General features: G+C 44.9%; 1 protein-coding gene across 4 annotated transcripts; it reads right to left on the bottom strand.

The window, feature by feature from the left end:
* Positions 1–43113: 43113 nt before the first annotated feature.
* Positions 43114–71705, bottom strand: LOC148480557 (beta-1,4-galactosyltransferase galt-1-like). Of its 4 annotated transcripts, none has more exons than XM_088454212.1 (2): positions 71678–71705; positions 43114–44882 (listed from the first exon to the last, which is right to left on the bottom strand). In XM_088454212.1, exon 2 carries the CDS (start codon positions 44863–44865, stop codon positions 43558–43560), a length of 1308 nt encoding a protein of 435 aa, XP_088310338.1. In that variant the 5' UTR covers positions 44866–44882; positions 71678–71705; the 3' UTR covers positions 43114–43557. The 4 variants fall into 4 exon arrangements, with proteins under 4 accessions (XP_088310338.1, XP_088310336.1, XP_088310337.1 ...); XM_088454210.1 differs by lacking the exon at positions 71678–71705 and adding an exon at positions 71423–71632; XM_088454211.1 differs by lacking the exon at positions 71678–71705 and adding an exon at positions 56829–56900.
* Between the last annotated feature and the right edge of the window lie 384 nt (positions 71706–72089).

Below are 72089 nucleotides of genomic sequence, written 5' to 3'. Positions count from 1 at the left end.
AACTTTTACTCACTTTGTTTAAATGTACATGATATACAGAGGTATACTATTGATCTACATTGAATGAAAATGGGACTTAAGATATATAGCAGGTGTGGACTTTAACCATTGATTATCTTCTAAACTGGTATATAACAGGATCATTCAGGATCCACCTCCTCTAGATACATCAAGAGTACAATTTAGTTACTTCTTACAACATATGAATTCAGGGGCGGATTGGGCCGTTTCCCGCTGGGCCGGCCCCTTTTTATGCATTTTAGGGGCCGGCGGCCGCCTTTCCCTCACCCACCCCACTGCCGGCCCAGATGCCGCGATCGGAGCTCAGCTCCGATCGGGCAGCGTTGCAGCTACTGGGCATTGCCGGCAGCTACCCTTCTCTTAACCACCCCTCTGCCGGCACAGCTCTCTGCCGCGATCGGAGCTCCGATCGGGTAGAGTTTCTGAACCTAAACAAATGTGGCCGACGGGGGAGCTCCCCCATAAGCCTTTGCGGAGCATGCGTCAGTCACTACTGACGGCTCCGCCTTCAGGCTGTCAGCGGCCCACCTCGGCGCCTCCACCTCCAGGACCATCTACTCACCTCACTGTATGTGCACGGAGAGCAGTGGACGCTGACTATATGAAGCAGCAGAGGAGCAGTACACAGAGTCACAGCGGCCAGTATAGAAGAGCAGGCAGCCTACAGCCTACTGTGACAGTCAGTAAGTACTGTACACTATTTATAGCCAACATATATCAGCCTGCTTGAAAATATATATATATATATATATATATATATATATACACATATACACACACAGTGTGTGTGTGTGTATATATATATATATATATATATATATATACACAGTGTGTGTGTATGTATGTATATATTAGGGGTGAGCGGGTTCGGATTTCTGAAATCCAAACCCCCCCGATCTGAGTCCGATCCGAGTCAGGCTCGACTTTTCCCGCCTGACTCGGATCTGAAATCGAGGCAAAACGTCATCATCCCGCCTTCCGAGTCTCGCGGGTTTTGGATCCTATATAAGGTACCCGCGTCGGCGCCATTTTCTCACTCGGCTGTGGACAGTGAAGAGGGAGGGTGGGAGTTAGGGCTGTGTAGTGTAGTGTAGTGTAGTGCTGCTGTTGTCCACTACTTCAAAGTCCATAGGGGCTGGCTGTGTTGTGCTGTGCTGCTGTTGTTAATAGGGGCTGTGTCCACTACTTCAGTCCATAGGGGCTGGCTGGACTGTGTTGTGCAGTCAGATCTCCATAGGGGCTGTGTCCACTCCAAAGTCCTGTGCAGTGTCCCAGTCCTAAAGGGGTGCTGTAGTGTTGTCCAGGGGGTGCTCTGTCCATCAGGGGTGCTCCCCCCAAGTGCTAAAAAAAATATATTTTCTGTGTTTGTGAATTGTGTGCGCAGTAGCCGCACGTGCATCAACAAAGTAGTGCCAAGCGTGCGCCTGTGTCATAAGTAAAGGGCCGGCTGGCTTGACCGTTAAAGGGGTGCTGTAACCCCCAAAGTACACTCCAGTCCAAACCAAAAAAAAAATTATTTTCTGTGTTTGTGAATTGTGTGCGCAGTAGCCGCACGTGCATCAACAAAGTAGTGCCAAGCGTGCGCCTGTGTCATAAGTAAAGGGCCGGCTGGCTTGACCGTTAAAGGGTGCTGTAACCCCCAAAGTACACTCCAGTCCAAACCAAAAAAAAAATTATTTTCTGTGTTTGTGAATTGTGTGCGCAGTAGCCGCACGTGCATCAACAAAGTAGTGCCAAGCGTGCGCCTGTGTCATAAGTAAAGGGCCGGCTGGCTTGACCGTTAAAGGGTGCTGTAACCCCCAAAGTACACTCCAGTCCAAACCAAAAAAAAAATTATTTTCTGTGTTTGTGAATTGTGTGCGCAGTAGCCGCACGTGCATCAACAAAGTAGTGCCAAGCGTGCGCCTGTGTCATAAGTAAAGGGCCGGCTGGCTTGACCGTTAAAGGGTGCTGTAACCCCCAAAGTACACTCCAGTCCAAACCAAAAAAAAAATTATTTTCTGTGTTTGTGAATTGTGTGCGCAGTAGCCACACGTGCATAAACAAAGTAGTGCCAAGCGTGCGCCTGTGTCATAAGTAAAGGGCCGGTTGGCTTGACCGTTAAAGGGTGCTGTAACCCCCAAAGTACACTCCAGTCCAAACCAAAAAAAAATTATTTTCTGTGTTTGTGAATTGTGTGCGCAGTAGCCGCACGTGCATCAACAAAGGAGCAGCGCCAAGCGTGCGCCTGTGTCCCATAAGTAAAGAGCCGGCTGGCTTATTTCTTAAAGGCTGCTGTAACCCACAAAGTGCACTACTCTCCAGTAAAAATAAAAAAATATTTTCTGTGTTTAGCCGCACGTATATATCAAATCGATATAACATAAATGGAGGACCAAACTTTCTCCGATAAAAATAAAATAGAGAAAGATCAAGAACCACTTCCTCCTAGTGCTGAAGCTGCTGCCACTAGTCATGACATAGACGATAACATGCCATCAACGTCGTCTGCCAAGGCCGATGCCCAATGTCATAGTAGAGGGCACATACAATCCCAAATGACAAAGTTCAGGAAAATGACCTTGAAAAAAACATTTAAATCATCTGAAGAGAAACGTAAACTTGTCAATATGCCATTTACGACACGGAGTGGCAAGGAACGGCTAAGGTCGATCCCTAGTATGTTCATGACTAGTGGTTCAGCTTCACATGACGATGGAAGCCCTCCTCCCACTAAAAAAATCAAAAGAGTTAAGCTGGCAAAAGCACAGCGAAGAACTGTGCTTTCTAAGAAGATATCACAAATCCCCAAGGAGAGTCCAAGTGTGGTGGTGGTTGCGATGCCTGACCTTCCCAGCACTGGACGGGAAGAGGTGGCTCTTTCCACCATTTGCACGCCCCCTGCAAGTGCTGAAAGGAGCACCCACAGTCCACTTGCTGATATGCAAATTGAAGATGTCACTGTTGAAGTACAACAGGATGAGGATACTGGTGTAGCTGGCGCTGAGGAGGAAGTTGGCGAGGAGGATTCTGATGGTGATGTGGTTTGTTTAAATCAGGCTCCGGGGGAGACAGTTGTTGTCCGTGGGATGAAAAAGCCCATCACGGTCATGCCTGGGCAGAAGACCAAACATTCCACAACTGTCTTGCCATATGTACCATATGTAAAGGTGAAATAAGTAGGGGTAGGGACGTCAACCACCTAGGAACATCCTCCCTTATACGGCACCTGCAGCGCGTTCATAAAAAGTTACTGTCAAGTTCAGAAACTTTGGCTAAGACCGTAAGCAGTCCAGGGACACCTAGATCCCATTGTCCTGTTGTATCCAAGCGCCTGCAAACCACACCGTCAACTCCCTCCTCGTCAATTTCCTCCTTAGTCAGGATCGGAAGTAGTCCTGCAGGCCATGTCACTGGCATGACTGACTCTCCTATCCGGGATTCCTCCGGAGGATCCTGCATTGCTACGCCTACTGCTGCCGCTGCTGCTGTTGCTGCTGCTGGGAGTCGTTCATCATCCCAGAGAGGAAGTAGGAACACCACTACTTTTACTAAACAATTGATGCTCCAACAGTCCTTAGCGAGGAGGATGAAGTACGACAGCAGTCATCCTGAAGCAAAACGTATAACTGAGGCCTTGACTGCTATGTTGGTGTTAGACGTGCGTCCGGTATCCGCCATTAGTGCAGTGGGATTTAGACAATTGATGGAGGTAGTGTGTCCCCGGTTCCAAATCCCGTCTAAATTCCACTTCACTAGGCAGGCGATACCGAGACTGTACAGAAACGTCAGAAAAAGTGTCCACAGTGTCCTGAAAAATGCCGTTGTACACAATGTCCACTTAACCACGGACATGTGGACAAGTGGAACAGGGCAGACTAAGGACTATATGACTGTGACAGCCCACTGGGTAGATGTATCACCTTACGCAGCAACAGCAGCAGCGTCACCAGTAGCAGCATCTCAGAAACGCCAGCTCGTTACAAGGCAGGCTACGCTGTGTATCACCGGTTTCAGTAAGAGGCACACCGCCGACAACCTCTTAGAGAAACTGAGGGAAATCATCGCCCAGTGGCTTACCCCACTTAGACTCTCCTGGGGATTTGTGATATCTGACAACGCCACCAATATTGTGCGGGCATTACATCTGGGCAAATTCCAGCACGTCCCATGTTTTGCTCACACAATAAACTTGGTGGTGCAGAATTTTCTGAAAAGCGACAGGGGCGTGCAGGAGACGCTTAGGGTGGCCCGAAAAATTTCTGGCCACTTTCGCCATTCAGCGACTGCGTGCCGAAGACTGGAGCGCCAGCAAACACTCTTGAACCTGCCCCGCCATCACCTGAAGCAAGAGGTTGTGACGCGGTGGAACTCAACCCTCTATATGCTTCAGAGGATGGAGGAGCAGCAAAAGGCCATACAAGCCTATACATCCACCTATGACATAGGCAAAGGAGGGGGTATGCACCTGACTCAAGCGCAGTGGAGAATGATTTCCGTGTTGTGCAAGGTTCTCCAGCCCTTCGAACTTGCCACACGTGAAGTCAGTTCAGACACTGCCAGCTTGAGTCAGGTCATTCCCCTCATCAGGCTTTTGCAGAAGCAGCTGGAGAAAGTGAAGGAGGAGCTAAGACGGAGCGATTCCGCTCGGCATGTGGGACTTGTGGATGAAGCCCTTCATTCGCTTTGCCAGGATTCCAGGGTGGTCAATCTGTTGAAATCAGACCACTACATTTTGGCCACCGTGCTCGATCCTAGGTTTAAAGCCTATGTGGTGTCTCTCTTTCCGGCCGACACAAGCCTGCAGAGGTGCAAAGACCTGCTGGTGAACACACTGTCAGCTGAAGCGGAACGTGACACGTCAACGGCTCCTTCTTCATTTTCTCCCGCAACTGGGGCTGCCAGGAAAAAACTTAGGTATCCTAAGCATCCCGCTGGCGGTGATGCAGGGCAGGCAGGACCAAGTTTGGACATCTGGTCCGGACTGAAGGACCTGGCAACAATTTCTGACATGTCTACTGTCACTGCATATGATACTGTCACCATTGACAGAATGGTGGAGGATTACATCGGTGACAGCATCCAAGTAGGCATGTCAGACAGTCCATACCTGTACTGGCAGGAAAAAGAGGCAATTTGGAGGCCCCTGTACAAACTGGCTCTATTTTACCTGAGTTGCCCCCCCTCCAGTGTGTACTCCGAAAGAGAGTTTAGTGCAGCCGGGAACCTTGTCAGTGAAAGGCGTAGGAGGTTGCTTCCACAGAATGTGGAGAAGATGATGTTCATCAAAATGAATTATCAGCTCTTCCAGGGAGACCAGCCTCCAGAAGGTACAGAGGGACCTGTGGTGGTGGATTCAAGTGGGGATGAGTTAATACTTTGTGAGGATGAGGATGTACACACTGAAGAGGGTGAGGAATCGGTGGATGAGGAGGATGAGGATGACATCTTGCCTCCGTAGAGCCAGTTTGTGCAGGGACACATTAATTGCCAGCTTGTTTTGTGGGGGCCCAAACGAACCAATCATTTCAGCCACAGTTGTGTGGCAGACCCTGGCGCTGAAATGATTGGTTTGTTAAAGTGTGCATGTCCTGTTTATACAACATAAGGGTGGGTGGGAGGGCCCAAGGACAATTCCATCTTGCACCTCTTTTTTTTCTTTGCATTATGTACAGTTTGGGGCCTAGTTTTTCAAACTGCCATCCTGTCTGCCACTGCAGTTTCACGCCTAGATGGGTCACGTGTTTGTGCCACCCACTCGTGTCGCTTAGGATAGTCATCCAGCTACCTCGGTGCAACCTTTTGGACATAAAAACACTATTGTGAGGTGTGAGGTGTTCAGAATAGACTGGAAATGAGTGGAAATTAAGGTTATTGAGGTTAATAATAGCATAGGAGCAGAAAAACCTACAAATTCTGTGATTTTAGCTGTTTTTATGCTTTTTTTCAAAAAAATACAGATCCAAAACACAAAACCCAGAACCCAAAACACGGAAGGGTGGTTTTGGTAAAACCAATCCAGATCCAAAACACGAAGAAAGATCCAGATCCAAAACCAAAACACAAAACACGAAAAGTGGCCGGTTCACACCCCTAGTATATATATATTATATATATATATATATATATATACTGTGTGTATGTGTCCGGCACTCCTCTAACTTCCAAACAAATTTACTTCAGTGCTCTCAGTGAAAGGTAGTTCCGAAATATAATAAAGTCTGCGGCACTCGAAGATTGTTGTAGAATTCACACCTTAACAAAGGAGCTTAGAGCTTCGAAACGTTGGTTTGTATATGTGACACGTGTTAATATATTCATTCTACAACAGTCTTCGAGTTCCGCAGTCTTTACTATATTTTATATATATATATATATATATATATATATATATATATATTATATATATATTTATATACACGCACACACATACAGTGCTTCTATAGTGCCGCCCATCCACTTGTTATATATATATAACAAGTGGATGGGCCTTAGATAGGTTTAGACCTAATGATGGCTGTGTCATCTTTTTTCAAAAATCCCTGAGTGCTGCAGTTAGAGGGGATGATATGTGTACTGTATGCTTACACTAATTGCGGAGGGCAACGGGGTATTATCAGTGCTTTTTTGAGTGCCGGATATTTTTTCTTGTGTTTGTGTGTGTGTGTATATATATATATATATATATATATATATATGTATACTGTGTGTGTTTATATATATGTATACTGTGTGTGTATATATATATATATATGTATACTGTGTGTGTATTTATGTATGTATGTATGTATATATATATATATATATATATAATTGCGATGATGGGTGTGTTATTAGAGTGACACACAGGAGTATTGCTGAAAGTAGGTGTGTGCAGAGACGCTGAATCACTCACATTGGAGGCCATAGGCCATACTTAGACGCACCATCTGCTAGATTATCCATCTAATGGTAATGTCTAAATGCAAAAGTGGGTGTCTCAGTCCTTGCACATTCAGACGCACGGCTGTGCACCATGCAAGGGGTTAGTAGCAGCCGAGACTGCGTCCAACTTAGAATCAGAATGAGGGAGTATCCCATCCCTCAGCAGACCCCGCCCCCATCAGGGCTGCTTTAAAAAATTTCCCGGGCTGGTTTTCAATCCCAATCCGCCCCTGTATGAATTTGTATACAATATTGCTATCTATATGATGTATTGATGTTTTTTATTTAGAATTTTTTATATTCTGTCGAAGCTGAATAATTGAGTGAGACAAGTTCAGTTTAAAATTTAATCGCAGCGACGCCATCTTGCGAATGGCCGCAAGACTCCATTTTAGAAATGCGATCGCAAGACGCCATTTTGCAAATGGCCGCCTAAGCGCCATTTTTAGGTGAACTCACAATATAGTACATGTGGCGATATTTTTATTAGCACTATGCGATCGCTTCTTTCACCATTTTTCATACGCACAATCATACCCACAAGGGTGCTATTAAATAATCGCATATTAGCGAATGCATGAGACTTAGTATGAAACCGCTGAAAAAGTAGCTTTATGCGCACGCATCTGCCCCAAATTATCTAGCGTCCTTATATCAAACCCTGAATACTCACACACTACATATTCGCACACAAGTTTCCATTAGCATCAAATTGTATGATTCAAGTTGGTTAAGTTAGTTTAAATGCTAAGAAATAGAGGTTTTTGATAACTAAGGTATTATACATGATAAGCAAGGTGTGTTTGGTTTCGTTCTGATGCGTATGCTTTTTACAGCATCCCGGTGTTATCGGTGGAGAGATCGCATCATGCAAACTCAAGTTACGGATCGCAGAACTTACAAGCAACAAAATGTTTAGCTGATGGAATGTTACAGGAGGCGTTACCAGAAAGACTTCGGCTGTTAGAGGCAGGGAAAGTCTATTTGAAACAACCTGTTAAATGTGTCGTAACATATGCTTCTCCTCTGGGAACCAATGAGATCAGCAGGAAGTTTTCCCTTTGCCCTGTTTCAGTCTGGGGGGGAATAAATACATGTGTCCGAACACTGGTTTGCCAGTTCATGCTGAATTTTGGGTGTACTGAGGATATCTAGTCTGAGGTCTATCTCTGGGTCCAGAGGCGCAGCGTATGTATAACTGTACTTGGGTCTGTATTATTTCCTTTTACGCCTAACTTGTGTATGTATAGATTGCGTGTAACTGACTGTACTTTTACCTGAATAATACTTGTGCGTTGGAAACACAGATTCCACTCCTGTCTTTATTTGCGGTTATACTGCGTACGCAATTAGCGTTCTGTTTAGAGGTTTTAGGCAGGGTTTTGTCTTAGAGGTTCTAGGCAGGTGAATCTTAGAGGTTTATAGGAAGGAATATACTAAAGGTTAATACTGACGATTAAACAGTTGGGGGCTCGTAGGTTTATCACACTATCTGATACACGATAACACTCGGTCAGTCCTCTTTCAGCAAAAGGGTGGAGGCGCCTTTTGAGAGACACATTAGTCTTTCATTACCACAGTGTTGCTGAGAGCGTACTGCCGGTTATTGTGTAGAGGAAGCGCTGATTAGAATCAAGTTTGTTTTTCCTCTGTTGATAGAACCTTGTGTTTAGAGGGGTGCTGCAGTATTGTGTATGCAGCTAAAACGCATTTTTGCGTACGCAGTTAAAAAAAAGTAATTATACACTTGTGTGGTAGTCGCATAATTGTGTATGCAGCCGAACGCACAATAGCGTATTCGCACTTCCGGTTCTGCTGCCACGTGTTTGAACAAAGCCATTGAGGTTTACATTTTTTTTTCTATCTACCAATATCTGGATTAAACGTTTATTTTCTGCGCAGGAAAAAGTGTGTAATAGTGAGTGTATTGTTGGTAGGGGTAATTTATTCCCTAACGTTAAGGGTACCGTATGATCCTTAAGGGCTAGGTGCAAGGGTTAGCCTAGTCGCTCGGTAAGCAGCTTTACCGTTCTAAACACAGTAGCAGGTGTACATGTTGTCTTTGTTGTATAGAGGTGCGTGAGAGTGGCCGACATATAAACTCTCATAGGTCTGGAAGTTACCTTACTAAAGCTTATCCGGGTCTGGAAGTTGCCTGTTTCAAAACTTATCTAGGTGTGAAAGTGGCCTTACGAAATCTTATCCAGGTGTGTGGGCGCCGCCGACTTAAATCGTTCACAGGTAAGTGAAAGTATCTTGATTGTCTTTCACCAGTTTAAATTTTTATTGAAAAGCGTAGGAGTTGTCTCAGAATGGGAGCCACGCAAACAGTAGAAATGTTAAGCAATGATGTGCTGCTAATGGAGGCTCCAATTGGATCAGCCCGTCGTATTATGCATACTAAGTACGGTACTTATGCAATAAGGTATTGTGATATATGGTTTAATATGATGAGAAAGAGTGTTAGACCGTTTCCCAGAATTGGTAGTTTTGACAAAAATGTGTTAGATAATGTCCAGGATCACATCAGTATGGTGCGATCCCGAGAGAAAAAGATTAAGTATTTTGAATGTTTAAAAATATGGCAGCATGAAGGGGATGCTTGGCTTAAAAATGTGCAAACGACGCAAACTAGCGTTGCGAACGCATTGCCAGAAAATACATCCACGACGCTGAATTGCAATACGGGCGAGCCGCAAATTGGCGCGCACGTGCGGCAAAGTAGCGTCGTGGAGAGTATTGCCAGCAGTTCACACTCACCTCCACCACCATATGTGGATGGAGGTGCAAGTACAGTTACCAAAAATACCAATAAAAATGTAACAAGTAATTTGTACCCCCTCTTAAGTAACCATAAAGAAAATGTTTATGATGTAGAAGATGAGCCTATTGTAATGTCTGCCATTTCCCATGCTGTACAAATGATAGATGCTGCATCACCACAATCACGGGTGGTGCCGCCATCTCCATCGGTAACAGCAAGGGAAGTGTTAATACACTCTGCACCCATTGAGGAAGTTGTTAATACCATATGTAGCAGCAGCAGATTAAACCTCCAACCAGATCAGAGGTGGCAACGCTGCCGGTCTGCATCCCATTCGGACAATAACTGTTCCAAATGGAAATGCGGATGCAAACGGTATAGTACCCATGAGGGAAGTAGTGATGCATTGTCCATGGACAAGGGCAGAACTAAATTCCATCATAAATGATTTCCCTGATCCAAAAAAAGAATTAGCCAAATTTCAAAGATTTTTGAGAAATTTGGGTAGTTCTCATGAGCCCACAAATAAAGATTGGCATGTAGTGTTAAGGGCCTGCCTGCCACGCAATACCGACGTGACAAAATTTATCACGGACTGTGTATTGGATGGCGACGTTCTCTTAACAGACCAAGTAAACCAAGGTAACATTTCCCGCATTGTGACTCAATTGGGTGTATATTTTCCAGTAGTAGTTAACTGGAGCAAAATCTTCACAATCAAACAAAAAGAGAGTGAAACTGCAGAAGAATATTGCGACCGGGCTCTGCAGGCTATCACCCAGTACACTGGGATAGAAGAGATTTAAGATAGCATTCACCACAGGGGAATGATAGTCACGATATTAATGGATGGGTTAAAAGAGAATTTAAAAACTCGGGTTCAGACCTCACAGCCTGGCTGGCGGGGACTTACAATAGATAACCTCATAGAGTCTGCCATAGAACATGACAAAAACATCTCAAAAAAGAGGGAGACCCAGAGCAAAAAATTAATGGCTGTCAGTATACAAGCTCTGGAGAGAATGACGTTAACATCACAGCCAACAGACACGCTTGCACTTGCACACACACTTACACCTGAACAGTTATATGCCCTCACTAACCCCACGCAACAACAAACACAGCTCTATTCCACTAACCCAATGCGACCACAGGTCCCAGGATATCCACCCACTTCTTTTCCCCCACAATACCCTTACCCTCCCTATCCTTACCCATATCCACCACCTTTGCCCTCTGCTCAAACTTCACAACAACACATGCTTTCACCTGAATCACGGACATGTTTTAATTGCAAACAAACAGGACATTTAAGTAGAAACTGCACAGTAAAAAGAGTATGGAACCCACACCAAGGGAAACCTGGATATCCCCATAAGGGATATGCACAGAGATCAGCAAATATTCAGCAAGCACCAGCTCCAATTGTAGCCGTAAATGCTTTATTGGAGAATGGTAGCCAACGCTAGGGGTCAGGTCATACCTGTAGTCTACAGATAGTCAGGTTAACGGGAAGTACTAGGGAAGAACCGGTCTTGATGGTTGATGTAGCTGGTACTGAATATCCTTTTCTTGTAGACACAGGGGCGACCAAGTCAGTGATGAAATCTCCCGTTAATTTACAGGTGACCAACGAGACAATACCAACAATGGGTGTGACAGGTAGAGTGGAACGTTATCCTTTAACCAGGCCCGCGGAGGTTAGTATTGGGCCGTTGCATACCAGACATTCTTTTCTTCTGGCTGCCGCGGCTCCTACTAGCCTGCTGGGCAGAGACTTGTTATGTAAAATGGGATGTGTCATATATTGCACCCCTGATGGTGTATATTTAGATATCCCAGAGAGAATGGTATACGAGGTGCGGGATATGTTAGACACCCCTCAAAGGATAATGTACCACTCTACAGTTTTAAAAGAAAATCCATCACAAGTAGAAGAAATGTTGTCCCAAATTCCAGATTCCCTTTGGACAAAAGATGGACAGGACACTGGATTAATGGCAAACGTGAGCCCGGTAATGATACACTTAAAAAGCAGTAGGCAAGCTCCAAAAATTCCCCAGTACCCACTAAAACAGGAAGTAGAACTAGGGGTGTTTCCAATAATCGAGCGATTATTGCAACAGGGAATTTTAGTTCGTACAGCTAGTGTAGCCAACAGTCCCATCTTTCCAGTAAAGAAGAGTGGTGGGAGGGGTTATAGGCTGGTGCAAGACCTTAGAGGTGTTAATAAGGTAGTAGAGAGCCAATTCCCTGTAGTGCCGAATCCAGCTGTCATCCTGATGCAGATCCCACCAAATGCAACCCATTTCACTGTCATTGACCTCTGTTCTGCTTTCTTCTCTGTGCCTCTCCACCCTGACTGTCAGTACCTATTCGCATTTACATACAGAGGTGTGCAATATACATGGACACGATTGCCCCAAGGTTTCATAGACAGCCCCAGTATTTTCTCCCAGGCATTGCATGACTGTTGACAAGCTTTTCAACCTGCCAATGGATCAGTTCTAATTCAATATGTGGATGATTTATTGCTATGTTCTGACTCTTTTATGTCATGTGTGAATGATACTAAACTTTTGTTACTTCATCTCTCGCAAACAGGACACAAAGTGGCTAAGGACAAGTTACAGCCATGCCAGCCCAGAGTAAAATATTTGGGACACTGCCTAACCCGGGGGTTACGACATCTCACAAATGATAGAATCCAGGCCATACAAAACATGACACTGCCGCAGAATCAACAGCAAATTCGTACCTTCTTGGGAATATGTGGATATTGCCGAATGTGGATACCAGGTTTTTCTATTTTGGCCTTGCCTTTACAGGAACTAGTCTCTTCCTCAAAGCCCGATCGCGTCACACACACTGAGGAATCAGAACAGGCTTTTCTTAATCTTAAGGATAGCCTGACAAAAGCTCCTGCATTTGGAATACTCGATTATGAAAAACCTTTTGATTTATATTGTACGGAAGCCGATGGTTGTGCTGCAGGTGTCCTTACACAAAAACATGGTGATGCCAGTAGGCCTGTAGTATACTACAGTGCCCAATTGGACACAGTAGCAAGATCACTCCCCACCTGTTTGAGAAGTGTAGCAGCTACCGCTTTATTGGTGAGTAAAAGTGAGGACGTAGTATTGGGCCATGATATGATTGTCTACACTCCCCATGCTGTATCTGCTCTGTTGAACTCAGCTCAAACCAGACACGTCTCCTCGGCTAGGTTCACCAAATGGGAACTAGCCCTAATCGCTCCTGCAAATATTACTGTTAAACATTGCAGTACGCTGAATCCAGCAACATACCTACCATATGTACAACATGATGTACAAAGGGTGGAAGGAGAGGAGTTGCTGGCGGGAGGTGAGTTCAGCAGACATGATGACACTCACGATTGTATGACATATCTGAATCAGACATTTACTGCTAGACCTGACATACATGACACACCTTTAGAGAATGTGGATGTGACTTTCTATACGGATGGGAGTTGTCATAGACAAACAGACACAGGTGAATTATGTACAGGTTATGCTGTTGTAAATGACACAGACATCATGGAAGCTAAACCTCTCGGTCCTCCTCACTCAGCCCAGGTGGCAGAGTTAGTAGCACTGACTAGAGCATGTGAACTGGCAGCAGGCAAATCTGCTAACATTTACACTGACTCGAGGTACGCGTTCGGGGTGGTGCATGATTTTGGGGCTCTATGGCGTCTGAGAAATTTTATGACAGCAGCAGGCACACCAGTTGCACACTCCCGACACATAAAACATCTCTTAGAAGCAATCCAACTGCCCAAAGCAGTGGCAGTAATTAAATGCAAAGCCCACACATGTGAGGATGACCCGGTGTCACTGGGCAACAACAGAGCTGACGAAGCTGCAAAATGGGCAGCGGGGTTAAAAATGCCTTCTCCAATTGAAACAATGATGTCATTCCAAACCATTGATATGCTGAAATTAATTGAGATGCAAAATTTGTGTTCAATTCAGGAAAAATCCATATGGAAGTCCAAGGGGTGTGGGCAAGAGTCCTCCGGGCTCTGGAGGGACGGACATGATAAGCCAGTAGCCCCCAAGGCATATTACCCCAGCCTGGCTGAAGCAGCACACGGTCTGACTCATCTGGGTAAACAGGACATGTGCAAGTTGGTGAGGGCATACTGGTGCGCACCAGGGTTTTCTTCACAAGCAGAGAAGATAGCAATGTCCTGTCTGACCTGCTTGAGAAAGAACATAGGGAAAGCGATCCCTACCGAACCGTCCCACATTCCACCGACTGATGGACTTTTCCAGGTGATACAAATTGATTTCATCCAATTACCACCCTGCACGAACCTTAAGTATGTATTAGTGTGCACAGACGTATTCTCTAACTGGGTTGAGGCCTACCCAGCAGCCACTAATACTGCTGCGTTTACTGCCAAGAAAATAGTTCAGGAATTTGTATGCAGGTACGGTATCCCTATAATCATCGAAAGTGATAGGGGTACCCATTTCACAGGTGATGTTTTCCAAAACATGTGTAAGCTGATGGGTATTAATAGCCGACTTCACACCCCCTACCGACCGCAAGCCAGTGCCAAGGTAGAGAGGATGAACGGGACTATTAAAAATAAGCTAAGTAAAATCATGGCGGAGACTGGACTAGGATGGCCAGAAGCTTTACCTTTGGTCCTACATAGTATAAGGATCACTGCTAGATTTCCTCTGAATCTGTCCCCATTTGAAATATTGTTTGGTAGACAACCTCATTTGATTATAAGTCCACAGGAAGATCTAAAGGGTAACAACGAGGTAACTGTGAAGTATCTTATATCAATGAGTAAGCAGTTAAAGCAACAGCAGCAGAAACTGAAATTGTTGTCCCATGATATGCCTGAAATGAACTGCCATGATGTTGAACCAGGAGAATATGTAATGATCCGAAATTTCTTACGTTCAGGTTGTTTGACTGATCGGTGGGAAGGTCTGTACCAGGTGCTGCTGACAAGTACTACATCTTTGAAGGTGGCCAAGAGAGATACCTGGGTCCATTCCACTCACTGTAAAAATGTCAATCAACTGGTGGAGAAACAGGTCGGAGACAAAGCTGATAGTGTGGATCTGTCACTCGCGAGCTTGTTCCGGGAGGATTGAAAGGTTGTAGTGCGATACCTGTACTGCTGTGTTCATTTTCATATTCTCTTTTAGAGTGATCACCATCCTGGTCAGTTCGGGAATATCCAGTGTCTGTGATGGGGGACCTATTGAGGAAACAGGAGCTGATGGCAGTGCTGATGGAGTGGAGAAAGGAGGAGTGCAATGCCAATCAGGGGAGTGTCTGACCAATCTTAGTACTGTTATTGTTAAGAGAGCTGTCATTCCGGATACTCGGGGAAGGTGTGAAGGGTTATCGTCTGAAGATTCCTGTATTTGTGAGTTTTGTGGGTCCCTAGTTGATGAGAACTGTATTCAACGGTGCCAACCTAAATATAACCCGTACTGGGGAGGGTACCCTTTAGAGGATTATCACAGCATGGTAGGCAAAGTGTTAAATCAAACCGATTGCTGGGTGTGTTCACATGTGCTACAGGGACAGCATAATGTAGGGTTGGTGCCATTTCCGCTGAATATCACGGAAATTTTAGAATTACAAAAGGGGAAAACATTGGATGGAAAATTCCTCTCATCCAAACCGCCTCATTTCAAACTCTATCAATTTCAAGTAGATAAATCACTTTTGTGTTTAAACATAACCAACCCCAATAAACCCGGAGGTTGGGAAGTGACGGGGAATAATCAGACGATGACCTTCTCACAAAGAGCTGATAATGAGTCCATAAACTATGATCTGCTACGCTCAATTAAATCAAGTGGGAAATATTTTAGGTACCGGTATACATTGAGTTCCACCAAAGAAATGATTGGTAAAGTACCAGATGGTTATTGTGCTAAAATAATACAACCAGAAACTTGCATATACCAGATGGAAGAGCCTGAGATAGGATTGTTTGCAAGAGAAACGTGTTTAATGATAATGATGCATACCATTCCTTATATTCTCCCTGATAATGTATATTTTATATGTGGAAGAAAAGCGTATAAATGGCTCTCCCCGAGTTCCGAAGGTTTGTGTTATCTGGGAAGAGTAGTCCCAGAAGTTATGACCCTCACACATGTTGAAATGTTGGGAATACATAAAAACACACCGTCACCATATCTTCACACACAATATGAACACAGAGGCAAGAGAAATATGATACCTGGTGATATGCATAAAGCCGCTCAGTTAATCAGTGAGACAACTGGTTTCCAAGTTTTAGTCGCCCTGGATCCCACCAGAATTGCTAGGGGTACATTAAATTTTAGATATATCCAGGAACTTGCTAAATTAATAGATAATATCACCGAGATGTACGATGACACATTCAGGTACACAGGGAGAGAATTGCAAGCGTACAAGAAAGAACTAGTGCAACACAGGCTAGTGTTGAATTATTTAACTGCTGTTACTGGAGGGTATTGCGAAATGTTAGCCACCCAATTTGGAGTAAAGTGTTGCACTTATGTCACCAATGATACCAGCGACCCTAAGGAGGTGATAGACCAGAAGATGGATGAGATTCTGCAGCTAAAGTGGGAATTTCATAAGAACCATAACGCATCAGTGGCTGAAGCAGGGGAAAAGATAGAAGGATGGGTGTCATGGCTGAACCCAGTGAAATGGTTCTCGGGTCTAGGAGAGTGGGTCCAGGAAGTGGTCGCCAGCGTAGGCAAATTCTTGATCCTTATACTGATTGTCATCATAGTAATTGGCATATGCGTCTGGTGTGTTCCTATTGTGTTGAAGTGTGGAAAATGTGAAAACAGAGTGAAACGAAGGAATGAAACTATGATGGTGCTCAGAAATGATAATATGTATACCGAGGTAGATACAGAGCTGCACTACAACCCTGAGCTAAAAAGTACCATCATTTAAATGTATAATATTTAGACATGCATAGAAGATATTATTGAAATGTTATCTATAGAACACCCAGACAGTGTAAAGTCTCAAATTCCCCTTCAAAACTACTGTTATAAGACTGGTGCATTCCCACATCTGTCACATGATCTCCCAAGATCCGTGGTGTGCGTATAATAGTAGTTTTATGCCCCCGCCTAGAGACACATTGTTGATGGATTAAGAACCACCTTGTGCCATCCCATGATAACATTAAATAATATGTGAATGTAAGCCCAAAATAAATTTTTATAGCAGATTGTGATAGCATGTTGTTTGCTATCAAAGGGTGGACTGTCGAAGCTGAATAATTGAGTGAGACAAGTTCAGTTTAAAATTTAATCGCAGCGACGACATCTTGCGAATGGCCGCAAGACTCCATTTTAGAAATGCGATCGCAAGACGCCATTTTGCAAATGGCCGCCTAAGCACCATTTTTAGGTGAACTCACAATATAGTACATGTGGCGATATTTTTATTAGCACTATGCGATCGCTTCTTTCACCATTTTTCATACGCACAATCATACCCACAAGGGCGCTATTAAATAATCGCATATTAGTGAATGCATGAGACTTAGTATGAAACTGCTGAAAAAGTAGCTTTATGCGCACGCATCTGCCCCAAATTATCTAGCGTCCTTATATCAAACCCTGAATACTCACACACTATATATTCGCACACAAGGTTCCATTAGCATCAAATTGTATGATTCAAGTTGGTTAAGTTAGTTTAAATGCTAAGAAATAGAGGTTTTTGATAACTAAGGTATTATACATGATAAGCAAGGTGTGTTTGGTTTCGTTCTGATGCGTACGCTTTTTACAGCATCCCGGTGTTATCGGTGGAGAGATCGCATCATGCAAACTCAAGTTACGGATCGCAGAACTTACAAGCAACAAAATGTTTAGCTGATGGAATGTTACAGGAGGCGTTACCAGAAAGACTCCGGCTGTTAGAGGCAGGGAAAGTCTATTTGAAACAACCTGTTAAATGTGTCGTAACATATGCTTCTCCTCTGGGAACCAATGAGATCAGCAGGAAGTTTTCCCTTTGTCCTGTTTCAGTCTGGGGGAAAATAAATACATGTGTCCGAACACTGGTTTGCCAGTTCATGCTGAATTTTGGGTGTACTGAGGATATCTAGTCTGAGGTCTTTCTCTGGGTCCAGAGGCGCAGCGTATGTATAACTGTACTTGGGTCTGTATTATTTCCTTTTACGCCTAACTTGTGTATGTATAGATTGCGTGTAATTGACTGTACTTTTACCTGAATAATACTTGTGCGTTGGAAACACAGATTCCACTCCTGTCTTTATTTGCGGTTATACTGTGTACGCAATTAGCGTTCTGTTTAGAGGTTTTAGGCAGGGTTTTGTCTTAGAGGTTCTAGGCAGGTGAATCTTAGAGGTTTATAGGAAGGAATATACTAAAGGTTAATACTGACGATTAAACAATTCCTTGACCGGTCAAATTGATGTTTTAGGATATTAAATTTATTTTTGATAACTATAAAATTATTTTGTAAAAAAAATGTTCAGTCATGTTTGCTTCCTTTAATTAGTGCAGAGGTTGACAATTTTGATCTGAAATTTCACAAAACCTACTGAATTTCTGCCACTCAAACTAAAAAAAGCAATGAAATTCCAATCATTAAGGCTTACGCCTTAATGGACATGTTCCTTGTGCAATACAGATATGGTATGCTATCACACCCTGTGGTTATCTGCAGCTTCAGCACTCTCCCAGAGTGAGATTGCTGTCACTCACAAAATGGTGGAGCTGCTAATTCACAGAATTGTGTGTTCATTGGAAAACACACACACAGTCTATGCAAACAATATATTTTTGTTTTTATGAATTTCTAATAAACTCTGCCCTGAAAGATTAGGTAGATTTGCATAGCACTATATGCGCATGTCACACTTGATTAGATATTAAATCATTATTATTTAATATATTAGTTAAATATTTATGTATTTATTTTTACTTGTTTCTATAATATGCTGATCATTGTAACTATTCTAAGAACATTGGCCCTGATTCAGAGCCGGACACTCTGACCAGAGTGCTCGCTCTGAATCAGGGCCCACCTCCATTAATATGGAGCGTCCTCCTGGACGCTCGTATAGCTGTGGGTCACCACCCACAGCATATACGAGCATGCAAAATGATGGTCGCGATGGTCTTGACCATCGCGACCATCGGAACTGCGAGTAAAAGCCTGCGGTTGAGTTTCTCAACTGCAAGGCCAGGAGTGATTTTGGCTCTATCAGAGCCAAAATCACTCCCACTGACATCACTAGTGATGTCAGTGGGGCCGGCTTCAGACGGTAGGCGTTCCCTTGGGAACGCCTCCATCTGGCAGACACGCCCCCGGCACGCCCACCAAAGGGGGCGTGCTGTCAGTCACCATCGACAGCACGCCCCCTTTGATGAGACACTCCGAGCGAAGGAAAGTCCTTCGCTCGTCGGGTCTTGCGCATGCGCACGACGGAGCTCCCTCCATCGTGCGCATGCGCAGTGGGGAACATCGACCCACTTGCGAGCGTACTGCCGCTCGCGAGTGGGTCTGAATGACCCCCATTGTTATATTTTATGTCTAAGGCGCCCCATACACGGTAAGATTTTTTAGACGTGATTGTTCTAAATCGTACACATCAACGATCAATCGTGCACATCGTGTGTGGTTTGGCATGCTGTACGATGGTGATGCAAGTCCCCACCGTCGTACATTGGCATCGTAGATCTTATGGAAAAACCATAAGATCTGCGATCTTTCATGCTGTTAAATAGGTAAACGAAGCATCTTGTAAGATGCATCGTTTACCATTCCCAGCAGCAAGCCATGCATCGGGCTGAATTTTAAAATGTACAGAGGTGTTGTACGTTTTCAAATTGCCCCGTGTATGGCCTGCATTAATTTTGTATGTTTATAGGGTGTTTCCCAAGCTCTAATCATTTGTTACAGGGACTAATTGAATAATTATCAACCACCTGGGGGCTATCCAATGGAGGAGCCACTCATGACATTTAAGGAAGCTATGAGAAACATAGGGACATAGAGCTTAAAAAAAGCCAACAGTGCAGATGAAATGCGTCGCTGTCCCTTTCTATGATCACAGTGGACCTATTGGATTTATTCGATTATTAACTTTTTATCTGCTCCTTTAGGGGAAACAGCCATTGTCCTATGCAGGTGTCTAGATTGCTGATACCGGAGTTCTGCTGTGCTGAGCAGGGCAATACAGTCTCCTGCTGGTGGTGTATATCTGCTAATTAGTGGTCCACCCTGTCACGTTATATTGCAAAGTGGTACTTGACAGAGATTACAGCATACACCTAACCTGCTCTGGGAGTTTTATATACGCTGCACTCTGATATTATCAGATATCTGATATTATGGTCTATATATTTAAATCTGGCCAACTGAGTGACAGGAGTTCACTCCATGGAACTACTGGGGGATGCCCCGGATCTTCACGATTAAAAAGCGGCTAGGATGTATTACATGCAGACCGGTTCCAGGAACGGCTTATAGCTAAGGATGGGAACAATGTGCCATTAAAGTGTATTCAGCAAGTTTACTCCTACAGAAATTAGTATTCCCTTTGTGGCAAATACTCTACAATAGGTGCTATATAGCATCTGGACATTATCAGGGACTTTATGATCATGCTACAAATGAAATAGATGTAATGATACATAATAATCCATAGCATCCTGTCACATTACTAAAAATGTATAGGATTGTCCACTATTAGAAACCACATTGTGATTAACTTATTCTTTTAGGCAGAGAGATATATATATTTGATTGATTTTAGGTATACATGACTATTTGTGCTCTGTTTTTATGATATATTATATATGCATAATTTCTTAAATGGTACATACATTTTGTGCAACCAGCGCGGCAATGTGCTACTAGTGTTTTCATGTAATTGGATACACTTTTTGACAGTTTCGATTCGCTTTTGTGGGGGGGCAAATTCCTTATTCGTTGCATGCTGCAGGTGCACTTTATGAATTATTAGCTCATATATGATCCAGCGCAGAACCACCTTCCCTTTCTTCTACTGCTTAGTAGCCTGGCACAGGTCTGTCCTGTCTGCTAGCGTGACACAGGTCTCTCCTGCCTGCTAGTCTGACCTAAGGTCTCTCCTGTATGCAGTTCGGCTATATAATTATCCTGTCTTCTAAGGGGCCTATCCATTAGAAAAAATTTTCTGTGAAAGACCAAAGACTTTTCCTGCCAACAAAAAGTCTTTCATGCAAAAAAATCTTTCACAAACATTAAAGATATTGTTCACAAAGTCTTTCAAGACCAAGAATCAAGGATTGTAGCTGAAGAGACAAGGGATTGGACATTTTTAATGAATGGAGTGAATATTCATTAAAGAAGGTGTATCCTTGATGTTTTTATTTTTTTTAAAGCGACGGGTGGTGCTCTCCTGAGGACAATAAACCCTCTCATAGGGGTGACAAACATAAAATCTTTAATAAATGCTAACCAAAAGTTTCCCACATCAAGAACCTACCCCTCCCAAAGTGGGGTTTGTACCCCTAACCTAATCCCTCACAAAACTTAACCATAATCCCTAAACAATTCCTAAAACTAAACCCCTCCCCTCAATGGAACTTTACCTTGTAGGATGTGTTCAGAGCTGGCCCTAGGCATAGGCATCCTAAGCAAATGCCTAGGGGCGACTGGAATGCCATGGGGCATTCCATGGCTCTGCTGCTGCCCCCCTCCGCGACGCTGTCCCCAGAGCTGGTTTAAGGGAGGAGCACAGGGGGTAAGTATCCCCTAGCCCTCCTACCTGATTGAGCCCCCTGCCACAGATCGGATCACTATATTGATCTGATCTCCGGCGCTTCGTACGCGCACCTCGCTGCTGCTGCAGCAGTGACAGCCGCCAGCGCTGCAGAGAAGTGCTGGGCAGCTGAGCGACGGCCTAACCCTAACCTGCCCCCAGTAGTCCCTAACCATAACCTCCCCCCAGGGGTGCCTAACCCTAACCCCCCCCCCCCGTAGCCTTACCCTAGTCCTCCCCGGGGGGTGCCTATTCCTAATCTCTGCCCGGGAGTGCCTAAACCTAAATGGGGGAAACTAACATACTTACCCAGGTGTGGAGGTTCGGGAGTCTGGCGTTCGGGATGCTGATGCCATATCCTGTTCTCTTCAGGATATATCGGCATCAGCATTATGTTGGGCAGCGGAATTCCGGCGTCGGTATATCGACGGCCGACGGCATCCAGTCTGACAGCAATATAACTACATCCGCGTATAAACACTTAGGGCTCGATCCACTTAGGTGCGATGTGCCGTTACAATGGCACGGCATATCGCACCCTTCGCAGCCCGACTCGCCATTGAATTTACCTAAATTTGCTCACTGCCCTATTGGGCACCGAGCACTTTCAGACGAATACGGGCGGCCGTCAAGCACGGCCACTGTCGCGATGACTCGCACACGCGAGTACATCACATCTAAATTGGATCGAGCCCTTAGTTTGCTGGTGGGATTATCTGCTAGGGGGCACCAGTCAAAATTTTGCCTAGGGCACCAAATTGGCTAGGGCCAGCTCTGGGATTTGTTGTCCATCGTAGTTCTGACATTGTGATTAAGATAGGTGTCGTTATTTGGACGCCTATGTTAATAACAACGTGGGCCTTCTGTTGTGATAGACAGCCAAAACTTTATCAATTGGCTATAAACAACAACCTCAGTAGCCCTACGCCATACATTTTAAAATAAACATTTACAAATATTAAAAAAGATAAATAAAAACACAACACGGTTTGTTAAGATAAATATACTTTTTTTATATACATTTTTTATTAATTCTGGATGGGATTAATCAATTGTACCAGACCAATGAGTGCCACGGACTACGCAAACAAAAAGAATCAGGCACTGAAAAACGTAGTGAAATACAGTCGACACCATTGAACGTGATGCTAACGTCAAGGTGGTAAAGGGTAAAAACTAGGGGTGTGCACCGGCCACTTTTCGGGTTTTGTGTTTTGGTTTTGGATCTGGATCTTTCTTCGTGTTTTGGATCTGGATTGGTTTTGCCAAAACCACGCTTCCGTGTTTTGGGTTCTGGGTTTTGTGTTTTGGATCTGTATTTTTTTTTTTTAAAAGCATAAAAACAGCTCAAATCACAGAATTTGTGGGTTTTTCTGATCCTACGCTATTATTAACCTCAATAACCTTAATTTCCACTCATTTCCAGTCTATTCTGAACACCTCACACCTCACAATATTGTTTTTATGGCCAAAAGATTGCACCGAGGTAGCTGGATGACTATGCTAAGCGACACGAGTGGGCGGCACAAACACGTGGCCCATCTAGGAGTGACACTGCAGTGGCAGACAGGATGGCAGTTTGAAAAACTAGGCCCCAAACAGTACATAATGCAAAGAAAAAAAAGAGGTGCAAGATGGAATTGTCCTTGGTATATGGGGATTTGTGATATCTTCTTAGAACGCACAGTTCTTCGCTGTGCTTTTGCCAGCTTAACTCGTTTGATTTTTTTAGCGGGAGGAGGGCTTCCATCGTCATGTGAAGCTGAACCACTAGTCATGAACATAGGGAAAGACCTTAGCCGTTCCTTGCCACTCCGTGTCGTAAATGGCATATTGGCAAGTTTACGTTTCTCTTCAGATGATTTAAATGTTTATTTCAAGGTCATTTTCCTGAACTTTGTCATTTGGGATTGTATGTGCCTTCTACTATGACATTGAGCATCGGCCTTGGCAGACGACGTTGATGGCATGTTATCGTCTATGTCATGACTAGTGGCAGCAGCTTCAGCACTAGGAGGAAGTGGTTCTTGATCTTTCCCTATTTTATTTTTATCGGAGAAAGTTTGGTCCTCCATTTATGTTATATTGATATATACGTGCGGCTAAAGCACACACAAACACAGAAACTAGTTGGAGACTAGTGCACTTTGTGGGTTACACCACCCTTTAAGAAATGAGCCAGCCGGCCCTTTACTTATGGGACACAGGCGCACGCTTGGCGCTGCTCCTTTGTTGATGCACGTGCAGCCACAGTGCACACAATTCACAAACACAGAATTTTTTTTTTTTATTTTGTTTGAAGTGCCCTTTGGGGGTTACAGCACCCTTTAGCGGTCAATCCAGCCGGCCCTTTACTTATGGGACACAGGCGCACGCTTGGCACTGCTCCTTTGTTGATGCACGTGCAGCCACAGTGCACACAATTCACAAACACAGAAAAAATATTTTTTTTTAGCACTTGGGGGGAGCACCCCTGATGGTCAGAGCACCCCCTGGACAACACTACAGCACTCCTTTAGGACTGGGACACTGCACAGGACTTTGGAGTGGACACTATGGACAACTGACTGCACAACACAGTCCAGCCAGCCCCTATGGACTTTGAAGTAGTGGACAACCCCTATGGACAACAGCAGCACAGCACAGCACAACACTACACTGCACTACACTAAACAGCCCAGCCAGCCTAACTCCCACCCTCCCTCTTCACTGTCCACAGCCGAGTGAGAAAATGGCGCCGACGCGGGTACCTTATATAGGATCCAAAACCCGCGAGACCCGGAAGGCGGGATGATGACGTTTTGCCTCGATTTCACATCCGAGTCAGGCGGGAAAAGTCGAGCCTGACTCGGATCGGCCTCGGATCAGGGGGGCTCGGGGGGTTTCGGATTTCAGAAATCCGAACCCGCTCACCCCTAGTAAAAACAAAACTTCCAAACAGTGTTCTTTGAGCACAAGTAGTACATAGATGTAACAACGTTTGGGAAACAAGTTCAGTGAAGTCCATTCACCCTAGTCATGGCACTATGACCAAACTCATGGTCATTCTTGAACAAAACCAAAGACAAAAAAAGACTGACCAATTAAAAAAAAAAAAAAAAAAAAAAAGAAGAATAAAATATGTACTAATTGTAAAAATCTACGTCGGCCTGGAGTGCATCTTGCGCGCTCATCCATGATGAGTGCACAGCATTGTCGATGTGCCAGAATAGGGAGATGGTGGTACCGGGCTACGCGACGAGGCATACGGGTGGGGATGTGACAGAAGAAGAATTGGCTGAGGGGGATACACCGTTGTGGAAGGTGGGATGGGGAGATTGCCATAGCTGATGGGGGACTGAGACCTAATATATGACCCTACAGCCGTATGCTCATTCAATTTCGCTTGATGAGCAAGTACAATAGAGTAATATATTACTCTCTTAAAATGGATAAGCTGAGTTGGAGTCATCTCCATTTCATGGCCGACATTGATTCCAAAAGCCTGATTTGCACTCGAGGGAACCTTTAAAACCTCTTCCGCGTGTCTTATAAATTGGTCAGTCCTTGTCGATCAAGAGGCGGGAGTCCTGAAAGCCAGTCTGCGTCTCTTCCTTGCTGGAGGATCAGCAGCTGATGTTGATGCAGCCGGCCTCCCCATTTCTAACTCCACAACCTCTGTGGGCTCGCTGGATGGAGGTTCAGGATCCACGTCGAGAACTTAGACCTTGGAATGAAAAGAAAAAAAAAATGTATACAATTTTAATAAAACATTTATACTTACCATAAATTGATATGGAAAATCAGAAACCCCTGGGTAATGTAAAAAGTCAGACGCTCAATCAGTTGACATTTTTGTTAAATTAAAAAAAATTACTTCAACTACTCCAAAGTAAATTAATGACATTTTTAATAGCTTACATTACCCTGAGTCTCCACCTCCTCTTCTAGGTTGTCCTCCTCCTCCTCGACCCCTGGCTCCAGCAAGCACCACGACCATGTCTTTGGTTCTTGTTCAAGAACAAATGTGAGCAGTTCATAGTACCACAGCTTGGGCTTCTGGACCTCATCAGCACATGCTACCGAACATTGCGCTTCCTTGTACTTCTTGTACTACTTCGCCTTTACCCAATCAACGTCAGCATCATGTTCAAGTCATCCACTGTAGATCACCAGCTTATTCAGTGCCTGATTCTTTACGTCTCTGTTTGTGTAGTCCTTACTGGCAACTTTCCACAGACACATCATTGGCTTGGTACATTTCAATGAATCCCACCCAAAATGGTCTTTAGACTACATCTGGAAATTAAAAAAAAAATGTATAAACAATTAATGCAAACCAATAGTGCCTACAGGATTGCCCCTTATACAGTGCTCCCAGTAGTGCCCCTATACAGTGCAACATTAAAATCAGCATTGGTGGTCAGTGGGTCCCCCCCAGCCCACCCCTGCTGACTGGTGCCAACCCCCTACCCCCTCCCCAGTGAACAAAGATACATTGGTGGTCAGTGGGTGTCCCCCCCACATGGCTGCTGACCACCGCCAATCCCCCCTCCCCTCAGGTCATATAATGACATTGGTAGGTCAGTGGGTCCCCCCCAGCCCAGCCTTACTGACTTCTGCCCACCTCCTCCCCAGTGAACAATGATACATTGGTGGTCAGTGGGTGTCCCCCCCCCGCATGGCCACTGACCGGTCAATCCACCCCTCCCCCAGGTCATATAATGACATTGGTAGGTCAGTGGGTACCCCCCATAGCCCCCAGTACCCCACCCCAGTTCTTACCTTGCACAGGAGAGGACTGCAGCTGCTGGGAGTGTCCAGGGAGTGGCTTTGTGGCATAAAGTAGTTTGCCGTTCGACGTAGGTCGTTCACTGCATATCCTAAAGTCGTTCAGCAATATGCAGAAATTGACCAGCGTGTTTGAACGGCAAAATACTTCTATTGTCGTTCGCGGCGCACGACGTTTGCAGCCTATCCATTACACGATTTCTTGAATGATCCGACCAAAATCTCCTGGTTTTGGTCAGATCGTTCAATAAACTGTGTAATGGATAGGCCCCTTAAGTCAGCAATATCCTGGCAAGATCGCAGCTGTTTTAAGTAGGGGTGTGCACCGGCCACTTTTCGTGTTTTGTGTTTTGGTTTTGGATCTGGATCTTTCTTCGTGTTTTGGATCTGGATTGGTTTTGCCAAAACCACCCTTCCGTGTTTTGGGTTCTGGGTTTTGTGTTTTGGATCTGTATTTTTTTGAAAAAAAGCATAAAAACAGCTAAAATCACAGAATTTGTAGGTTTTTCTGCTCCTATGCTATTATTAACCTCAATAACCTTAATTTCCACTCATTTCCAGTCTATTCTGAACACCTCACACCTCACAATAGTGTTTTTATGTCCAAAAGGTTGCACCGAGGTAGCTGGATGACTATGCTAAGCGACACGAGTGGGCGGCACAAACACGTGACCCATCTAGGAGTGACACTGCAGTGGCAGACAGGATGGCAGTTAGAAAAACTAGGCCCCAAACTGTACATAATGCAAAGAAAAAAAGAGGTGCAAGATGGAATTGTCCTTGGGCCCTCCCACCCACCCTTATGTTGTATAAACAGGACATGCACACTTTAACAAATCAATCATTTCAGCGCCAGGGTCTGCCACACAACTGTGGCTGAAATGATTGGTTCGTTTGGGCCCCCACAAAACAAGCTGGCAATTAATGTGTCCCTGCACAAACTGGCTCTACGGAGGCAAGATGTCATCCTCATCCTCCTCATCCACCGATTCCTCACCCTCTTCAGTGTGTACATCCTCATCCTCACAAAGTATTAACTCGTCCCCACTTGAATCCACCACCACAGGTCCCTCTGTACGTTCTGGAGGCTGGTCTCCCTGGAAGAGCTGATAATTCATTTTGATGAACATCATCTTCTCCACATTCTGTGGAAGCAACCTCCTACGCCTTTCGCTGACAAGGTTCCCGGCTGCACTAAACACTCTTTCGGAGTACACACTGGAGGGGGGGCAACTCAGGTAAAATAGAGCCAGTTTGTACAGGGGCCTCCAAATTGCCTCTTTTTCCTGCCAGTACAGGTATGGACTGTCTGACATGCCTACTTGGATGCTGTCACCGATGTAATCCTCCACCATTCTGTCAATGGTGACAGTATCATATGCAGTGACAGTAGACATGTCAGAAATTGTTGCCAGGTCCTTCAGTCCGGACCAGATGTCCAAACTTGGTCCTGCCTGCCCTGCATCACCGCCAGCGGGTTGCTTAGGATACCTAAGTTTTTTCCTGGCAGCCCCAGTTGCGGGAGAAAATGAAGAAGGAGCCGTTGACGTGTCACGTTCCGCTTCAGCTGACAGTGTGTTCACCAGCAGGTCTTTGCACCTCTGCAGGCTTGTGTCGGCCGGAAAGAGAGACACCACATAGGCTTTAAACCTAGGATCGAGCACGGTGGCCAAAATGTAGTGGTCTGATTTCAACAGATTGACCACCCTGGAATCCTGGCAAAGCGAATGAAGGGCTTCATCCACAAGTCCCACATGCCGAGCGGAATCGCTCCGTCTTAGCTCCTCCTTCACTTTCTCCAGCTGCTTCTGCAAAAGCCTGATGAGGGGAATGACCTGACTCAAGCTGGCAGTGTCTGAACTGACTTCACGTGTGGCAAGTTCGAAGGGCTGAAGAACCTTGCACAACACGGAAATCATTCTCCACTGCGCTTGAGTCAGGTGCATACCCCCTCCTTTGCCTATGTCATAGGTGGATGTATAGGCTTGTATGGCCTTTTGCTGCTCCTCCATCCTCTGAAGCATATAGAGGGTTGAGTTCCACCGCGTCACAACCTCTTGCTTCAGGTGATGGCGGGGCAGGTTCAAGAGTGTTTGCTGGCGCTCCAGTCTTCGGCACGCAGTCGCTGAATGGCGAAAGTGGCCAGAAATTTTTCGGGCCACCCAAAGCGTCTCCTGCACGCCCCTGTCGCTTTTCAGAAAATTCTGCACCACCAAGTTTATTGTGTGAGCAAAACATGGGACGTGCTGGAATTTGCCCAGATGTAATGCCCGCACAATATTGGTGGCGTTGTCAGATATCACAAATCCCCAGGAGAGTCTAAGTGGGGTAAGCCACTGGGCGATGATTTCCCTCAGTTTCTCTAAGAGGTTGTCGGCGGTGTGCCTCTTACTGAAACCGGTGATACACAGCGTAGCCTGCCTTGTAACGAGCTGGCGTTTCTGAGATGCTGCTACTGGTGACGCTGCTGCTGTTGCTGCGTAAGGTGATACATCTACCCAGTGGGCTGTCACAGTCATATAGTCCTTAGTCTGCCCTGTTCCACTTGTCCACATGTCCGTGGTTAAGTGGACATTGTGTACAACGGCATTTTTCAGGACACTGAGGACACTTTTTCTGACGTTTCTGTACAGTCTCGGTATCGCCTGCCTAGTGAAGTGGAATCTAGACGGGATTTGGAACCGGGGACACACTACCTCCATCAATTGTCTAAATCCCACTGCACTAATGGCGGATACCGGACGCACGTCTAACACCAACATAGCAGTCAAGGCCTCAGTTATACGTTTTGCTTCAGGATGACTGCTGTCGTACTTCATCCTCCTCGCTAAGGACTGTTGGAGGGTCAATTGTTTAGTAAAAGTAGTGGTGTTCCTACTTCCTCTCTGGGATGATGAACGACTCCCAGCAGCAGCAGCAACAGCAGCAGCGGCAGCAGTAGGCGTAGCAATGCAGGATCCTCCGGAGGAATCCCGGATAGGAGAGTCAGTCATGCCAGTGATATGGCCTGCAGGACTACTTCCGATCCTGACTAAGGAGGAAATTGACGAGGAGGGAGTTGACGGTGTGGTTTGCAGGCGCTTGGATACAACAGGACAACGGGATTTAGGTGTCCCTGGACTGCTTACGGTCTGAGCCAAAGTTTCTGAACTTGACAGTAACTTTTTATGAACGCGCTGCAGGTGCCGTATAAGGGAGGATGTTCCTAGGTGGTTGACGTCCCTACCCCTACTTATTTCACCTTTACATATGGTACATATGGCAAGACAGTTGTTGTCCGGATTTGGATAGAAATATTGCCAGACCAAAGAGGTGGAATGTTTGGTCTTCTGCCCAGGCATGACCGTGATGGGCTTTTTCATCCCACGGACAACAACTGTCTCCCCCGGAGCCTGATTTAAACAAACCACATCACCATCAGAATCCTCCTCGCCAACTTCCTCCTCAGCGCCAGCTACACCAGTATCCTCATCCTGTTGTACTTCAACAGTGACATCTTCAATTTGCATATCAGCAAGTGGACTGTGGGTGCTCCTTTCAGCACTTGCAGGGGGCGTGCAAATGGTGGAAAGAGCCACCTCTTCCCGTCCAGTGCTGGGAAGGTCAGGCATCGCAACCACCACCACACTTGGACTCTCCTTGGGGATTTGTGATATCTTCTTAGAAAGCACAGTTCTTCGCTGTGCTTTTGCCAGCTTAACTCTTTTGATTTTTTTAGTGGGAGGAGTGCTTCCATCGTCATGTGAAGCTGAACCACTAGTCATGAACATACTAGGGATCGACCTTAGCCGTTCCTTGCCACTCCGTGTCGTAAATGGCATATTGGCAAGTTTACGTTTCTCTTCAGCTGATTTAAATGTCTTTTTCAAGGTCATTTTCCTGAACTTTGCCATTTGGGATTGTATGTGCCCTCTACTATGACATTGGGCATCGGCCTTGGCAGACGACGTTGATGGCATGTTATCGTCTATGTCATGACTAGTGGCAGCAGCTTCAGCACTAGGAGGAAGTGGTTCTTGATCTTTCTCTATTTTATTTTTATCGGAGAAAGTTTGGTCCTCCATTTATGTTATATCGATTTGATATATACGTGCGGCTAAACACAGAAAATAATTTTTTTTTTGGTTTGGACTGGAGTGTACTTTGTGGGTTACAGCACCCTTTAACGGTCAAGCCAGCCGGCCCTTTACTTATGACACAGGCGCACTCTTGGCACTACTTTGTTGATGCACGTGCGGCTACTGCGCACACAATTCACAAACACAGAAAATAATTTTTTTTTGGTTTGGACTGGAGTGTACTTTCGGGGGTTACAGCACCCTTTAACGGTCAAGCCAGCCGGCCCTTTACTTATGACACAGGCGCACGCTTGGCACTACTTTGTTGATGCACGTGCGGCTACTGCGCACACAATTCACAAACACAGAAAATAATTTTTTTTTGGTTTGGACTGGAGTGTACTTTCGGGGGTTACAGCACCCTTTAACGGTCAAGCCAGCCGGCCCTTTACTTATGACACAGGCGCACTCTTGGCACTACTTTGTTGATGCACGTGCGGCTACTGCGCACACAATTCACAAACACAGAAAATAATTTTTTTTTAGGTTTGGACTGGAGTGTACTTTCGGGGGTTACAGCACCCTTAACGGTCAAGCCAGCCGGCCCTTTACTTATGACACAGGCGCACGCTTGGCACTACTTTGTTGATGCACGTGCGGCTACTGCGCACACAATTCACAAACACAGAAAATAATTTTTTTTTTGGTTTGGACTGGAGTGTACTTTCGGGGGTTACAGCACCCTTAACGATCAAGCCAGCCGGCCCTTTACTTATGACACAGGCGCACGCTTGGCACTACTTTGTTGATGCACGTGCGGCTACTGCGCACACAATTCACAAACACAGAAAATAATTTTTTTTTGGTTTGGACTGGAGTGTACTTTCGGGGGTTACAGCACCCTTTAACGGTCAAGCCAGCCGGCCCTTTACTTATGACACAGGCGCACGCTTGGCACTACTTTGTTGATGCACGTGCGGCTACTGCGCACACAATTCACAAACACAGAAAATATATTATTTTTTTAGCACTTGGGGGGAGCACCCCTGATGGACAGAGCACCCCCTGGACAACACTACAGCACCCCTTTAGGACTGGGACACTGCACAGGACTTTGGAGTGGACACAGCCCCTATGGAGAACTGACTGCACAACACAGTCCAGCCAGCCCCTATGGACTTTGAAGTAGTGGACACAGCCCCTATTAACAACAGCAGCACAGCACAACACAGCCAGCCCCTATGGACTTTGAAGTAGTGGACAACAGCAGCACTACACTACACTACACTACACAGCACTAACTCCCACCCTCCCTCTTCACTGTCCACAGCCGAGTGAGAAAATGGCGCCGACGCGGGTACCTTATATAGGATCCAAAACCCGCGAGACTCGGAAGGCGGGATGATGACGTTTTGCCTCGATGTCAGATCCGAGTCAGGCGGGAAAAGTCGAGCCTGACTCGGATCGGACTCGGATCGGGGGGGCTCGGGGGGGTTCGGATTTCAGAAATCCGAACCCGCTCACCCCTAGTTTTAAGTTAATTAACAACTCTTTCCTTAGACCAAATTGAAGAAATGTATCCTTTTTGTGCACAGCAGATAACTATTCAAATTCCTTTGCAGCAAGTAACTGCCTTGGATGTGTTCCTTTTTTAATAATAAGTCCTGTGAAACAAGCTAGTGCTGGATTACTGCTTTAGATATATTCCATTTTATAGTACACTGACAGAAGATGCTTTCAAAGGACATATATGGCCCCTGGTGATGGTTTATACCAGAGGTTCTCAAACTCGGTCCTCAGCACCCCACACAGGTCACATTTTCCAGGTCACCCAGCAGGAGCACAGGTGTACTCATTACTCACAGACACATTTTAAAAAATCCACAGGTGGAGCTAATTATTTCACTTGCGATTCTCTGAGGAGACCTGGAAAACATGCACTGTTTGGGGTCCTGAGGACAGAAGGCCTGATTCAGAGCCGCTCGTAAGCGCCCGCTCGTTCGCTCCGAGCGATGTTCGCACATCTGCGCATGCATATGGGTCGTAATGCGCATGCGCCAACCAGTCAATGCGATTGGAAATCGAGCGCTCGCCAAATAGCGAGTGCCTGCTAATTTGAGTGACAGGATGAGGCGTTTGTGGGTGGTAACAGGGGAAGGTGCTTGAAAACGGGGAGTGGAGATCCGAACGCAGGCGTGCCAAACGGTCAAAACGGGCATTTTAAGTGTGTGCATAATTAACAAAGCAGCGTCATCGGCCACGTCACTTGGTTGTCTCTTAGCCTGAACTGTTCGCATGATTGTGGTAGGATAAACCTACCACAAGCACTGCGAGCAGTTCATACGCCTTTCGATGTACTCGATTAATCAAATAAATAGCAGAGATGACATATGATGCGAGCGGCCAGGGGGCGTCTTTACAAAATAGCGAGCGCATGTTTCGTACCGCTCGCTCAGACAAAGAGGCGTCAACAGACCACAAAGAGCGAGCGCTCAATTTAAATATCCGGCCCCTTTTTCTGAACGAGCGAGCGCAAATAGCGTCCGGCTCTGAATCAGGCCCAGAGTTTGAGAACCTGTGGTTTATACTGTTTGCTTATAGGGTCTATTCCTTTATCAATTAGCCAATTATCCTATGCGCAGTCTAAAGGCACACATCCACTAGACAGACAAAAGACTGCACGATTACGACATTGTATTCGTGCAGTCATTTGTCTGTGATGTGGCTTCACTGAACGAGCAGTCGTTCAGTGAAGGCACATCATAACTGGTAGCTGAAGTTAAATTAACTATCCAAAATTGCTGCTGAAAATATAGAACTTTTAACCCACTTCTCAGCTTTTCCCTCTGCTAGGGTATTTTGCTTTATATAATCTGGAATACAGCTGAAGACCCTGGCTTCCTAATCATCCCTAGTCTCTGATGGCTGCACTGACGCTTTAATGGATTTCTCCACAGTATACAACTATAGGTCACTACTCTAGCTGACCTCTATAGTAAAGTATACTGATACCCCTTTTACACCAGAGCAAAACCTGGATTTTTGCTGGGTCTCTCCGGGTTGCAACTCAATGTAAAAGGGTCCCTGAAAAATAACCAGGGTCAAGTGACCTGGCAATCCAACCCTGGTATAATATATTGAGTAGTCTGCGCTGTATGTTTAAAAGCAGCTCCAAATATAGAATTGGTAATAAATAAATAGAAGATCTATGAGCGCAATAGAAATATGTATTGAAGAGAGTGATGTTTATAGCCCTTTTTAGGGATTTATTGGGAGTGAATGGAGAGCGAGGGTAAGCCAGTTTGCCAAAAGGGAAAACATAACAAAGTTCCAGGAGGCTGGGTTGAGACTAGTCTTGCCTAGGGGTGTGCACCGGCCACTTTTCGTGTTTTGTGTTTTGGATCTGGATCTTTCTTCGTGTTTTGGATCTGGATTGGTTTTGCCAAAACCACCCTTCCGTGTTTTGGGTTCTGGGTTTTGTGTTTTGGATCTGTATTTTTTTTTAAAAAAAGCATAAAAACAGCTAAAATCACAGAATTTGTGGGTTTTCTGCTCCTATGCTATTATTAACCTCAATAACCTTAATTTCCACTCATTTCCAGTCTATTCTGAACACCTCACACCTCACAATAGTGCTTTTATATCCAAAAGGTTGCACCGAGGTAGCTGGGTGACTATGCTAAGCGATATGAGTGGGCGGCACAAACACGTGGCCCATCTAGGAGTGGCACTGTAGTGGCAGACAGGATGGCAGTTTGAAGAACTAGGCCCCAAACTGTACATAATGCAAATGCAAAGAAAAAAAAGAGGTGCAAGATGGAATTGTCCTTGGGCCCTCCCACCCACCCTTATGTTGTATAAACAGGACATGCACACTTTAACAAACCAATCATTTCAGCTCCAGGGTCTGCCACACGACTGTGGCTGAAATGATTGGTTCATTTGAGTCCCCACAAAACAAGCTGGCAATTAATCTGTCCCTGCACAAACTGGTTTCTACGGAGGCAAGATGTCGTCCTCATCCTCCTCATCCACCGATTCCTCACCCTCTTCAGTGTTGTGTACATCCTCATCCTCACAGAGTATTAATTCGTCCCCGCTGGAATCCACCACCACAGGTCTCTCTGTACGTTCTGGAGGCTGGTCTCCCTGGAAGACTTGATAATTCATTTTTATGAACATCATCTTCTCCACATTTTGTGGAAGCAACCTCCTACGCCTTTCGCTGACAAGGTTCCCGGCTGCACTAAACACTCTTTCGTAGTACACACTGGAGGGGGGGCAACTCCTTCACTTTCTCCAGCTGCTTCTGCAAAAGCCTGATGAGGGGAATGACCTGACTCAAGCTGGCAGTGTCTGAACTGACTTCACGTGTGGTAAGTTCGAAGGGCTGGAGAACCTTGCACAACACGGAAATCATTCTCCACTGCGCTTGAGTCAGGTGCATACCCCCTCCTTTGCCTATGTCATAGGTGGATGTATAGGCTTGAATGGCCTTTTGCTGCTCCTCCATCCTCTGAAGCATATAGAGGGTTGAGTTCCACCGCGTCACAACCTCTTGCTTCAGGTGATGGCGGGGCAGGTTCAAGAGTGTTTGCTGGAGCTCCAGTCTTTGGCACGCAGTCGCTGAATGGCGAAAGTGGCCAGAAATTTTTCAGGCCACCCAAAGCGTCTCCTGCACGCCCCTGTCGCTTTTCAGAAAATTCTGCACCACCAAGTTTATTGTGTGAGCAAAATATGGGACGTGCTGGAATTTGCCCAGATGTAATGCCCGCACAATATTGGTGGCATTGTCAGATATCACAAATCCCCAGGAGAGTCTAAGTGGGGTAAGCCACTGGGTGATGATTTCCCTCAGTTTCTCAAAGAGGATGTCAGCGGTGTGCCTCTTACTGAAACCGGTGATACACAGCATAGCCTGCCTTGGAACGAGCTGGCGTTTCTGAGATGCTGCTACTGGTGACGCTGCTGCTGTTGCTGCGTAAGGTGATACATCTACCCAGTGGGCTGTCACAGTCATATAGTCCTTAGTCTGCCCTGTTCCACTTGTCCACATGTCCGTAGTTAAGTGGACTTTGGGTACAACGCCATTTTTCAGGACACGGAGGACACTTTTTCTGACGTTTCTGTACAGTCTCGGTATCGCCTGCCTAGTGAAGTGGAATCTAGACGGGATTTGGAACCGGGGACACACTACCTCCATCAATTGTCTAAATCCCACTGCACTAATGGCGGATACCGGATGCACATCTAACACCAACATAGCAGTCAAGGCCTCAGTTATACGTTTTGCTTCAGGATGACTGCTGTCGTACTTCATCCTCCTCGCTAAGGACTGTTGGAGGATCAATTGTTTAGTAAAAGTAGTGGTGTTCCTATTTCCTCTCTGGGATGATGAACGACTCCCAGCAGCAGCAACAGCAGCAGCGGCAGCAGGAGGTGTAGCAATGCAGGATCCTCCAGAGGAATCCCGGATAGGAGAGTCAGTCATGCCAGTGACATGGCCTGCAGGACTACTTCCGATCCTGACTAAGGAGGAAATTGACGAGGAGGGAGTTGACGGTGTGGTTTGCAGGCACTTGGATACAACAGGACAATGGGATTTAGGTGTCCCTGGACTGCTTATGGTCTTAGCCAAAGTTTCTGAACTTGACAGTAACTTTTTATGAACGCGCTGCAGGTGCCGTATAAGGGAGGATGTTCCTAGGTGGTTAACGACCCTACCCCTACTTATTTCACCTTTACATATGGTACATATGGCAAGTCAGTTGTTGTCTGGATTTGGATAGAAATATTGCCAGACCAAAGAGGTGGAATGTTTGGTCTTCTGCCCAGGCATGACCGTGATGGGCTTTTTCATCCCACGGACAACAACTGTCTCCCCCGAAGCCTGATTTAAACAAACCACATCACCATCAGAATCCTCCTCGCCAACTTCCTCCTCAGCGCCAGCTACACCAGTGTCCTCATCCTGTTGCACTTCAACAGTGACATCTACAATTTGCATATCAGCAAGTGGACTGTGGGTGCTCCTTTCAGCACTTGCAGGGGGCGTGCAAATGGTGGAAAGAGCCACCTCTTCCCGTCCAGTGCTGGGAAGGTTAGGCATCGCAATCACCACCACACTTGGACTCTCCTTGGGGATTTGTGATATCTTCTTAGAAGGCACAGTTCTTTGCTGTGCTTTTGCCAGCTTAACTCGTTTGATTTTTTTAGTGGGAGGAGGGCTTCCATCGTCATGTGAAGCTGAACCACTAGTCATGAACATAGGGAAAGACCTTAGCCATTCCTTGCCACTCCGTGCCGTAAATGGAATGTTGGCAAGTTTACGTTTCTCTTCAGATGATTTAAATGTTTTTTTCAAGGTCATTTTCCTGAACTTTGTTATTTGGGATTGTATGTGCCCTCTACTATGACATTGGGCATCGGCCTTGGCAGACGACGTTGATGGCATGTTATCGTCTATGTCATGACTAGTGGCAGCAGCTTCAGCACTAGGAGGAAGTGGTTCTTGATCTTTCCCTATTTTATTTTTATCGGAGAAAGTTTGGTCCTCCATTTATGTTATATTGATATATATACGTGCGGCTAAGGCGCACACAAACACAGAAAATAATTTTTTATTTTTGTTGGAGACTAGTGCACTTTGTGGGTTACACCACCCTTTAAGAAATGAGCCAGCCGGCCCTTTACTTATGGGACACAGGCGCACGCTTGGTGCTGCTCCTTTGTTGATGCACGTGCAGCCACAGTGCACACAATTCACAAACACAGAAAAAAATTTTTTATTTTGTTTGGAGTGTTCTTTGGGGGTTACAGCACCCTTTAGCAGTCAATCCATCTGACCCTTTATTTATGGGACACAGGCGCACGCTTGGCACTACTTTGTTGATGCACGTGCGGCTACTGCGCACACAATTCACAAACACAGAAAATATTTTTTTATTATGTTTGGAGTGTTCTTTGGGGGTTACAGCACCATTTAACAGACAAGCCAGCCGGCCCTTTATTTATGGGGACACAGGCGCCCGCTTGGCACAGCTCCTTTGTTGATGCACGTGCAGCCACAGTGCACACAATTCACAAACACAGAAAAAATATTTATTTTTTTTGCACTTGGGGGGAGCACCCCTGATGGACAGAGCACCCCCTGGACAACACTACAGCACCCCTTTAGGACTGGGACACTGCACAGGACTTTGGAGTGGACACAGCTCCTATGGACAACTGACTGCACAACACAGTCCAGCCAGCCCCTATGGACTTTGAAGAAGTGGACACAGCCCCTATGAACAACAGCAGCACAGCACAGCACAACACAGCACAACACTACACAGCCCAGCCAGCCCTAACTCCCACCCTCCCTCTTCACTGTCCACAGCCGAGTGAGAAAATGGCGCCGACGCGGGTACCTTATATAGGATCCAAAACCCACGAGACCCGGAAGGCGGGATGATGACGTTTTGCCTCGATTTCAGGTCCAAGTCAGGCGGGAAAAGTCGAGCCTGACTCGAATCGGCCTCGGATCGGGGGAGCTCGGGGGGGTTCGGATTTCAGAAATCCGAACCCGCTCACCCCTAGTCTTGCCCTATTCATCCCTACTTCTAGGAGCTCTGGTCCTCTTGCGGCTTGGAGGTTTCACCTTCAGTCGGGCTGCGTGCCGGAATGATCGCAGCACCCGGAAGTGAAGTCGAACGCCCAGCCCAGGGCTCACAACAGCAGACGGCTTTGGTGCAGTGCTTCTCCTTGTCTCACCTTTGTATCCCAACGTGTTTCACGCCACTGCCGGCGCTTTTTCAAGGATGGATGGATGGCTGTCTCTCATTAAAGGCCTCACATAGGGTTAACTTTATTGGGATAATTCTAAAAACCAGAACTTCCGGCCGGTGGTGGCATGCAAAAAAGCGGCATGCACATGTCATTCAATGAATGATTTCAATTTCTTTAAAAAGTTAAAAATTTTAAATTCTCTCTCTTCAGTCAAAAAGTAGATGAATACATATATAGGTAAGTGAGTAATTGAAACAATGTAAAAGAAAAATAAATAAATATGAATAAAAAAATAAAATAAATGGAAATAAAATAAATATAAACTTAAAAATTAAATGACATATAAATAGAAATATGTAGTCTAATAATATGGAAATTAGGTATAGAAAGAGGTGGGATATAAGGCATGAATTAATTTATAAAAAGGCTTTTAACTCTATATCGATATTCAGTCCATGGGGTTCTAGGGTTTGTAATTGGTATATCCACTTGGTTTCATGTTGTTTTAGTTTTCTAACCAGACCCTCTCCTCTCCAATGTGGTTTTATTCGTTGGATGCCAATGAATTTTAAACCTTTTGGAACAATGTTATGGTGTTTCAAAAAATGTGCAGATAAGCTGTGGGTGGTTAAACCTTTTTTGATGTTGTAAAGGTGTTCTGAGATCCTAATTCGTAACCTGCTTTTGGTTTGGCCCACTTACTGAATGCCACAAGGGCATTCAATCAAATAAATGGCCCCTTCTGTCTCACATGAAAGATTTTTTCTTTATTTTGAATTCTTTCTTTGTTTTGTTGAGGTAAAGTTTAATGTTGGTTTCATTGATGTTTTCTGATTTTTACAACCCATACATTTGAGACAATGGAAAAAACCTTTGTTTACAATGTCTTCTTTTGTTTCTACTGGAATGTAGCTTTTGGTAAAATTCGGTTTTAAAATTTTTGCTTTTTTAAATATAACTTTTGTTTTTTCTGGCAAAATCGTCTTAGCGTCTTCATCTAACATTAGTTCTTTTGAAGGATCTTCTCGATTTCTTGGTAGTTTCTGTTGTATTGGGTAATAAATGTCGGTTGACCCTCTATTTCGTTGTTCTGCTTATTTTTATATGTGATTAATTCCTTCCTTTCTAATTGGGAGGTTCTTTCAAGTTGTTGTAAGTGTTGTTCACTGTATCCCTTTTCAAGCTCCTTGAGGTAGGGACAAATAGGGCAAGACTAGCCTCATTGGTAACCCAGCCTCCTGGAACTTTGGGCCTGATTCAGAGCTGCTCGTAAGCGGCCGCTCGTTCGCTCCGAGCGATGTTCGCACAACTGCGCATGGGTTGTAATACGCATGCGCGAACCAGTCATTGCAGTCGGAAATTGTGTGCTTGCAAAATAGCGAATGCCTGCTAATTGAGTGACAGAATGAGGCGTTTGTGGGTGGTAACAGGGGAAGGTGCTTGAAAACGGGGAGTGAAGATCCGAAAGCAGGCGTGCCAAACGGTCAAAATGGGCGTTTTAAGGGTTTGCATAATTAACAAAGCAGCGTCATCGACCATGTCACTTGGTTGTCTCTTAGCCTGAACTGCTCGCATGATTGTGGTAGGAAAATGCTACCACAAGCACTGCGAGCAGTTCATACGCCTTTTGATGTACTCGATTAATCTAATAAATAGCGGAGATGATGTAGGATGCGAGCGGCCAGGGGGCGTTTTTAAAAAAGTAGCGAGCGCATATTTCGTTCGCTCGTTCAGACATAGAGGCGTCAACAGACCGCAAAGAGCGAGCGCTCAATTTAAATAGCCGGCCCCTTTTTCTGAACAAGCGAGTGCAAATAGCGTCCGGCTCTGAATCAGGCCCTTTATTTGTTTCCTCTTTTGGCAAACGGACTGACTATCGCTCTCCATTCACTCCCAATAAATCCCTAAAAAGGGCTATAAACATCACTCTCTCTTCAATACATATGTCTATAGAGCTCATAGATCTTCAATCCAACCCAGGTGGCTGCCAGGGTCGGACCCAGGATGGACCTGGGTAATGGTGCAGTGTAAATGGCGCAGCCTGGGTTATCCGACCTGGGTCATGCCTAAAATGAGCTGATTTGTGGTTGTGGAGCAGTCACCTCTCACTTTTTATGTCCTCACAAGTTTAGCAGGGCAGACCCAGGTTTAGTGTGTACCTGAAAATAATCCAGATCGATGGTGCCAACCCAGGTCAGACACCGTTTACACTACACAATGTCTAAAAACCCTGGTCGGACCCGTGTTTTTGGTGGAAAAGAGGTATAAGAGTGAGTCAGTCTCGCTCTCTCTCTTTGGGAGTGTATTCAATGACTACAGTCAGGCGTGCCGATAGCCACGCCGAGCCAGGGTAAAGGGGGTGTGGCCACATCCCATTAGGAGAATAAAAATAATTTTTTTCCAGCACCGCATGCTCGCTGGGGAGGGGGGTGCTGTAAGCCCCTCAACCCGGCGCATAGCCAGTAGGAGGTGTGATCAGTGAGCAGCTGCGAGCAGTCTCCTAGTGCAGCTCAGCACACAGCAGCTGGGCTGCTGTGATGTAAGAAGGGGGGAGCGCAGCGCAGGGCCCATCCAGCGAGCCCGGGGCAATTCGTACCTGCTCCCCCCCACCTTTCGGCGCTTCTGACTACAGTATATAGCTGGTGCTCATAGCCTCCTGTAGAGTACAGCAGCTCCTCTGCTGCCTCTTAAACTACACACAGACAATTGATGGGCCCAAAAAATCTGGTGGCTGTCGGGCAAGTGTGTATCAGCTATATGTCTGAACGATGTCGTTCACAGACATATCGCATTGGCTGTGCTGCAGAGCCGATGGACAGATATATATGCAGACCTATCTGTCCATCAGCAAGTGTGTACGGGCAGTCTTCAGATCGCCCGTTCTCATGCAGCGGCAGCCCCACATGCATACTCACCCCCTCCCCCAGGCAGCGGGATCCGCAGCTGCCTGGAAGATGATGGTCATTCAGTTTAGATGAGTGACCATCATCTGCAGATATATCTGCTACGTGTGTACCCACCATTAGTGACACTTATCAGCGGGCCTCCCCTCAGCTGACTGCGATGCTCAGCTGATGCACACTACCCCGCCTCTTTACCTCAACACCACGTCACTTCCCCAGCAGAATGTAGCCTCCGGAGCTAAGTGGGCAGCTCTGACTCTCAGCTGGCAGCAGACACTGGTCTCCGCTACTGTGGCTGCCTCACTCACCACCCGCTGCACAGGTACCTGCTCCTTCCTCGCCCACCCTGGTTCCGCTGACAGTGTTCCTAATCAGCTGCTGTTACCCCGCTTGGGTACTTAAGCAGTGCTGCGAACACACATCTGCTGACTCTTCTGAGGGAACTGCCATTTAACTACCAACTGCCGCTCCTTTTATCTTCTCTCCTTCCCCATCACATGACCCTCAGCTTTCCGCCTCCTAACTACTGCCTCGAGCTCCCTTACCAGATTATTCTGTAGGCAGCATGCTGGGGGCATATTGTCCTCATATAATCTCACATTAAATATTCACTGATAACATATACATGCATTTCCACTCAATAAAAGTACATTTTATTAAAAGAACCCATCTCAACTTTAATCAATAAATAGAAATAACATGGCCATAAGGGGTGTTACACTGTCAACCTGATCATAATGTCGACATGCTTGGAATGTAGACATTGACCACATCTACATATTCATTATGACATGATTAGTTGAAACATCCCTGGTGTTCTAGTGATGACTTACCTGGTACGGTGGGTACAGACAGCTTTGGTTTTGCCTTTAAAATAATTGCCGCTTTAAAAACACGATAAGACTTGTAGAAGTTCCCACAGTAGCTGCAGCTCGCAACCCATTACAGAACGCACCTATAAATGTGTTTACACGCATTTTACTAATTTTTTTGATGCTGTTTTATGAGAACATTTTTATTATCTTTTTGATGAATGTATTGATGGTTTTTATGTAGATTATGCATTAGTGCAATCAAAATTTATAAATTGACCTCTAGTGTTCATTACTATATCTACAGATGCAATCTATTTTTTTTTCCTTGTAGTTGTTGGGTAGGATACTAGTAGAGATCTTTGAATTGCAGTCAGTATTTATAGGTCTCAAACAGTGGAGGTTGTGAAGCTGCGGCCGCAGCACAGTCCTAAACTAAAGGAGAGGACCCACACCAACTGCAACCCCAAACGCTGCTCAGCCGTCCCAACATCGCCGGGCAGGAGTCAGTGGGAGGGCATCGGGAACCAGCCGGGTGCAGCACAGAACAGCAGCTATGGATAATCCTGTCCCCCAGACTCCGATGCCAACCGGCTTCCATTGGCTAGCTAACTATCTGACCAGTCCCCACTGATGCAGCGTTTACCTTTTGTGTTTGTCCATCACAGTTTACACAAAGTTAAAAAAAATTTTTATTTATTACATGCAGCAGTTAGATCAAAAAATGAGAAACAAAATACAGATTCCATGTTTTTATTAATATACTGTATGATATTTATATTCTGCCACCCCTAGATTCCCATAAACAAGCAGTAATGCAGTTTGAAAACTATTTTGTCACAAAACAAATAGTCCGCAAGACTTTACAGTCCTGTCCTCCCATTGGTTTTCTTGCTTGCACTGTGTTTCTGCTTGTTGGGACTTTTGACTAACACCTTTCAAAATAAGGAATAGTTGTGACCTCATTCACCTAGTATTTTTGCGCCATATGGTGCTAGGCGCTCTGTGCGACTTAGGTGCTCAGCCATGGAAAGCAATGTGTGCTTATTTACATCATCACTGCATACAAAGTCGCTCACAGTGTGCCAGGGACAGAGATTAGTACTTTTGTTGTAACAGACTTGGGCCCCCATTTACTAACGAGTTTTTATCACAAACACGAGTGATACATTTTACTGTGTATGATAAATGGTGCTCCAGCCAATCAGCTCCCAACTGTCATTTTGCTAACAGTTGACAGTTGGGAGCTGATTGGCTGGAGCACCATTTATCATACACAGTGAAATATATCACTCGTTTTTGTGATAAAAACTCGTTAGTAAATGAGGCCCTTGGTATGAAATGTGTGTAAAGTCATAGATTAAGCAAATCGATGTGTCAGAGGAGCTACAAGTAATGCCAGCCCCAGTAGTGAGTGTACCCTTGAATTGTACTGTTTTTTTGCATTAGTGATGCCACTTGGATGCATATTTAAAAGGAAAAGGCACAGCTAAACTATAGTCTATGCTGAGCCAAATATATGAGCAATGGTGAATGAGGGTACTTCTGTACATAGATGAAAAGGGTATGTCCATCACTAATACCCACCCTTGGAGTTTTCCTCAATCTGAGGATTACTGCCCAAATTTAGAACTCTGTTTCTGCCCACATAGAAAACCCGAGAATATAATCATTGATAGAAAAGGGTAAAAATCTGTAGATCAGGGAAGAATAATCTGACCTTAACAACCATTTTCTTTGGTTATTATGACTATAAATGTACTTGACTTAGGACCTTGTTAACATTTCTAATCAATGAAGCATTATATCTCCAAATAGTTTTCTCTTCAATTAATGATGTGTTCAGTAAAGTCTTTCGAGGAGGGGATCTGCAGTGGTGAAGCAGCGCTGTCTCATTAGAGACTTCTTTAGAATATCCAATAAATTTTATAACATAGTGTACAGATGTTTGAATTACCTTCCTAGGATCCACAATCATTTTCTGGCCAATGGAATGGCTCGTTCCAATTGGCTCACGCTGAACGTGCCGCAGTATATTGAATCCTGGCAAACTCTGCCAAGATGAAATGTTGGAGAAGTTTCCATCAATAGTGATGGTTCGAGGGAAAATGTGATTTTCAAACAAAAAAACACCAACTCCTGGGTCCTGTTGCTGAAGACTTTCCATCAGTCTGTTCCATGTCTGGTGTTTAACTGGCAGAATTATTTCATCAAGATCATTAAGCAGCACAAATTTACTCCTGTACATGTTCCGATAGATGCAGTCATTGAGTGTTGCCAATTGACCATAATACCCAATATCTTTGGCGTTCTTAGAATAGGAATAGTGCCATGCTCGATTAGTTCTCAGGTATCGTTGGATTGGCCATGGTATCACCTCTACAATACCTTCTGCAATGTAGTACTGAATAAATTTTTCCATCTGTGTGCTGCAATTATTAAGGTAGATCATGACCCTTTGGGCCCCCAATATCCGGTACATCTCTATGGTTTGCAAGAACTGTAAGACGTTATTGTAACTCCCAAACATTGCGGAAACGCAGACAGTAAAGTTGGCGGAAAACGGTTTCTTGTCCTGATTTTGTATTTGGAACAGGGGTAATTGTGTCATGTTTCCTGAAGGAGACATATGGACATATAGGTACTTGGCTTGGCAGTCTGGTGGTTCCATACAGAGCAGGTCCGTTGTGCCATAGGGAAAGTCGAACCGATCACGGAGTATGTCTATCTGAGCCTTGGAAACCTTCACAGATTTGTTTGTGGTGCAACAGAACCAGCAATACAGCTCCTTTACCTCTTTATGATGAATAATGCTGAGGACACGAACTGCGCTTTTATTGTGTATTCGATTGTCGAAATATGCAGCTATGATAAAAGTCCGGTTGTCTCCCAGTGGTGTAATAGTATCAGTGGTTAGTCTACTATCACAGCAGGTACACGGAGGTCTCCAGTGATCCAACGGAGTGTTCAAAGGGTTGGTAAATAAAAATATCAGTAGAAAGGTGGCAGTCAATACGACAGATATATACATTAGCTTCTTCATTGAGATTCTGGCCATTGTATCAGGAAACGAAACTAGAGGAGAAAATTGAGAACACACTTGAGGAGGCGAAGTGATAAATGTATAGAGCATGTAATGATTATTCTCCCTATCCTGCCCAATTCACTAGGAAAATTCAGGAGTCTCCTGGAGGATCCAAGAGAGTAGATAACTATGACATAGGACAGTGGTTCCCAAACAGGGTGCTCACCCTAATAGTCTAGGTTTTAGGGATATCCATGAGCGATAACAGATGATTAAATCAAAATGACCAAGGTACAAATTAATTCACTTGTGGTCAATAATAGATTTCCTTAAAACCTGGACCATTAGGGTGCCTTGAGAACAGAATTTGGGAACCACTGTCATAGGCACTTCCTTGGTTTGTCACTTGAGCAGCATGGTGTGCCTTTGCCTCTTAGCACTGAGGTCATGGCTTTGATTCCAGTCATGTCAATATCTGTGGAGTGTTTGTATATTCTCCCCTTGGTTGCATGGGTTTCCTCCCACACTCCAAAAAAATATACCAATTAGTTTAATTGGCTGCTGACAAAAAGTACCAAAAAGCATTTGTATGTGTACATGTGATAGGGAATATAGGTTGGAAGCTCCACTGGGGCCCCCTTTATGGAACATAATAGATGGGTTGCCTTAACACTCTAAATAAATCATTAAATCCCAATAAATATTTGAAGCATTATAGTGTACATTATGCTACAAAGTAAACACTGTGGGAGGAATAAACACTTACCTTAAAAACGACTGTTCTTGTTCTAATGGAATCCCTATGGAGATTTGTACATTGTAGGCAGTGCCAGATTAAGGTCCACAAGTGTCTGGAGATGACCTTTCTGACGGGCCTATTTGTGCTTCTGCAGAAGGTGTGACCAGCACGGCGGGGGTGTGACTACGGATGTGGGGATTGGGGGTGACCAGTGCTGTGGGGATGTGGTGTGCACATAGGGTATAGCTAGCACAGCTACTGCCTACGGTCAACCACCTCAATCTCTTTACCTTCTTGGCTTAAATTAATTATGCACCACCTGTTATATTATTGTGCACTAAAAAAAAAAAAAAAGTTAATAAAATATATATATATATTTATTGTGATAGGATCACTGGTAAAGTGTAGCAGGCTTGAGTTTCGGCTTTTTGAAAAGCCGGTTTGGGACCTGGGGGTTGTGGGTGAGAGGAGAGGGAGGGCTCCACCCACGGCCACTCCAGGTTTTGGTTCTCGCAGCCTGGTAACAGGCTTGTTAGTTTTCCACCTGAGAATGGCCAATATAAGCCTAGTGTGTTTAGGGCTGAGTGTCTCACCTGGGAGAGCAGGCAGGGAGTTTGCTCAGAGACACTTGAAAAATCTATTTGTGAGTACTGTGCTGTGCTTTGTTGCTGGTGAGGGCATTAGGCCCTGCCAGGTTCTGGTAGTGAGGGAACTACCTGTGAAGTTAGTGCCCCGACAGGGCTAGGATTTATATTTATGTTTTCTTTATATTTCTGTCATTGTACAATAAAGACTGGCGCCAACCAGCTTGTACTTGCATCCAGACTGGTGTGCTGCTTCCCTGTTGCTGTGTGTGTGTGTGTAAGGCAGGAGTCCTCTACCCAGGAGAGGGACCCCCTAACCTAACGGTGTCACAATATGGTGGAGAATGCGCGCAACCCCACACACTGAAGTTGCAGCGAGAGGGAAACTTTCCGTTTAAAAATTAAAGGGACAGACACCCAATTTGTGAGTGTGGAAATAACACTGTGTCCTTGGAGTCCCATAGAGGAGGCGTCAGCCAATGCTCAGAGAGGCAAGGTTCAGCTTCCAACCTACACCCCAGGACAAAATGGAGGACATGATTAAGGCCTTGCTCCAAGCTACAGCAGCTCAGCAGGAATCTACCAGAGCTCAGCAGGAGACGAACAAACTTCAGCAGGAGACTAACAGACTTCAACAGGTCGCCATTGAGGAAACCCGCCAGGCCTTAGCGGAAAACAGCCAGGCCATAAGAGAGGTGGTACAGCACCTGGTCGCCCGGCCCAGAGATGTTAATACTGGTCCTCCTACCACCACTCACTCTGTACGAGCCAGTCACTTCCTCCAAAAGATGACTTCGGGCGATGATGTGGAGGCCTATCTCGCCGCATTTGAAAGAACGGCCGAGAGGGAGAGTTGGCCCAAGGAGCCGTGGGCAAGTCTGGTGGCACCTTTTTTGTCTGGGGAGCAACAAAAAGCATATTTCGACTTATGCCTGGCTGATGCCAAGGACTATAAAAAACTAAAACAGGAGATCCTAACTCGTTTGGGAGTCACCACCTTTGTTCGTGCCTAACGGGTCCACCGCTGGGAGTTCCATAAGGACAAGCCTCCACGTTCACAGATGCATGACCTCGTCCATCTGTCCTTAAAATGGCTACAGCCCGAGACGCTGACGGGACCACAGATCGTGGAAAGGGTCGTGATGGACCGGTACCTGCGATCATTACCTGTGACTCTGCGCAAGTGGGTGAGCCATGCAGACCATAAGTCCACGGACCAGTTGGTCGAGCTGGTGGAGAGGTACGTGGCGGCTGAGGAGCTGATGAGTATGCCCCACCGAGCCCCGATGGCGCACCGGCGAACTCCCACAGACACTGGTAAGACTGTTCCAGGGGAGAAGGGTGCTGGGCGGTGGAATGTACCTAAGACTGAGGGTGTAGAACCTGGAGACAGGCCTGCCAGGCCGGGAAGGATCTTGCCCCGTAAATGACTAGACATTAATATGACTCAGTGTTTCCGATGTGGTGGCTTCGGCCATATTGCCGCTAATTGTGCACTTACAACTGAACCTATGCAATGTGATACTGCTCATGTCTACCGCAGGGGGTCTTTCTTTGCACAGATAGCCTGTACGGCTGACCGTCAGGCTGTGACTGATAAGCACATGTGTGTACTCACTGTAGATGGCAACCGAGTAGAGGCACTGTTAGACTCTGGTAGCTTGGTGACACTTATAAAAGCTGAGCTGGTGAACACCTTGCGGCGTGAGGGGAAAACTGTTGGTGTGACCTGCATACATGGGGATACTCGATATTATGTTACTGCCGAGGTGAACATCGAGACACCATGTGGTTCTGCTATAGTTTCTGTAGGTTTGGTACATGGTCTGATGTACGATGCAATATTGGGGAGAGACTTTGCTCACTTCTGGAAGTTGTGGGAAAGCCGTTTTGTTCCAGAGGTGAACAACCCCGATCCATTTGAGAATGTTGTCGATGTAGTGGAGGAGGGAGTTTCTTCTGAGTCAGGGTTATTCCCTTTTTCTACTATGATTGGCGAACTAGAGAATGCGGAGCGTGACGGTGGCCCGCCAACTGATGTGCCTCCCATTGAGGTGGGAAGTGTTGTTGGGCCAGGTGATCGTCTGCCTGATTTAGAGGTCAGAAGAGAGGTCTTTGCCGTGTAGCAGTTGAATGACCCTACTTTGGTAAAAGCCAGGGAGAATGTAAAAGTAGTTGATGGTAAACCCGTAGACCCTCATAGTCCTTTGTCCTATCCCCACATGGCAATGTGTCAGGATTTGTTATATCAGGTGACTAAGAAGGGGGAAGATGTTGTGGAACAACTAATAGTTCCCAAAGCCTACAGAAGAACAGTGTTGGATCTGGCCCATGGTCATATAACGGCAGGCCATCTAGGGGTAGAGAAAACCACTGAGCGAATAATGCAGAGGTTTTTCTGGCCCGGGCTTCATAAAGAGGTATATGACTATTGCGCATCCTGCCCTGAGTGTCAGTATCATGCTCCCAGGCCACATTTTAAGGGTCCACTAGTTCCATTGCCTATCATAGAGGTGCCGTTTGAAAGAATAGCGATGGATTTGGTTGGACCCTTAATGAAGTCTCCCAGGGGACACCAGTATATTCTGGTCATAATGGATTACGCTACCAGGTACCCGGAAGCGATCCCGTTGCGCAATACGTCAACCAAGACCATTGCCAGAGAGCTAGTTCATGTCTTTAGCAGGCTGGGTATACCTAAGGAGATACTAACTGACCAGGGTACACCGTTTATGTCCAAAGTCATGAAAGAGTTATGCCACCTGTTCAAAATTGAACAGTTAAGAACTTCGGTTTATCACCCCCAAACCGATGGGCTGGTCGAGAGGTTTAACAAGACGTTGAAACACATGCTTAGGAAAGTGGTCGACAAGGATGGTAGGGATTGGGACTACTTATTGCCATATTTATTGTTGGCCATAAGAGAAGTTCCCCAGTCCTGAACCGGATTTTCACCCTTCGACTTGTTGTATGGGAGACACCCAAGGGGGTTTCTAGACATTGCCAAAGAGACATGGGAGGGGCAGTCTAGTCCTTACAACACGGTGATTGAGTATGTTTCTCAAATGCAGGAGAGAATTGCTGCGGTAGTGCAGATAGTGAGAGAGCACCTGGAACAGGCTCAACAGGCACAGCAGAGGGTATACAACCGCAATGCTCGGTTATGCAGCTTTGCTCCTGGGGACAGAGTGTTAGTATTGGTTCCCACTGTGGAAAATAAACTTTTGGCTAAATGGCAAGGGCCCTTTGAAATCTTAGAAAGAGTGGGGCAGGTCAATTACAAAGTTTACCAGCCGGGGAAAAGAAAGCCGGAACAGATATACCATATAAATCTATTAAAGCCCTGGAAAGATAGAACGGTACTGTCGGCCGTCCGAGACCCTCCAGTAAGTCCAGGGCCCTTAGTTACCGAAGTGACAGTGGCAAAAACCCTGTCGGCAATTCAACAACAAGAGGTCAAGGAGTTTCTGATCAGAAATAGGGTGCTGTTCTCTGACGTACCTGGGAAAACCTCGGTCATTAAACATGACATCATCACTGACCCAGGGGTTAAAGTTAATCTAAAGCCCTATAGGTTACCAGAAGCACAAAGAGAATCGGTGTCGAAAGAAATTAAAAATATGCTAGAATTAGGGGTTATTGAAGAATCACATAGTGAATGGTCAAGTCCCATTGTGTTGATTCCAAAGCCCGACGGGAGTGTGCATTTCTGCAATGACTTCCGAAAGTTGAAAAGTGTTTCAAAATTCGATGCCTACCCGATGCCAAGAGTGGATTAACTGATTGAGAGACTAGGGACGGCAAGGTATTTAACGACTCTTGACCTAACCAAAGGGTATTGGCAAGTACCGTTAACCGAGAGCGCCAAACAAAAGACAGCTTTTTCAGCGCCAGAGGGCTTGTTTCAGTACAAGATGTTGCCCTTCGGGCTACATGGGGCACCTGCTACCTTCCAAAGAATGATGGACAGGATTCTAAGGCCCCATAGATGATATGCGGCTGCTTATCTGGATGACGTGGTCGTTCATAGTCCTGATTGGCAGTCACACTTACCCAGGGTACAAGCAGTGTTGGACTCCATCTATAAGGCAGGTTTGACGGCCAACCAAAAAAAGTGTTGTCTAGGCATGGAGGAAGTAAAATATCTGGGGTACACCATTGGCAGAGGCCTGATAAAGCCTCAGCTCAATAAAGTTGATGCCATACAAAACTGGCCACGGCCTCTGAATAAGAAGCAGGTGAGAGCCTTCTTGGGAATTACGGGGTACTACAGGAGGTTTATACCAAACTTTGCCACCATGGCAGTCCCACTGACTGACCTGACCAAAGGCAAACAAAAAGTCATGGTAGAATGGAGTCCTGAGGCAGAGAAAGCTTTTCAGGAGTTGAAAGTAGCGTTGTGTTCCCAACCAGTCCTGATGACTCCTAATTTTGAAAGGGAATTCATTGTACAAACCGATGCATCAGAAGTAGGTATAGGAGCGGTCCTGTCCTAGAACAAGGAGGGTGAGGAACACCCTATTTTCTATCTTAGCAGAAAGTTGAATGTACATGAGAGAAACTATGCCACAGTGGAGAAGGAGGCGTTGGCCATAAAGTGGGCGTTAGAGGCTCTCAGGTACTACTTGGTCGGAAGAAAGTTCAAATTGATCACTGACCATGCCCCTCTGAAGTGGATGTCTGAAAATAAGGACAGTAATGCGAGAATTACAAGATGGTTCTTGGCGTTACAAACTTTAAAATTTTCAGTGGAACACAGGCCAGGAAGCCAGCTGGCCAATGCTGATGCGTTGTCACGCGTTCATTGTTTGGGGGCTTCAGTTGTTCCGCCGCACAGGTCGAAACAAAGGGGGGGGGATATGTGATAGGATCACTGGTAAAGTGGTCTGTGGCAGGTACATTTGTCCCAGATTCCTGTCTTTTGTGTTTTAAACCCCCAGGAGAAAGTCTGCAGTGTAGCAGGCTTCAGTTTCGGTTTTTTGAAAAGCCGGTTTGGGACCTGGGGGTTGTGGGTGAGAGGAGAGGGAGGGCTCCACCCACGGCCACTCCAGGTTTTGGTTCTCGCAGCCTGGTAACAGGCTTGTTAGTTTTCCACCTGAGAGTGGCCAATATAAGCCTAGTGTGTATAGGGCTGAGTGTCTCACCTGGGAGAGCAAGCAGGGAGTTTGCTCAGAGACACTTGAAAAACCTATTTGTGAGTACTGTGCTTTGTTGCTGGCGAGGGCATTAGGCCCTGCCAGGTTCTGGTAGTGAGGAAACTACCTGTGAAGTTAGTGCCCCGACAGGGCTAGGATTTATATTTATGTTTTCTTTATATTTCTGTCATTGTACAATAAAGACTGGCGCCGACCAGCTTGTACTTGCAAACAGACTGGTGTGCTGCTTCCCTGCTGCTGTGTGTGTAAGGAAGGAGTCCTCTACCCAGGAGAGGGACCCCCTAACCTAACTGTCATATATATATATATATACACACATACACACACACACACACACACACACACACACACACATACAGTGATCATACTGATAAAATTGCAGTATGTGAGTCCCATAATGTATAACATTTGAAGTCCTAGGGCCCCGTCATAATGTAAAACATTTGAGAGAAATAATAAAACAATAGTGTAACAAATGATCCTGTAGAGCAGGCCTGGCCATCCTGTGGCTCTCCAGTCGCTGTGAATCTATAAGTCCCAGTATGCCCTGTCACAGTTTTACTATTGGAGAATCCTAAAAGTGTGGCAGGGCATGCTGGGATGTGTAGTTTCACAACAGCTGGAGAGTCACATGTTGGCCAGGCCTGCTGTAGAGGCTTTATTTAATCAGTGCAAGAGGAGCAATAAATTATATACACACACTGCATGCATCACAGTTGAAGGGCAGAGGACAGTTAGGGGGAAGATTGGATGGGACGTAAGAGATCAGTGATTCAATTTCTATTTATATCACATTCCAAAGAAGAAACAGAAGCACCAAACCTATGCACAAACAGCCGTCCTGCCGCCACCAAATACGGTTTGTATAATTGGCGTGTTAGGGGAGTGTCAGTGAAAGCGGCTGCCTACGCAGATGCACAGCCCCAGGAATAGGAGGCCATGGTCAGACGGAGAAATTGCACTTGCCATAGGGCTGGTGTGACTGTAGGTGGCGCATAATGATACACCACTCTGTATTATAGCGTGCATTCAGCCGCACGGATGTACACAAGGAAAGGAGTGTATAGAGACATTTGCATAAAGTCACAGGTGTGTGACCACCAATAGACGCTGCTGCATCCAACTCAGAATCAGGCCCTATGCCACATTGTAGTGCCCCGTAACACACTATGTCACTATGTAACCATGAATGGGAGCAAGTAATACGTGGGTATGAGAGATGCAGATCTTGTGCTGAGCGAAGAGATCAGGCTGGGAGATATTTTAAAATCAGTAAAGAGATGTATGTTGGTGTGGCTTGGTTAATAGCCTTATGTGTAAGTAAAAGTATTTTATATTGAATACAGTAGAAAACCCGGCAACCAATGGAGGGACTGAGAGCGGGGCAGCAGAGATGAATGTTTGGCAAGGAAGATAAGCCTCGCAGCTGCATTCATAATGGATTGTAATGGCGAAAGACTGATTTTGGGAAGACCAGTAAGGATTTGGGAAGACCAGTAAGGAGACTATTGTAATAGTCAATGCGGGAAATAATGAGTGCATGGATTAGAGTTCTTGCAGTGTCTTGTGTGAGATATGGTCGAATTTTGGATACGTTTTTTACATGTATGTAACATGATTTTAAGACAGATTGAATGTGGGAAACAAAGGACAGTTCAGAGTCAAGATTGTAGTGCCTCCATAATACACATTATGCTAGACTGTAATATCCCTAATACACAGTATGCCACATTCTGGTGCCCCCAAAATACACATTATGCCAGATTGTAATATCCCCAATACACAGTGATAACGCAGGAATATGTGGTCGTACAAGTTCCGTCAGCAATTCACGAATATATGCATGCTTCTGTATTTCACTATTACTTTTATTGCAATTAAGAATATATAGAAATAATTGAGAATATATAAAAGTTAGTTGCGTGAGTTGTAGAAGACCATATTTGTCGAATGGCTTCAGTCTAGAGCGGATAGGGTATACTCTATTACCTCTAAAGTAAGCAAATCCTGTGTCTAATGCAGCAGCCATCTTGTTAAGTGGTTTAACAATAAGAATTGTAGCTTTAAAATGTCCGTTTTTAGCGTGTGCAGAACAGCAGATAACAAGTCTCGATTTTATAAATAAAGCGAGTTAATCAAGAAAGCCTTGGCCTGCAAGAAGCAGGCGCGAGAATCTACATAGGAACAGAGAAAAAGATGATAACATATTATTATGGTTAGGACAAACAATTCGGGTCTAGTACGTATGAATATTAAATAAATTAATATTTGCCATTTTGGATGTGTTAGAGATATAGAGGAGTTATAGTATAAAGCTCATGAGAGAAAGAGGGAGGGGGAGCAGTCGGAGGACAAAGGAGAGAGGGAGCACATCGAGGAGCTGCGGGGTGCTGTTGCCGTACGTATGTATGAAATTGGCTGATATGCTGCACTGGGTGTCATAAATTTATTTTACAAGTATTCCTACTGCTGTTGAAATAACGTAAGTGTTATGTTTTTGTTGTAACTCTGCACTGGCAAAATACATGTATAATTATGCTGTCTTTAAGTAAAAGCATTGTCATTTATTTTAGAATCTGTATTGGTGTGAATTATTTCATTTCTTCTTATAACAAGTAAGGTTTATAAATAAATATAGAACACATTGCGTTATCAATTTTGGTGCCGTGACTCGGATACACCAGATGACACCTGCTATAGGCGAGTGAGTGAGAGAGTTTACACGGGCAGTGAGTTATTTTGCTCATTAGATAATTTTTATTTTTTATTATTATTAAACGTGCAATTTTGTCTTGTTTTTTCTTCTTCACCTTTCTCCCTCAGTCTTTTGATATGGTGGTAAGTTAAACTGTGATGTATTAGTTGAATGTTTTGAACTTGTTCCTGTTAGAAATTTAATAAGTTTTTTTTTACCCACTTGTTCCTTTATTATAAAAAGGTTTCGTAGTCTGTTAGAAAATGGCACTTCGCAGTCTGGCAGTGCGCCAGTAGATAAGAGAAGGTTATTCTGTCCTGCGCAACACTTTCCACTGAAATATGTTAAATGTAAAATATTGATATTCTTTAAATTTGCAAATTGAATTCTTTTTCTGCTCACTCTGATAGGTTAAACAAAAAAAACAAAAAACCTTGATTGGGTAGTTAAGGTACATGTGTTTTAATTGTTTGTATTTTGCTGTGTTAGATTTAGCAGACAGTTTGATTAACATAGATCAGTTTCTGCTGATGTTATGATATATTGTAAACTTGAGGTGTTTATTCCAGAATTTGAAATATTGTTTAAGATTTGTTATGTGTCAGATACATGTTTGAGGTAATATGCATTGGTGACATATAGCCAGGTGCATAAATATTGGGACATTGACAGAACTTTCATATTTTGGCCTCTATTCACCACCACAATGGCTTTGGAATGAAACAAACAAGATGTGCTTTAACTGCAGACTTTCAGACTTAATTTGAGGGTAATTACATCCAAATCAGGTGAACGGTATAGAAATTACAATGGTTTCTATATGTGCCTCCCACTTTTTAAGGGGCCAAAAGTAATGGGACAAACTAAACAATCCTAAATCTAACTTTTACTTTTTAATACTTTGTTGCAAATCTTTTGCAGGCAATTACAGCCTGAAGTCTGGAACGCATAGACATCACCAGACGCTGGTTTTCATCCCTGGTGATGCTCTGCCAGGCCTCTACTGCAAATGTCTTCAGTTCCTGCTTGTTCTTGGGGCATTTTCCCTTCAGTTTTGTCTTCATCAAGTGAAATACATGCTCAAATCGGATTCAGGTCAGGGGATTGACTTGGCCATTGCATAACATTCCACTTTTTAGCCTTAAAAAACTCTTTGGTTGCTTTTGCAGTATGCTTCGGGTCATTGTCCATCTGCACTGTGAAGTGCCGTCCAATGAGTTCTGAAGCATTTGTCTGAATATGAGCATATAATATTGCCCGAAACACTTCAGAATTCATTCTGCTGCTTTTGTCAGCAGTCACATCAATAAATACAAGGGAACCAGTTCCATTGGCAGCCATACATACCCAGGCCATGACACTACCACCACCATGCTTCACTGATGAGGTGGTATGTTTTGGATCATGAGCAGTTCCTTTCCATCTGTATACTCTCTTCCCATCACTCTGGTACAAGTTGATCTTTGTCTCATCTGTTCATAGGATGTTGTTCCAGAACTGTAATGGCTTCTTTAGATGTGGTTTGGCAAACTCTAATCTGGTCTTCCTGTTTTTGTGGCTCACCAATGGTTTACATCTTGTGGTGAACCCTCTATATTCACTCTTGTGAAGTCTTCTCTTGATTGTTGACTTTGACACATACACACCTACCTCCTGGAGAGTGCTCTTGATTTGTCCAACTGATCTGAAGGGGTTTTTCTTCACCAGGGAAATAATTCTTCTGTCATCCACCATAGTTGTTTTCCGCGGTCTTCCGGGTCTTTTGGTGTTGCTGAGCTCTCCGATGCGTTCTCTCTTTTTAAGAATTTTCCAAACAGTTGATTTGGCCACACCTAATGTTTTTGCTATCTCTCTGATGGGTTTGTTTTGATTTTTCAGCCTAATGATGGCTTGCTTCACTGATAGTGACAGCTCTGTGGATCTCATATTGAGAGCCGACAACAACTGATTCCAAATGCAAATGTCACACCTAGAATCAACTCCAGACCTTTTACCTGCTTAATTGATAATGAAATAACAAGGGAATAGCCCACACCTGTCCATGAAATAGCTTTTGAGTTGATAGCCCCATTACTTTTGGCCCCTTAAAAAGTGGGAGGCACATATAGAAACCGTTGTAATTCCTACACCGTTCACCTCATTTGGATGTAATTACCCTCAAATTAAAAGTCTGCAGTTAAAGCACATCTTGTTTGTTTCATTTCAAAGCCATTGTGGTGATGAATAGAGGCCAAAATATGAAAATTCTGTCAATATCCCAACATTTATGCACCTGACTGTAGATGTTTTTTTTGATTTTCTTTGTCTTTTCTGAAAGGTGTGTGTATAGAGACGTGAAGCTGTTTATGTGTGAGCTTGCAGGAATATTATCATAGGCAAAAGGGAGAAGTCCACGTGGCTAGATAATGTAAAATTGATCTGCAGATATTTAAAAAAAAAAAAAACCAAGATAATATTGATGTGAAGGTGCTAAACCCGTATAACGAAGACAGGGGTGCCCAGGGTAGACGTGTAGTTACAGGTGGTGTAACAGGTGTGCTGACCTGATAACAACAGGCAGGTAGCACGATGGACAGGTGTGTTAATCTGATAACGAAAGACAGGTAGCACGGGGTAGGTTTTTGGGGGTTTTCATTTTGACAGACGTGTCACAATTTTGAAAGGAAAAAAAAAAAAGTTAATCTCATTTGTTTTTTAAAGGGCAACATTGTCTATGTATTTGTATCAGTGCTCGAAGTGAGAATATTGAAGTGGGGGTATGGCAGTTTCAGTTGATATCACCCCATTCCCTGTACATCACACTAAATACTTCGCTCTCTTACCCCCTGTACCTGTTCCATGTCCGGAGTCAGCGCAGACAGTCTGGCTTCTCCTCCCATTCCCCAGCTGGCAGTGAAGCTCCGCGGCAGATCAGCATCCTCCTTCCAGGTTAGACTTGGTACTGGCTGTAAACCAAGCATGGCAAGGACCAGCAGCCAATCAGATGCAGCCACGTGCATGCTTCTGATTGGCTGCCGGTCTGCAAGCCGTGATTGGCTAGCGGCCAGCACCAAGGTTAAAAGGACCACCGTGATGAGTCCTTAAATGGCCGCCGATACGCAATAGGTTTATGACCGGCGACGTGTTTGTAGTACTGTGGCCGCATCTTTCATGGTGCCGGGACCCTCACCTCATGCTCGGTCAGGCCAGCGCTGCTTGGAGATGTGTCCCCAGCGGGACACATCTCCACATTATGCTGCAGCTGCTCTTTAGCTCCCAGCATGAAGAATAAGTTGGCTGGCTCACTTCGAGCACTGATTTGTATGGGATTGAAGATAGTTAATGTAAGTGATAGAGGGTATGAGCAAGTGATTTGAATGTGCAGAGGTTGATTGTAGCCTGCAATAAGCTACAGAGTATGGGGGAAGCACCTGGATGGTAATGGTTGTATGAATGAAGGCGAGAAGGAATTGGTTTGGTGAAACGGTTAATGGAACCAGGGTAGTTTACCACAATTTGTATGGAATCCCATTAACATGCTTATACTCAAGAAAGAATGAAGGTTTCTCATTGGAAGTGTAAAGCTGGAAGAAAGTGTTCCCATTTCAAGATCAAGAGATTGTTTTATATCCTCTCAAATAGAGTTTTATTTTTGCAGCAGAGAGAACAGAAAAAAAAAAAAAAGAAAATTTTTTTGAATATGGCATAGAGTGAGTTGCCAAGAGTTAAGAGGGTAGTCATTTAAAATAAAAATAAAAATGTTTAGAGCTTGGAAGCAGAGGATGGGGAATGAGGGTAGCATAATGCGGAATCTAGGGATAATAATTTAAAATGCATATGTGATTAGGAATGACAAGTATGTATGCAATTATGAAAGACTTGTATGATGATGAGTGTGCAAAAATTGTTTTTTTAAATGGTCACCAGAACCTTTACCAATGTCTGGCACATTTAATCTGTTTGTTTGAGAAACTTTTAAAGCAACAATTGTTTTATCCAAATTGGCCAAATTTATTTAATCAAACAATTGCAATTTCTCACAGTGTAGCATTAAGAAGCTACACAATGACACCTACAGTGCGGTATGGCAGTCAGCCAACGGCACCCCCCGCCTTCATAGCTCTCCTCCCCCTGCCCTCCTTCCCCAGACCCCCTTACCTTTCATCTTCCCATTTTGTCTCTTTATTTTGTTTTATTCTAGATTTATACCTCAGAGACTGCTGTCTTTGATTATGACAATGCTGATGTAACGCCTGAGCTTATTGCTATATCTATGCTTGCTTATTTTAATCAATAATACCAAGATTTGTATCTCACAGACTATTGTCTCTGAAGCTGACTTAGGGGTCTATTTACTAAGCAGTGTTAGGAGAAGTGAAAAGTGAAGAGTGAAAAGTGATAAGGTACCAGTCAATCAGCTCCTAACTGCCATCTCACAGGCTGTGTTTGAAAAATGACAGTTGGGAGCTTATTGGCTGGCACCTTATCACTTTTCACTTCTACTAACACTTCTTAGTAAATAGACCCCTTAATGTCCAAGTTTACTGTTATAGCTATGCCTGTTTATTCTAATCAACAATTTGTTTATGACCATTCCCCAGAAGTGAACTGTTAGGTCTGATTCAGCTGATGCAATTGATGATTATTACTGATATCTGTGTCCTTCCTGCAACTAATTGCACGATCATTAGCAGGTTCAATGTGTCCTGGATACCTTGTATTTATCTAACCATTTATTGTTTGTGAGTAATTCAGTTTCCTAATGAAGTAACCCGGATGTTGTCACAGAAATCTGTCATGTGCAGCATCATTCACAGCAAAGAAATTGTGCAGGAATCCAGATTCAGGGGCCTACTCATCAACACTAAAATAACGTTTTTAAGGACATTTTCCTTAAATAACGTTATTTTGGTAATCATGTAGCCACTTAGCACAGGAGATATCACAGACATTAGTATGGGGATGTGGAAATTGTGGTATTCATCAAATTCCGAAAATTATCAATTTTCGGAATTTGATGCAGTTACTATTTGCCACTGTGAGGTGGCGAATAGCAGGTGAAACTTACCTGTATCTGCGTGTGCAGGTCCCCCGATGAGTCCCTCCGACGCTCTGCTCCGTCCTCAGGCTCCGGAGGCTGGTCGGACATGTGTGCTCCCCAGCAGAGCACAAGAAAGTTTAGACAAAAAAAAAAAAAAAAAGGGGGGGGTTTTCTAATCTGTCATGTGGTCTGCTGGGAAACCACATGACAGACCAGCAGGACGGAGCCGGAGGCTGCTGCGCGGACAGGTAAGTCGGGGGGGGGGGGGGGGGCGGGGAGGTGAGCGGAGGGGGGAGGGGGTTACACAAACTTAACGCATCTGTAGGCAGTGCTACGCATGCACTGGCTTTACAGATGTAACAGATGCGATAAAGGTAGTGTAGGCAGGGAAAAATGTATCTATTTCCCGAAAAGCTGTCATCGCAAAAATGACAGCTTTTCGGAATAGATACTTGTGGAGAGGTGGAATGATGAATTACACCTATAATTAGCTAGAACTCAATGAGAGTTCTAAAGCTAATTATCTCCAGAGAATTTTTAGGTTTAATGAATAGGCCCCATAGTATCCCATGTGTTGTTAAAGGTGACAGAGGTACACATTTTACAGGGAAGGTATTACAAGCAATATGTCACTATATGGGTTTATAAAAGCAAAATTGAATGTGTAAGCACTAACATTAAGTACAAGTTAGATAAGGTGGGTGTGGGGACTGCCATGAGTTGGCTGGGGGCTTTACCTCTGGTTTTGTATAGCATTCACACTGCTCCAAAGCAGCCACTTAACCTGTGCCTTATGGGCTACTTTTTGGAAAACTGCCTATCCATATTGTAAGCCCAGCAGCAGACTTGTCACTGTTATATGATTTAACTACGGACTATGTTATACAATTCTCACAGCATCTGAAGAAAAGCAAGGAAAGCTTATGAAGAGACTCCCAGAGGTACCTTGTCATGGAGTCCAGCCTGGAGACTATGGGGGTCATTCAGACCCGCTCGCGAGCAAAGTTCGCTCGCAAGCGGGTCGATGTTGTGAGAATGCGCATGCGCACGATGGAGGGAGCTCCGTCGTGCGCATGCGCGAGACCCGGCGAGCGACGAGAAATACGTCGCTCGGGGTCTCGCACCAAAGGGGGCGAGCTGTTGATGGTGACTGACAGCACACCCCCTTTGGTGGGTGTGCCGGCCAGACGGAGGCGTTCCCATGGAAACGCCTACCGTCTGAGTCTGGCCCCACTGACATCAGTAATGATGTCAGTGGGAGTGACTTTGGCTCTGATAGAGCCAAAATCACTCCTGGGCTTGCGGCAGCGAGACCCTACCGCAAGGGTCTCGTCGCAAGCCCGATGGTCGCGATGGTCTTGACCGTCGCGACCATCATCATGGACGATCGCATAAGCTGTGGGTGGTAACCCACAGCTATGTGAGCATCCATAAGGCCGCTCCACATTTAAATAGGACAGCCCTGATTCAAAGCGAGCGTTCTGCTCAGAGCGTTCAGCTCTGAATCAGGGCCTATGTAATGGTGAGAAATTTCTTACGTTCTGGTTGTCTCATAGATCGATGGCAAGGCCCGTTCCAGGATCTGCTAACAACCTCGATGTGACTGAAAAGGACAATTGGATTCACACATCGCACTGCAAGAAGGTTTCCGACCTGGCGGTGAGGTCAGTTAAAGCAAAAGAAAACGCAGATAAAGACATTGACTGTGATAGAACATGGAGGTCATCTTGTATGACTGTAGTGTCATAAACCTCTGGTCAGTCACGTGACGCACTCTGTTACACAGAAAGACGAGCAGAGGGCCTTGGGTGGGGCTTGGGTCTGTTCTTAGTGGTTAGTAACATATCAGTTGAGTTTGGGGTGGAGCCTGTTGAAGGGGTATTGTGGGAAATTATAGTTGTTCCTTCTCTTTCTTCTGGAGATTGACGGTGCAGTACTGTTTTCAATATTGCTTCTATTTTTATTATAATACTGTTATTTGTATTCATTGTGTGAGTTATATTATAAACATATCTATCCTTTGTTAGCCTGATACCTCTTTATTTCTGAATCTGAACTAAACACTTCTCTTTCAATTCTTATTTCTTACCCCTCCTTCCTCCTTATTAATCTAAGCTACACACTTCTCTTTCTATTACATTGCCTATTCTTCCTTTCCCCTTATTTTCCGTGATTTAAATTTAACAAACTTATTTGATGAATGGGCCTGAACAAAGTCACAGTTTAGACCAAGATAAGGTTCACAGAATCGGGGACATTATAAGTAGTGTTCTGCGGATTGAGGACAAAGAAAAAGAAAGATGGCTATGTGTGATCAAGTCTCTGTGTATCCATTGATTGAGGCAGTTATTTTTGTTGCATTTTTAATTTTTTTTATTTTTTATAGTGAATGAGAGCAGTCAAGGAATGGTGGCTGATGAGGGCGGTGTGGAGAGTTATCCTAGGGGCACTGCCGGGGTCATATTGGTAGACTCCACTCCTATTTTGAAACCCATAATCATAAGGGATAACGTATTAATCACATTAAGGGCTCTATTTACTACAATCCGCATTGGGAATTCAGGCAATATCACAGGAATTTACTAAAAATCCCCTTCAGGGACAGAGCTCTGTCCTTGCGAATCCCCTCTGCAGCCCTATCACAGTATTTTCGCAAAAAATACTGTGACAAGTGCCCGGGCATGCGCCGACTGGCTGCCGCTGCTACCCCCCCCGGCGCTAAGCCCTGTCCCCCGGTGCTAAGCCTCTCCCCCATGATCATGGACCCCCCCTCCTTTAATTACACTTACCTGCACGATCTGGGCTCCGGTGATGTCCTCCATGCCTCCAGTCAGCTGATATCCCATACTGCACTGTGGCCCGGTCACCTGATGACTGGGCTGCTGTGCAGGATGGGAGACCAGCTGACTGGAGGGAGGACATCACTGGAGCCCCGAACTCTGGTCCCTGGACTCAGGTAAGTAAATTTTTTTTTTTGGACTATTTTTTTTTTTTTTGCAGTGTATCAGCGTGTGGTCTGTTTAGACCACACAGCTGATCACTGGGGCCAGCTCCGGGCTCTGCATGTTAGAGCGGAGCAAGAGTCCGGTAACTGGGGGAGACCCTGGATAACGCCACCTCCAAGTGGCGTTATTATCACAGGGCCTCTCCAGGTATTTTTTTTTCACTATTTATTTTTAGTAACTTGCACACAGATCACATTTCCCATTACAATTATGGAAAAGGCAATCTGATTACTAAAAATAAGTGATACTTAGGGGTTGGAGTAGAATTTTACAAATTCTACTCCAATTGCCCTGTAGTAACTTTAGGTGAAACTAAAATAATGTGAAAAGGGTGTGAAAACACCCTTTCAATTTATTTTAGTAAAAATAATGATAATAAATAGAGCCCTAAGAGCTATAAAAGGCGCACACACTAATTTTACTACTGATACTCCCAGGTATAGGTATGGATCAGAGGATGGTCAAAAGACCAAGGTGAAAAATTCTTAATAAACCATATGTAAAAATAATTAGAAGGTTTGAAAAAAAAATAAATATATAAATTTAACAAAATACAGGTAAATAAGGACTCATACTGGTACTAGGTATAAGAGACATCTGATCAAGTATCGGGAAAAGAAGAGCCATTACAGTGAGGAAAAGCTGTGAAGGTTTGCCTCACAAATCCGAAATGTATATGAATACTGTGGTTTAAATTCAGAGAAGAGGTGTACATAGACAGCACCTCTATGCAAACTGACACTTCGTCCGTTAACACTTATCATGATGTGATAGAAAGAACAATAAAGTTGATTGTTGGGTATGTAGTCACCATGTCATTCAGGGAATGTTGTGCTAATGTTTATCTCATTGCACTCAAATCAAACAACATTTCACTCACTGGGCTCTATTTATTAACATTATTTTTACTAAAATAAAGTGAAAAAGGGTGTTTTCACACCCTTTTCACATTATTTTAGTTTCACCTGTAGTTATTACAGGGCAATTGGAGTAGAATTAGTAAAATTCTACTCCAACCCCTAATTATCACTTATTTTTAGTAAAGCAGATCGCATGTCCCATAATTGTAATGGGAAATGTGATCCGACCATAGTTACTAAAAATAAATTGTAAAAAAATATCGGGGGAAGCCCTGTGATAATAACGCCACCTGGAGGTGGCGTTATCCAGGGTCTCCCCCGGTTACCGGGCTCCCACTCTGCTCTAACGGGGAGAGCAGAGGCGGGAGCCGGTACCAGTAATCAGCTGTGTGGTCTAAACAGACCGCAAGCTGATTGCTGTACAAAAAAGAAAAAAAAAATGTAAATATTTTTTTTTCCCTTTTTCCCTTACCTGAATCCAGGGACCGGTGATCGGTCCTCCGGTGATGACTCCTCTCCGGTCAGCTGGTCTCCCACAGTGCACTGCTGCCCGGTCATCAGGTGATCGGGCCCCAGTGCAGTATGGGAGATCACCTGATCGGGAAGCCCGGAGAAGATCACCGGAGGCCAGGAGGATGCAGGTAAGTGTAATGAAGGGGGGGGGGGTCGCGGGGGTGTCCGTGATCGCGGGGGGCGGGGCTTGGTGTCGGTGGGGGTAGCAGCGACGGTGGGTCGGCGCATGCGCGGGCTCTTAGTCGCGGTATTTTTTCCGAAAATACCGCGACTAGAGTGCGGATGGGATCCGCAGGGACAGAGCTTTATCGCAAGCTCTGTCCCTGCAAGGGATTTATAGTAAATCCCTGTGATATTGCCTGAATTCGCAATGCGAATTCACTCAGTAATATCACACTACAATCCGCATTCAATATGCGGATTGTAGTAAATAGAGCCCACTATGTGGAATTCACACACTTGAACCTAATAATGTCACAGGTTCCCTACATTTAAAATTAGCAAGGTATCCAAGGTATGATTAGGACAACATCATGTGTCTTAACAAAACAGTATAAGAGTTGAAAGTACTTATTTGGTAACCAATGTTTGTAATACAATCGTACAGAGTTAAACTTGTTTGGGGATCTTTTAGAGATCATTAAATACACAAAACCTAATAATGAATAAATGTGTGAATGCATTAATAAACTGTAATAACAGAAAAAAATGTAGTGGTACAATAAAATATACAGTCATCGTATTGCAGAATGTAACAAGCAAGAAGAAAGCGTGGATGAAAATGAATGCCCGTTGTAATGTCCCTTATAATGCTTTTCTAACACATTGGGCTCTATTTACTACAATCCGCATTGATAATGCAGATTGTAGTGTGATATTACCGAGTGAATTCGCATTGCGAATTCAGGCAATATCACAGGGATTTACTACAAATCCCTTGCAGGGACAGAGCTTGCGATAAAGCTCTGTCCCTGTTAATCCCCTTTGGAGCCTTATCACGGTTTTTTCGCAAAAAATACCGTGATTAAGTGCCCGCGCATGCGCCGACCATTCGCCGCAGCTACCCCCCTCTGGTGCTAAGCCCCGCCCCCCGTGATTGCGGACCCCCTGCGACCCCCCCTCCCTTACTTACACTTACCTGCATGCTCCAGGCCTCCGGTGAGGTCTTCCATTCCTCCGGTCAGGTGAACTCCCTTACTGCACTGGGGCCCGATCACCTGATGACCGGGCAGCAGTGCACTGTGGGAGACCAGCTGACCGGAGGGGAGTCATCACCGGAGGCCCGATCACCGGTCCCTGGAGTCAGGTAAGTACATTTTTTTTTTTTACTATTTTTTTTTTCTTTTTTTTTTACAGTAATCAGCTTGCAGTCTGTTTAGACCACACAGCTGATTACTGGGACCGACTCCCGGCTCTGCTCTCCCCGTTAGAGGAGGGCAGGAGGCGGGTAACCAGGGGAGACCCTGGATAACGCCACCTCCAGGTGGCGTTATTATCACAGGCTGTCCCCGGTATTTTTTTCACATTTATTTTTAGTAACTATGTATCTATATGGACAGGTATGTATAATGTCCCAGTAACTACTATTACTCTGTATCTATGTGGACAGGTATGTATAATGTCCCAGTAATTACTATTACTCTGTATCTATGTGGACAGGTATGTATAATGTCCCAGAAACAGTTATTACTTTAATAGAAAATGTATATAGAAAGAGACTTTTGTTGCTCATATACGATGATGCTATAGGAGAAATATCACTTTACATAATTCAATTTAGTGCTATATTTTCAGGCCAGATGATTAGAACAATATTAATAATAAAAATATTATTTTAGTAATAAATGTAAATAATTATTTGAAATAAATGTATTTATAATGTTTGTTGTACTTTATATGGCTTCTGTAACTTTTTGGTGGCTTTCTTAATTGGTACACTCATTTTATGATTTCATTATTTGGGATATACAAACGTAATGAATATAAAAGGTTTAAAAATGGAAACATACATTTTATGAATATAGTTCTCTAAAATACCCCTATACAGAATGCCGTATGAATATAAAGTAGAAATGTAGAGATCGGATTTTATCAGGTGAAAGTGCGCAGGTCAGTAACAGATGGCAGAGATGGGTCACTATTACTGCGCTGCCAGCGGCACTGAGCAGGACTGTAAACATCATACTAACATCCCAGTCTCCTACAATTTACATAAAGAGAACTTTCCCTAGGATGTGGCGCTGTGTAGCCTCATTAGGGACTTAGGGCTCTATTTATTAACATTATTTTTACTAAAATAAAGTGAAAAAGGGTGTTTTCACACCCTTTTCACATTATTTTAGTTTCACCTGTAGTTATTACAGGGCAATTGGAGTAGAATTAGTAAAATTCTACTCCAACCCCTAGTATCACTTATTTTTAGTAAAGCAGATCGCATTTCCCATAATTGTAATTGGAAATGTGATCCGACCAGAGTTACTAAAAATAAATTGTAAAAAATTACCTGGAGGTGGAGTTATCCAGGGTCTCCCCCAGTTACCGGGCTCCCACTCTGCTCTAACGGGGAGAGCAGAGGCGGGAGCCGGTACCAGTAATCAGCTGTGTGGTCTAAATAGACCGCAAGCTGATTGCTGTAAAAGAAAAGAAAAAAAAAAATTGAAACATTTTTTTTTTTTACTTACCTGAATCCAGGGACCGGTGATCGGGCCTCCGGTGATGGCTCCTCTCCGGTCAGCTGGTCTCCCATAGTGCACTGCGGCCCGGTTATCAGGTGATCGGGTCCCAGTGCAGTATGGGAGATCACCTGATCGGGAAGCCCGGAGAAGATCACCGGAGGCCAGGAGGATGCAGGTAAGTGAAGGGGGGGGCGTGTTGCGGGGGTCCGCGATCACGGGGGGTGGGGCTTAGCGACGGTGGGTCGGTGCATGCGCGGGCTCTTAGTCGCTGTATTTTTTCTGAAAATACCGCGACTAGAGTGCGGATGGGACCCACAGGGACAGAGCTTTATCGCAAGCTCTGTCCCTGCAAGGGATTTATAGTCAATCCCTGTGATATTGCCTGAATTCACAATGCGAATTCACTCGGTAATATCACACTACAATCCGCATTCAATATGCGGATTGTAGTAAATAGAGCCCTTAGTGACTCATTACAGCGAACAGACAACAGATTTGACCAGATTAGATTCTAGTCAGGAATGGATAAGGATCTGCCGCTTCGGCCCATGCACATATCATCCAACCTATTATTGTATTCAGTAGACCGAGCAGGCGCAGTGAGTGTGGTCACAACATGTCTGGGGTGTGCCCAGTCCCAGTATCCTTCCCCAGGTATGTGCGGCACCACATAAACATCCTGAAAGTCAGGACAGCTGGGAGAAATGCATACATGCATTCAATTTTGGACCTTTTGCTATGCTTTTAGGAACTCCCTGCAGACATCTATAAGGGCTCATGTAATAGCCTGTGAGCTTCAGGCACAATTATGGTGAGTCCAGTGGCAAACGCAGGATTTCTAGAGGGGGATTTCCAAATGCTTGATTTTAGAGTGAGTGTGGCCAGTCCAGGGCCGAAACTAGGATTTTTGTCACCAGGGGCAAGACAGTAATTTGGCGCCCCCCATGTAATTCCCCCTGCAGTAGTGCCCATATTGTAATGCCCCCATAGTAATGCCCATATGTTAATACCCCCATAGTAATGCCCCTGTAGTGCCCACCATACAGTAATGCCCCTGTAGTGCCCATGCTCTCATAGTAATGCCCCTGTATTGCCCATGCCCCATAGTAATATCCCTGTAATGCCCTTACAGTAATGCCCCTGTAGTGCTCATGCCCCCACAGTAATGCCCCTGTAGTGCCCATGCCCCAATAGTAATGCCCCTGTAGTGCTCATGCCCCATTAGTAATGCCCCTTATTGCCTATGCCCCCATAGTAATGCCCCTGTGGTAATGCCCCTGCCCCCATAATAATGCCCCTGTAGTGCAGCTTATTAAAAAAAAAAATACTTACCTTGAACCCGCTCCTGCATCCAGCGTCGCGTCCGGTCCGCCGGCTGCTCCTTGGAACTATGGGGGAGATGTCATGACGTCTCCCCCATAGTGCCCATGGGGAGAGCCGGAAGCTGGAGTTCGGGAGAGAACTCCAGCCTCCGGCTCCGGCTCCACCGCGTCGCTGCAGAGAAGGAGCCGGGCGCCCACTGGTAATAAATATTACCAGCGGACGTCCGGTTTGGAGCCTCTCTGCAGCGCCGGGCTGGAGGTCACTGGCACCAGGTACAGCGGCTCACCCGGTGCACGTGCACCTCCAGCCCCCCCCTAGTTGCGGCCCTGGCCAGTCCATAAAGGAGGGTAGAATTAGTACTTAACCAGTTTTAATTAGGAGTGTGCACCGGCCACTTTTCGTGTTTTGGATCTGGATCTTTCTTCGTGTTTTGGATCTGGATTGGTTTTGCCAAAACCACCCTTCCGTGTTTTGGGTTCTGGGCTTTGTGTTTTGGATCTGTATTTTTTTTTTTTTAAAAGCATAAAAACAGCTCAAATCACCGAATTTGTGTGTTTTTCTGCTTCTATGCTATTATTAACCTCAATAACCTTAATTTCCACTCATTTCCAGACTATTCTGAACACCTCACAATAGTGTTTTTATATCCAAATGGTTGCACCGAGGTAGCTGGGTGACTATGCTAAGAGATACGAGTGGGCGGCACAAACACGTGGTCCATCTAGGAGTGACACTGCAGTGGCAGACAGGATGGCAGTTTGAAAAACTAGGCCCCAAACAGTACATAATTCAAAGAAAAAAAAGAGGTGCAAGATGGAATTGTCCTTGGGCCCTCCCACCCACCCTTATGTTGTATAAACAGGACATGCACACTTTAACAAACCAAACATTTCAGCGCCAGGGTCTGCCACACGACTGTGGCTGAAATGATTGGTTCGTTTGGGCCCCCACAAAACAAGCTGGCAATTAATCTGTCCCTGCACAAACTGGCTCTACGGAGGCAAGATGTCGTCCTCATCCTCCGATTCCTCACCCTCTTCAGTGTTGTGTACATCCTCATCCTCACAGAGTATTAATTCGTCCCCACTGGAATCCACAACCACAGGTCCCTCTGTACGTTCTGGAGGCTGGTCTCCCTGGAAGAGTTGATAATTAATTTTATGAACATCATCTTCTCCACATTTTGTGGAAGCAACCTCCTACGCCTTTCGCTGACAAGGTTCCCGGCTGCACTAAACACTCTTTCGGAGTACACACTGGAGGGGGGGCAACTCAGATAAAATAGAGCCAGTTTGTACAGGGACCTCCAAATTGCTTCTTTTTCCTGCCAGTACAGGTACAGACTGTCTGACATGCCTACTTGGATGCTGTCACCGATGTAATCCTTTAACAGACAGACGCACGCTTGTCACTGCTGCTTTAAGGATGCAGGTGCGGCTACAGCCCACACATTTCACAAAGACAGAAAAAAAAAGAAGAATTTTTTTATTGTTTGTGGAGCGCACTTTGAGGGTTACACCACCCTTTAACAGACAGACGCACGCTTGTCGCTGCTGCTTTAAGGACAGTATCATATGCAGTGACAGTAGACTTGTCAGAAATTGTTGGCACGTCCTTCAGTCCGGACCAGATGTCCAAACCGGCCCTTGACTTATGACACAGGCGCACGCTTGGCGCTGCTACTGTGATGATGCACGTGCGGCTACATCGCACACAAGTCACAAACACATAAAAAATTAGTTTATTTTTTGGAGCACTTTGAGGGTTACACCACCCTTTAACAGACAGACCCACGCTTGTCGCTGCTGCTTTGAGGATGCAAGTGCGGCTACAGCCCACACAATTCACAAACACAGAAAATATTTGGAGTGTACTTTGGGGGTTACAGCACCCTTTAATGGTCAAGCCAGCCGGCCCTTTACTTATGACACAGGCGCACGCTTGGCACTACTTTGTTGATGCACTTGCGGCTACTGCGCACAGAATTCACAAACACAGAAAATATATATTTTTTTTTAGCACTTGGGGGGAGCACCCCTGACAGACAGAGCACCCCCTGGACAACACTACAGCACCCCTTTAGGACTGGGACACTGCACAGGACTTTGGAGTGGACACAGCCCCTATGGACAACTGACTGCACAACACAGTCCAGCCAGCCCCTATGGACTTTGAAGTAGTGGACACAGCCCCTATGGACAACAGCAGCACAGCACAACACAGCCAGCCCCTATGGACTTTGAAGTAGTGGACAGAGCCCCTATGGACAACAGCAGCACAGCACAACACTACTCTGCACTACACTACACTACACAGCCCAGCCAGCCCTAACTCCCACCCTCCCTCTTCACTGTCCACAGCCGAGTGAGAAAATGGCGCCGACGCGGGTACCTTATATAGGATCCAAATCCCGCGAGATCCGGAAGGCGGGATGATAACGTTTTGCCTCGATTTCAGATCAGAGTCAGGCGGGAAAAGTCGAGCCTGACTCGGATCGGCCTCGGATCGGGGGGTTCAGATTTCAGAAATCCGAACCCGCTCACCCCTAGTTTTAATATGAGTCATACAAACTGTATTGTGTGACATAATTCCAGCATATAGAGCACAGGTTCTCAAACTCTGTCCTCAGGACCCCAAACAGTACAGGTTTTCCAGGTCTCCTCACAGAATCACAAGTGAAATAATTAGCTTCACCTGCGAATCTTTTAAAATGCGTGAGTGAGTAATGACTACACCTGTGCAGCTGCTGGGTGACCTGCAAAACGTGACCTGTGTGGGGTCCTGAGGACAGAGTTTGAGAACCACTGATATAGAGGACCAGTGATCACAGAAAGCCATTAGATTCAGCAGTAAGGCCATCCTGCCTGAGCTTAATGTTTTTATTTTAGATGTGGGTACCATTCCAGAGTATTAGAGCTATTCCGGTAGTCTGGAGGATTAGCAAAAAACCTAGCACTGCCCTGGACATATATGTACATATTGGGCTCTATAGCAGCACTACCCTAACAGTGAATGTTTTCCAGATCTCCTAGTTGGTGTACAGGTTATTACTGAAGCTGCATACACACACAACGATTGAGTTAATGAACGATTTTAGTAAACAATTTTCTACCTTGAAAAAATGAACTAAAATCGTTTACTAAAGTTGTTCATTTACTATGTTCATTTAAATGTAATGAACGATTTTTATGAACTACAAACGATTTTTGCATATTAACTTAATGAAAATTGTTGAGTTGACAAGTCTGACTGAACTACAAACTACAAACGTGAACGCGCATGAACAATAATCGTTCATCGTTTGACTCAGAAAGTGAACGATTTTTTCAAACGATTATCGTTAAACTATATCGTTTAACGATAATCATTCAAAAAATCATTGTGTGTATGCACCTTTACTGATACATGTTAAAAGATCCGCAGGTGGTGCTAATTATTTCATTTGTGATACTGAGAAGAACATGCAGCACTAGTAACATTCTATTATATTACTATTTCTATTGTGGTCATGGTGTGGGCTGGGAAGGGGGGGTTCCAGGCAGACGGAACCCCCCATGAGTTCGCCTATGGGTGAGTCTGCCTAGATTAATAAAGCAGCAGTCATTTGAAAAGACAAAAGCAAGCCAAAGAAAAAGCACACACATGCATGCACGCACAAACGCACCACAGGAACTTAGTAAAAGTTGCAGAAATGTACAAACCTTTCTATAAATAAGCCCCACTCAGCCACAACCCATTTTATACATTCTCAATATTACAGTGATTCCAGCCACACCCAAATTACAATTTTAAACATCTAATTTGTCCAATTTTTTTTTTTTTTAAACATAACTATTACATTTCACATTTTATGGGAAAGCTTTGAAGTTCCCCCCTGAGAGACTCTTTGCCTAGAAGCAGCACGTTCTAATACACAGCAGTGTCTAATACACACAGCATTAATATCCTACAAAATAAACTACAGTACCACACAAATGAGAGAGACTCTATACATCACTCTACAATCATCCAGACAGTTACCTTGTCAGTCGCTGGTATCTGAGTCACTGTTATTACTGAGACAAAGTCCAAATTCAGATCAGGGGGTAATAGTTTTATAATCCCGTTGGCAGGGGGGATTAACAAAATAAAAAAGTTACAAGGGTAAATTTGTCTGTGTCCAACACCCAGGAGCTCAGAGAGGAGACTGTCCCACAGGCAAAGCATGAGCAATCTGAAAGGTTTACTGTAATGAGGGGGCGGGGCTTAGAGAGGTAATTAAAGCTTTAGACCAACCTGTAGCTCTCCAGCATGCTTTACCAGCTGATGGATGGGGGGGTATGCTGGGACAGGTTGGCCAGGCCTACATTAAGCTGGGTACACACCTGAAAGGTATAACTGCAGATGATAGTTGTTCATACACACTCAACAACCATCACAGCCATCTGGCTGGGGATCGCGTTGCGCCCCCCTCCCCAGCACCCTGTGCAGTAAGTGTACGGGTAGTTGCCTGACCACCCGTACACAGAGCACGATGGTCAGATATATCTGCATATATTTCTGCCATCGACTATGCTGCACAACCAACACGATATGTCTGTGAATTATGTCATTTACAGACATATCGTCTGTAAAAGCTGATGCTGATAAACACACAAAATATTGGCTGTTCAGTTGAATGGCCAATGTGTCAACCAGTGTGTACCCA

This window comes from Taudactylus pleione, unplaced genomic scaffold, assembly GCF_031769625.1.
Source record: "Taudactylus pleione unplaced genomic scaffold, aTauple2 ptg000610l, whole genome shotgun sequence".
Lineage (NCBI taxonomy): Eukaryota > Metazoa > Chordata > Amphibia > Anura > Myobatrachidae > Taudactylus > Taudactylus pleione.
The sequence above is the reverse complement of the archived record's forward strand: the minus strand, read 5'-3'. Positions and strand labels throughout refer to the sequence as shown.

Coding starts and splice junctions, on each gene's coding strand:
- LOC148480557 (XM_088454212.1), bottom strand. CDS start 44,865: ATGGCCAGAATCTCAATGAAGAAGCTAATGTATATATCTGTCGTATTG.